Source organism: Sorghum bicolor, chromosome 1 (assembly GCF_000003195.3).
Source record: "Sorghum bicolor cultivar BTx623 chromosome 1, Sorghum_bicolor_NCBIv3, whole genome shotgun sequence".
NCBI lineage: Eukaryota > Viridiplantae > Streptophyta > Magnoliopsida > Poales > Poaceae > Sorghum > Sorghum bicolor.
The window spans coordinates 27,530,726-27,602,012 of NC_012870.2; the positions used below are offsets into that span (position 1 = coordinate 27,530,726).

General features: G+C 44.5%; 3 protein-coding genes across 9 annotated transcripts; 1 reads left to right on the forward strand and 2 right to left on the reverse strand.

Moving 5' to 3' along the window:
* LOC8057787 (protein RRP6-like 2) lies at nucleotides 3,897-7,836 on the reverse strand. 6 transcript variants are annotated; one of them, XM_021465566.1, is made up of 10 exons: nucleotides 7,389-7,836; nucleotides 7,144-7,302; nucleotides 6,952-7,031; nucleotides 6,798-6,848; nucleotides 6,563-6,668; nucleotides 6,232-6,314; nucleotides 6,092-6,137; nucleotides 5,618-5,935; nucleotides 5,236-5,505; nucleotides 4,739-5,135 (listed from the first exon to the last, which is right to left on the reverse strand). In XM_021465566.1, exons 3-10 carry the CDS (start codon nucleotides 7,011-7,013, stop codon nucleotides 5,124-5,126), a joined length of 948 nt encoding a protein of 315 aa, XP_021321241.1. In that variant the 5' UTR covers nucleotides 7,014-7,031; nucleotides 7,144-7,302; nucleotides 7,389-7,836; the 3' UTR covers nucleotides 4,739-5,123. The 6 variants fall into 6 exon arrangements, with proteins under 6 accessions (XP_021321238.1, XP_021321241.1, XP_021321250.1 ...); XM_021465575.1 differs by having other exon boundaries at nucleotides 5,618-5,787; nucleotides 5,890-5,935; nucleotides 6,952-7,302; nucleotides 7,389-7,834; XM_021465563.1 differs by lacking the exon at nucleotides 4,739-5,135 and adding an exon at nucleotides 3,897-4,121 and having other exon boundaries at nucleotides 6,952-7,302.
* On the reverse strand, nucleotides 8,287-18,242 carry LOC8057788. 2 transcript variants are annotated; one of them, XM_021465551.1, is made up of 5 exons: nucleotides 18,027-18,242; nucleotides 17,772-17,951; nucleotides 17,150-17,665; nucleotides 9,461-9,495; nucleotides 8,287-9,364 (listed from the first exon to the last, which is right to left on the reverse strand). In XM_021465551.1, the coding sequence occupies exons 3-5, from the start codon at nucleotides 17,541-17,543 to the stop codon at nucleotides 8,519-8,521; spliced, it is 1,275 nt and encodes a 424-aa protein (XP_021321226.1). In that variant the 5' UTR covers nucleotides 17,544-17,665; nucleotides 17,772-17,951; nucleotides 18,027-18,242; the 3' UTR covers nucleotides 8,287-8,518. The 2 variants fall into 2 exon arrangements, with proteins under 2 accessions (XP_021321226.1, XP_021321221.1); XM_021465546.1 differs by having other exon boundaries at nucleotides 9,461-9,501; nucleotides 18,027-18,240.
* On the forward strand, nucleotides 36,247-41,267 carry LOC8057789 (ATP-dependent 6-phosphofructokinase 5, chloroplastic). The gene is made up of 14 exons (XM_002464594.2): nucleotides 36,247-36,653; nucleotides 37,217-37,537; nucleotides 37,667-37,748; nucleotides 38,139-38,212; nucleotides 38,293-38,404; nucleotides 38,518-38,613; nucleotides 38,695-38,796; nucleotides 38,889-38,963; nucleotides 39,115-39,255; nucleotides 39,352-39,468; nucleotides 39,824-39,928; nucleotides 40,095-40,175; nucleotides 40,296-40,424; nucleotides 40,520-41,267. The coding sequence occupies exons 2-14, from the start codon at nucleotides 37,245-37,247 to the stop codon at nucleotides 40,685-40,687; spliced, it is 1,575 nt and encodes a 524-aa protein (XP_002464639.1). The 5' UTR covers nucleotides 36,247-36,653; nucleotides 37,217-37,244; the 3' UTR covers nucleotides 40,688-41,267.

Below are 71,287 nucleotides of genomic sequence, written 5' to 3' on the forward strand. Positions count from 1 at the left end.
TCGACATGTCGATCTTGATCTTGAATCTGTCCCACCAGGCGTGCCAAAAGATGTGTTGATGCAAAACTGATCTGCAAACACAAAGGGCTAATACCCGATTCAAACGTTAAGGCGTGCCAGCCGATTTGACCTTACTATCAGCAAAGGTGATAACTCGAATACTTTAGTCCCGACAACAGCGATGCGCCCGGATGTCATGGCCAAGAGGTATTCACGCGGAACTCGAGAATACGCCGAGCTTAAGTCGACGAATTCCTAAGAACTCGTAGTAAAAAAAAGGAAAATATGATGAAGTCGTCGAAAAAGTAGGTACTGGAATATGAGTAAAAGCTTGTGTTTGATTGATTGATAGATATTTCATTACAAGGCCCTAGGGTCTACATTTATACCCTGCTCAAAGAGCTACAATCAGACACGACTAAGACTCAAATTCTAAATTAAACGGAGTCCGTATACAAAACGATTTTAAATAACTAAGGAAAACATAAAACTATCCTCTTGTAACCGACCGGGATACTGCCACGGATTAATCAGCAACTTCCGCGCTCCCCTTTATAGTCATCGGCAGACTTCCTGTTATGGCCATCGGCAAACACTGATATTGATCATCGGTAAGAACACGTCACCATCTCTGGACTTAGCCGCATTCAATTGTCCCTTCATCGGCAACTACCCTCATCGGCAACTTTTCTGTAGGCTAGTTACTGTTGCTCCACCTGCCGATCTATACTTTACTGGTCCCTGGGTACGTGTCCAAAAACGGCGTCAACATAGCCATTGGATGGGTTCTGGTGTTTTATTAGCCCTTGATTTTGATAGAGACAAAATCCTGTGTGCGTTTAACTGGGTACACAATGATTTAGGCCCTAAGCTGGGGTGGTTTTTTTGGATGGACCAAGCATAATTCTGTTAGATGAATTATAGTATAGAGATAGACCTTCTCTGAGAGCTCATGAGTCACGACAAGTTTAACCTGTGCATACCACAGTAGGTGTCATAGCAAAATGTTCACCGAAATGTAGGAATATGAACTCTGTACGAGCAGCTCCAGCAAACCATGGGAGCAGTGTTCCATTTGAGTTTTGACTATTTGGTGGCTGCATTGTGTGTATGTCCACAGTTATTCAAAAATTTGTGCAAACATAATCGAATTTAAGTTATTCTTGAAGAATTTTTATTAATAAACTAAGTTACAACAAAAGAAGTGATATTTTAAACAAATTTTTGATTAAGTCGGGTGATCAAACTTTGTGAAAAAAAGTCAAACATCTTGTAATTTGATCTCTCCTTGTTTTTTTCCTCTATTTGAACCGTTGGTCCAAGACATGGGAAAGGAATTTGTCGGCTGCTATCCGATCTAATCCAGCCAAATAGGAGGAGAGCATGTAGAGGGTAGAAGATGGACCAACCGCTAGTAACCCATGAACACGATCGACGGTGTCATTCCATCGCCTCCTATGGTGCAGTCGTCACGCCCCTCACCGTGCAGTCACCCCAAGGTATGCAGTTGCTTTCTCTAGTAAGTCCTGTCCTAAAGATTTCGGAGAAGACCCATTAGTTTGCTTGATCTATGGTTTTTTCAGATAAATAAATTGGTAAAGATGATTGCATATGGTTTTGTTAGTCTATATATATGTTCATTGAGCTTAAACATTTTTTTCTCCAAAATTAGACTTCTGGTCAGTTTCTTGTCATGATAAGAAAAGCAATGCACTCGAAGGATACCACAACACTCAAGATTACTCCGAATTATACAAAATGGTATGTTATTTAGGCTTTAAGTTTCATGTATAATTTATTAATTTTTATTAGAGGAACTGTTTGATTGGTTTATTCTGAGTTACACTGCCAATATATAGTTCACTGAGATGAAGTAGAAGCAAAGAAATTATACTCTATTTCTCAGCACATTCTAAAAATTAATAACCCTATATAAATATTTTATCCTTTGGTACTTTTCTATTGATTGATTTAAACATTGTTCTCTTGTCTGTTGTTGCATTGATTGGGCACTTGCTGCATAGAGCTGATTTATAAGCAAGTCCATCGTTGTGCTTCTCTTAGATGGCTATCTGCACTCACAGAGTTGCAGTCCAAAGTGGTTGTGGTTTCACTTCACTGGATTCTGACTTTATTATATTTTTTATTGTGTCATTGAAAGGTAGCAGTTAAATGCATCAACTATGTGACTGAATTAACAACCTTCTTTTTGCCAAAAAACAACTTTTCTTTGCCAAAAAGCTAAGCATGGGCACTTGCTGCATAGAGCTGATGTGTAAGCAAGTCCATCGTTGTGCTTCTCTTAGATGGCTATCTGCCCTCGTAGAGTTGCAGTCCAAAGTGGTTGTGGTTTCACTTCACTGGATTCTGACTTCATTATATTTTTATTGTGTCATTGAGAGGTAGCAGTTAAATGCATCAACTATGTGACTGAATTAACAACCTTCTTTTTGCCAAAAAGCTAAGCATGAGTTTCATTTCATTTTTTATTTTAACTTGGGTCAATTGTTCATTTGTTCAATATTCTAGTTTATCCCTGTGAATGTACATGGTTACTTATCTTTTGTTGCAAGTTGATTGTCATGACATCAACTCCGGCTTGTTGAGTGCAGTTCCATATGTTTGTGCTAGAAAGATAGATTTTGTGTGTTTTATTTATGTTCCTTAATGTTAGTTTTTTTCCATTTGGTAATTTTAAGGAAGAGTATTTATATATATCGATTGTGGATTATTGCTACTAGCTTCTTTAGTTCAGCAAAAATGAGATGCCCAATCAATTAATTTTGCCGTAGCATTAGTTTTGTATTTTACTGTAGCGTTAACACGGATTGTGAATTCTTGATTGTAACAACTTTTGGTCTATTTCTGTTGTTTTGCATATGAGGGGGGCAGTCGTCCTTGCTACCAAGCATGCGGAAGCGATGGCCTAGGAAGCCACTGTTGTATGGAATCAGCACCGTGTTGGTCATGCCACTGAGGACACTGTATGGACTATGGACTGGATCGTGTTCTTGGTGCAGGGCGGTTCCTCTGCAACACGGCCAGCGTCTCGTCGTCGTTGCAAATTGAGCTTGTAAGTGGCCGGACATACCATATTTCTGTATCGACATGGTGGTGCTCTTTTTAAATCAATTGTGATGGGTTTCTTACAATTAGATGTCATTGTTTTGGGCCTTGTTTAGTTCCCAAAAAATTTTACAAAATTTTTCAGATTTTCTGTCACATCGAATCTTTAAACATATGCATGTAGTATTAAATATAGATGAAAATAAAAACTAATTGTACAGTTTGGTCGGAATTGACGAGACGAATCTTTTAAGCCTAGCCAGTCCATGATTGGACAATATTTGTCAAATACAAACGAAAGTGCTACAATGTCGATTTCCCAAAAATTTTTGGAACTAAACAAGGCCCTGTACAAAGAAAATATAAGGTCATAACTCATAAGGCCATTTGTAGTAGGAAAGAGTTGGTGTCCATGCAAAGAAGTATCATTCTTGATCCACTCTCAGGTTTACTCATGCTTGGCATTTTGCTGTTGTTTTCTGTTGTGGACCAGACCCTTAGACTATATCTCTATAAAAGTGTGGAAACTGAATATACTTCTTGGTAGCAATACATGTCCAGGGAGCTCTTGTAAATGTTAATGATATGAAAATGTTTTAAAGTGCTATTTTGTCAATTTCTTATGCCAACTTGCATAAGGAGATATTCTCAGTTCGTTTGTTCATTTCATTTGCAGCTTTACAAGGCGGCATTAGACAATTGTTTTTAGATGGACGACTGGGGGGTGATAGAGTTCTCCATAATGAAAAGCATTTTGACTGGCAAGGGAAACAACCGTATGCATGTCATTTGTGTTTTTAGATGGCACTGTAGTGACAACATGAGCAATATACTCAACGATAGTCAATGTTAGCAAGAAAGTTAAAATAACTTATTATTTGGGATGGAGAGGGTAGACATAAGAGATCTCATGAAAATTTTGAATTTTGATGCTTACTAGCTTTCAATCTTATGGTCTAGGATTTTCCCGACAGTGCCACTGACGGTGGTGAGTTCCTTGGCGCCCGAGGTGCCCCCGTGGTAGCATCTGTGGCGAATCCGATGCTGGGTCAGACCTGCACAAGCCATGTCATCGAGGCCGTGATAGTGATGGATCGATTAGGTTTGACTCATGCAAACTATTGTTGTAGTAAAGAGTAGATTCAGTGGCTTTTGAGCCAATTTTAGACCTATACTGAAATAATTTTCAGTTAAAATTGGAAGCCAGACTGTTTTTCTTTATGTTTCATTTACCAAACATTTTTTGTTTGTAGCAAGGCATGATTTTATTTTTTTCTTTGAAGATTTAATTCAATTTCACTTAAAAGGAATTTCTTACCATATGTTTAGTTACATCGTGCATGTTGAGTGCTAAATGGTAACCAATTAAGTTGTAGGAGTAAATGCTAAGTCTTATGCAGCAAAGACTAAACTGTATTTTTTAAATTTGCATATTTGAATATTACTGTAGCATTTAGCACAGACACTATACTAGTGCCAATAGAAATCAGATTTTGTTAAGTTTGTGATTTTATATAACAGACTAGGTAGCGTGCTCGTGTGTTGCTACGGGACAACTAAACTTTGGCACCAGAAACACATGGATCACATGATAAGTGACATTTAATCTAAAAGGCAAAGTTCGTGAAATTAACACCGTCATAGAGAGTGCGACAAAAGCTTACAAGCTCTGTGATGTTGCTAAGATAATGTTTTATATCTGCAAGAAATTTCTGATATCTATTTCTTTCATGCGCCAATAAATCCACAAATAAATTTCACCGCATCTTCGTACCATTCTTCGACTATATATGTAAATATTAGTGCCCGTCACATGGATAGTACACATGTCTTGAAAAATCTCTTATAAAATCTCCATATCAAGGTTGGAGTATATATGTAAATATTAGCATTGCATGGTAGCGGCACGGCCTCCCCGTGTCGGACGGTGGTAGTGGCACTGAGGTTGAGTGACGTGGCCTTCCCATTGTCAGGCGGCAGTGACAGAGCTAGAGTCGAGCGGCACAACATCACAGCATCAAACACGGTGGCGCTGTGACCTGGGAGCGATGCTTCGACTAATGTAGTGCCTAACGTTTAAGTAATAAGCTTTACCTAAGCCTCATACATAATGCAGCGATATAAATACAGAATAAATAAAAAAGATTCAGATGTTGCATATTTTTTTACCTGCTGATGTATATTATTGCTCAGGACATCCTTATTCACTAGTCTGATCAGGCCTGACAAGGTCTCAGAGGTCTTAACTGAGGATATGGTTTGAGTTTTATCCTCTAGGTGGATGCTGCTGATCAAAGCTGCTTCACTCATAAAACCAGCCCCACTGCCAGAAGCAACATTGATATTTGCAGACTGATCAGATGAATCAAAATTACTCCTATCAATGTCAGCATCCAATGGAGTCACTTCATCACTGGCCTGACCACTTTTCAATGCCAACTGCAAAACAAAACAAAAAAGCTTCAAAAGAAAGCTCCAGGTCCAGTGCTAGACTCAGCACATTCCTAAAACATTCAAAGACTGAAATCAACCTAAGTTCAACCTAACAAACCTGTTCCAGCCGTTCCTTTTTTAGTTGCTCAGCTATTCCTTCAAAGGCATAAGAATACTTAAGTGCATTCCAGACAGTGTAAGCAATTAGCTCAAGATTGCTCTCAACATATGGACATTTTGATTTCACAATTCTTTTCAAATGTCCAACATCTGTAGGCATCTGCTTTGCTTTTGAATTAAAAAAAAGGGGTGGCGGAGTCAGCGAAGTCGCATATCTAATTTTGCACCATAATAACAAAAAAGCCTTATTTGGCAGTATATAACCAGTACTTTCGTCTTCCTGACGAGCTATACTATCTCTCCACTCATGTAGAGCCTAAATGTAGGGAGAAGAGGATATATGAGATGCTCATTATATATGCAACATTTCAATAGAAAAAACTGAATACAATAAAATGTCCTAATATGACTTTACAAAGGTCAAAATATTGAATGCAGAATGATCATGAGAATACATAAAGTATGTTCTTACAGCAACAACAGCCAGCTGTTTTGCATCCAGTTCATGTTCCTGCAACCTGTAATAATATAGTTCAGTAACATGATATGCACATAAAACTAATTGTTTACTATAGAAGCCAGTTAAGGAACTGAGGGCAGCAGCATACGAACCCGTATATGTGGAGATAGGACGTATCTGTCAGAAGCTCCTTCTCATAGAACTGTAAGCAAATTTCATTACTGCGCTTATGGACCTGCAGTAACCCAAACTCTCATTAAAACACACACACACATACACACACACACACACATCAGGACATGCAATTTGATACATATGACAGTCCAATAACAATCGATTCAGTTCAGGAACCACAAGCAACAAAGAGATCGGTGCTAGATCTAACTTCATTCAAAGAGGTGACAATATCAAACTGCATATTCTCTTATGACCTCAATACATAAGATGGGAACCAGAACAAAAACAATACTTTTTGTACTGTACCTCTAGAAGAAGATCATTTTCAAATGTTGACTCCCTCTGTAGTCTCTGTCTCATTAAGTCATAGGAATATATGTACAGCAGATAGTGTGTATCTTCTCTAGCATACCTGGGCAGAAGTGAAGTCACTTATACATAACTGATGGCAAGTCAGCAATAAAGAAAAGCAAACGAAAAATATATCCAACACCAAACACAACAGAAAAAAAATTCAGAATAGGGTCTATACGCACAATACTTGATCATTTCATCAGGAAGTGGCCTTGACCTCCAGTCTGCATTTTGATATCTACAAGAAAAGGCATGCTTTAATCAGAGACAATAAAATCCCATTGTAGATGCATGGGAGGTCAGAGTGAATCTTTGTAGATTTATTGGATATAGAGCCATACTCCTTCTTTGCTGTCACCCCACAAAAGTGAAGCAATAGGTGCTCAAGGCTGTTTCTCTCCATCTGTAAGACCCTTGAAGCCTGATTATGGTTAGAAAGAAAATCAATCTTCAGTCTATTAAACATTAAAAATCAACGCGCAGGTGGGGTGAGCTGCAGCGGCGGGACGGCGAGCACGGCTGAATGGACTTGCTATGAGTGCACGGTGGCTGCAGTATTCACAGACGAGCGATGACGGGGTGGGTTGGTGTCACTGGAGTTGTCGGCCATGGCAGCAGCGTGGGGTGCTCGTCGCCGATGAGGGCCCGACGAAGACCTGGTGAGGGGACCGATAAAGACCTGAGCGCCTGACCTGCGACAGTGGCAGAGCAAAGCGGCGGGATGCGGAGGGCGGCGGTGTGAAGGGATAGAGGCAAATCTCATGGGTGGGAATCGAACCTTGGAGACACCCTCGTCCAGGGAGGTGGCCGCGGGTCCGACGGTGCTATCGTCCAGAGAGGGGGTCCCTCTCTTCCATAGATGGCCGCGACGGGGCTCGTTGCAGCGACTTTGACGGCAGTCGAGAGGTCGCGGCCGCGGCCGAGATCGCAGCGCTCGCGCAGATGTCAGCGCCCGCGGACGACACTCTCACGGACGGCGCTGGCGTGGACGTCAGCGCCTGCGGACGGCGCTCGCGCAGACTTCCAGGATAGGGGCGCTTTCGCGGACGTCCAGGGAGGGGATCGACGGCGCTCACGCAGACATCTAGGGAGGGGATTGGGGCGCATGGATCGACGGCGCTCGGGCGGACGCGATAGGAAAGGGAGAGGGGATCGGGGAGGGCGCGGACACGATAGGAAAGGGGAGGGATCGGGGAGGAGATCACGGTCGCCAGGCTGTTTCCTAGTAGGGAGTACGCGGACGCACGCACGGCGAGGGCAGGACGAAAACGATTGTCGCACGAAAAAAATGTCCATCTTCTAGTCTTTTTAGTTGTAGGAGATTGGGTCGATGAACCCTCCGAGTCTATTATCGAAACTCTAGTAAATGATGTAACTATGTTTGAGAATCAATAAAGTGCACCGCATGGCTTCAAAAATAAATTTCAATTTCCCACCTTAATTTCCTCTATCAACTCCCACCACTAATTCCCATTCTCCTTCCCTTTAGTTGTCAAAAACACTCTAACCTAAAGCTATTTAGTTATTTGACAAGCCTCGTAACTTCGAAGTTTTTGCAAAAATTATTGGGTGCACATGCGTACACCCATGTCCCTTTACTGGATCCACCCCTGGTTTCATAGAACTGGCTGAGCAGTTATAGAGGTCAGTTTACCAGCGATTTCCAGCACATACAATTTCATCTGGAACAGATTCAGCCCATAAAAATAATCGGTAGAGACCTAAGGCCTTTATGCACAGATAGCAACCCTGATAACTGATGATAGATAAATTTAGTCAGCTACACAGGCATATCTATGTCATTTCCTAGCTGGACCATTACGCCATGAAAACATCCGTAAGTATACATAACCTTGCAACCATAACAATGCGAGGTCATGAATATAACCTACTGAGTGCATTAGGAAGTTACATGTAATCATTTTTTGATGTTTCAGCCCAGTCTTTGCTGGGCTCTCCCTTCGAAGATGCATGCCTCTTGTGACCACTCCGACTCAAGAGCTTGATGCTATTTGATCTTGGTATCTGTACAGCCCCAGCAACACAATCTCCAGCATGAGCACAGCTCCAAACTCGAGAAGGCCCTTCCCCTAGTGAACGTAATCTTGGGAATCCATTTTTTAACCTGCAAATCGACCACTGCTCGGTATCTTTACCAGCCAGCTTGTCACACACAGGGCAAGGAGGGTCATGCTTCTGCCCCTTGGGAGTGGTCCGCTCTAAACACTCAGCATGGTAGACATGGGAGCATGGGAGAACACCAGCAACTGGCAAATCTCCAGTGCGTACAATTCTACGAGAACCCCAAGGTGACCTCTTTGTCAGAAGCTTCTCACAGAGGTCACACCTTGTTTTCTGCATTACATTATTAGGACGCAGTGGTCCAGCTTGTCCAGCTTCAGGTCGTTCTGATAAATCAGTAAGATCCATGCTACTTGCGGCACTCCAATTTCCTGACTCCCCATGACTACCACTACCATAGTCCATGGGACCTGGAAAGCGAAGCTCTCCTGTTCCGTTGAATTCAGAGCACAGAGGATTGTTGGACCTTGCGATGGCAACAGGACTTTGAGTTTCTTGTGCTTCTGGTGCATGTTCTGGAAATGAAACAGGGTGGATTGGCTTTGAAAGGAATGATCGACGACTTGGGAAGTTGCGGGGCGTTGATGTGTATGATTTAGGTACAATATCATATTCACTTCCATCAGAGCGAGAGGAGGTGGAACCACCACTATTCTGTTGTCCTGACATTACCTACAAAAAGAGGATAAAATTCAGTCCCCTGAAGCCTGGAGCCCTGGAGCAAGACATGAATATTACTACAACATGAACACCTAGCATATTGCATACCTCTGACAATAATAAAGCACCAATAGGCTCAGCAACTGAAACTGCAAAAATAGTCCAATCAATAAAACTGAAGAAAATTTTGCATGCACATGCCCATACATATAATAAATGCCCAATTAATATAACAGATCTCATTGTAAAATTCTTTGGAAAAGGTTGCACACACCCGCCCATAGCTATGTGCACACACAAATTAAGGTGATGACAAAGTGACAGTCTATCATTGTTTTATGCGATTCAAAAACATTATAAATGCTCATCTAGTAGAAAAGGACATACAAATGACCATGCACAGAGAACTTGAACCACATGGTAAAAGCGCAGATGACAAAGAATATTACAGGGCACAAGATACTCTGAGGAGAGATGGAGATAATTTAACCAGAGTAGCAAATTTGCTATCTTGTACCCATGCTGACCACTAATGATTGAAATTACGACCATATCACGCCATTCAAATTAGGGCTGTTCATGGTCCGGTTTAACTGGTTTCTGGGTAAAACCCAGTCCAACCCGTAGAAGATGTTGTTGCACTGGCGGTGTTAGAAGAGTCAAGGACCTATTGGGCCTTAGCCCATTAGGGTTAATTAGTCGCTTGCTTAGGGGTCAAGTAAGTCTTGCTTGTAAGTCAAGTAAACCTCTCTATATAAAGAGAGGAGATATATCAATCTAATCAAGCAAGAAATTAGAAGGAAATCCCTTTTCTCTTGTCAGCCGCGGGCAGCACCCCGCGGCTGGCGTTCCCATCACCCAAAACCCTAGCCTCCTCTCTCGCTCTCACCGCCGCCTTCCTGTGAACAGTACCCGCGGGCACTGTTCACGCCATCAGCCGCCGCTCCTTCGATCCCAATCCATCTCCCTCGATCCCCAGCAACCACATAACATCTGGTATCAGAGATCATGGCTTCTTCCGGGACCACAGCCCCTGGCGTTCCGCCCTCCAAAAACGCCCCGCCCGGCGCCGGCGCGGTCGTGACAACCTCCGCGGGCGCCCTGATCACTGCCACCACGTCGCCGCCGGCTACGTCCTCCACACCGCCAGCCCCAATGCTGGCCATCCCTTCCGACGCGCTTACGGCCTTCACCAGCGCCATTCAGGGCCTCCAGAACCAGATGGCCCTCATGAGCTTCCAGATGGGCGATCTGGCCACGCGTGTGTCGGCCCTGGACGGTCGGGATCTGCCTACAGCCGCGCAGTTCCCACAGCTACCGATGTCAAGCGCGGGTCATCTTCCCTCGCTGCAGGCACCGTCCTTACCGCTGGGCGTTCATCCATCTGCCCCGGTTCCCATCCAGCAGCCATGGATGCCGCCCCCTCCATCGATTACGTCTTATGCTCTAGCATCGGCGATGGGGCTGGTGCACACGATGGCAAGCACTCTGGCGGCCACGACAACGGTTGCTCCAGCACCCTCCACCAGCGCTGTTGTCCTCCCCGGTGTATCAACCATCCAGCATCCATTCACCGATGGGATCTTCTATAGGGGTGCCAGCTTCCAGCAGGTCCGAGATGAGGGCGAGATGCTGCAGCAGACCGAGCAGCCGATGGCGACGGAGCTGACAGGGAAGATGCTTCGCTGCCAGGTGTCGGCGGCAGTGCAGCTGCAAGCTGCTGTGCGTGGCCTCCTTGCACGTCGGCGGGTGCAGAAGATGCGCGATCTGCCGCTGATTCAGCCCTGCACCTATTTGCCGCTGCGTCGGGGATTTTCAGAATGTGGTTCCGCCCACGGGCAGCGTGCATGCTGTTTTTCCCGCGGGTGGTGGACTCAAAGTCTTTGGCGTCGGCAGTTGGATGCCCTATGCTCTTCTATGTGCGGTGCAGACCAGCAGCCGTCCAGCAAGGAGAAGGCATGGTGTCATCGGTGGGAGCGCACTGCCTAGCGCCGCCATATTCCGCCACCGACCACCGCGAGGGCGCCTTCGCTGGTCCCTGTTGCGACCACTTCCTGGAGGCCACACACAAGCACATTTTTCATCCAGATGGTCTCCATGGGATCCAGGTGGATGGTGTCCGCCTTATGTGCAGGGGTTAAAATCATTCTTGGAGTTTGGACTATTTGGAACCATCGTAATAGTTGTGTTTTTGATGGAGCGGCCCCGAACCTTGCCAAAGCGCTCATCTTGGCTGGCGAGGAACGCCGCCTGTGGTCTATGGCTGGGGCTCGAGGGCTTTCTTTCTTGGCTGCCCTCCTCCCTGGTAGTTAGAGTGTCTAGCTCAGTCGTGGTCTTCTTATGTTTTGGTGTCTCCGGCTCGAATGTAATCCTAGAGTCTGTTTGTGTGGGTGTGTGTGTGTGTGGGTTTGTGTGGTGTTGTATGGGCTCTTGCCCTTTTTTCTCTTCTTAATATAATGAAGCGCAGCTCTCCTGCGTTTTCGAGAAAAAAAAATGTAAAAGGCTTGTTTTTAGGTGTTATGTTTGTGTCTTGCGGAGTCATTCTTAGTGTCGTCGTTAAGTTGCAGCTCGAGGACGAGCTGCATGTCCAGGTGGGGTGTAGTGTTAGAAGAGTCAAGGACCTATTGGGCCTTAGCCCATTAGGGTTAATTAGTCGCTTGCTTAGGGGTCAAGTAAGTCTTGCTTGTAAGTCAAGTAAACCTCTTTATATAAAGAGAGAAGATATATCAATCTAATCAAGCAAGAGATTAGAAGGAAATCCCTTCTCTCTTGTCAGCCGCGGGCAGCGCCCCGCGGCTGGCGTTCCCATCACCCAAAACCCTAGCCTCCTCTCTCGCTCTCACAGCCGCCTTCCTGTGAACAGTACCCGCGGGTACTGTTCACGCCATCAGCCGCCGCTCCTTCGATCCCAATCCATCTCCCTCAATCCCCAGCAACCACATAACAGGCGGTTTGGAACCAGCGGGTTCACGGTTTCCATGGTTAACCTCAGCAAAGAATGTTAATGCTGCAGCCCACAAGCAGTCGTGCTAGGAAGCCATCGACGCCGACACACGAGCCGAGCCGAGACTCCTAGATGGCCGTGGCACACCAGCAGCCTCGTTACCGGACTCAGACGCCATCGATGTTGCCCTCTCCACTTCAGGCCAACGCTCAGATTGCAAGATTTTGATTGTGAGATTTGGAGAAAGCTGAGTAGATGGAAAAGGAAGATGCGCACTACGGTCCTGCCGCAAAGGGATGCCCAGAGGGGCGCACTACGGCACTCCGGGCACCCGATGCCCAGAGGGGTGCGGCGTTCCTAGCACCCGATGCCCAAGGCCACAGCGCTCCAGCTGCCAGCCAGTCGAGGCCACAGCGCTACCTGAAAAAAAAAACTCGACCAGGGCGGTTAAGACTTAAGACTGCCGCCACAGCTTTCAAATTAAGAAGAAAGTACCCAGCGAGAAAACCCCCGACCCCCCACCCCACCCAAAGCCCAAGGCCCGAGGCCACTACACTCCCGCTGCCTGCCACCCGAGGTCATGGTGCTCCTAGCACCCACCGCCCTGGTCTCTGACATGACCTCAAGCGATGTTTGTGCGTTTGCGACCGGCGGCGGCTGTTCGGTCAAATGAGGAAGACAGGTAAAGTCGAAACCAAGTCGAACCAAACCAACCCGTGCGTGTCTCCTGGTTTGTCTTGGGCTGGTTTTTGGGTTGGGCCAGTTTGTAACCGGACCATGTACAGGGCTAATTCAAATAATGTCACATTCTTAAAGAAGAATAGATTTTGCCAACTCATTTGTAATTCCACTGCTACCGTATTGGTACAGGAACTACTTTGCCTTAAAAAAAAGGTTATCGAGAGTCGAGATAGCTTGAATGGTTCAGACAAGAAAGAAGGAGCAATATTGATCAGAGGCATATGTATATAAAATTTGGATGTTTAATTTCTTTCAGTGCCATATTGTAATCACAACTGAATAGTTAATAAATTGAGAAATATGGAAAGATTCGGACTGATCAGCAACCTTTTCCGCATAGATGATACATTACCAACCATTTCCATCCCTAGGCACAATGGCACCCCATTCTCCGTTTTGGTCTCCACCAGACCCAGCACGGCTTATCCTAGGAGTCTTAGGTTTGGAAACATTAGGTTGAGATAAGAATAGGAGATTGAGTTACAATTGGTCTGTGAAGGGAAGATCCAATCTGTAAGAACTGTATTCCTACTTGTCTTAGGAGTCAAGAAAGAAATGGAGGTGTTAGATGTATATGTTGTGCATGTATTAAGTCACTAGTGTAGGGTGTAGGGCGCTATCTGAACCTTGTACATCTCCATATCTTGGCCATTCGGCATTGGAATACAGCGATTTGCATTTCCTAACAGGAGGTATCCCCCCTCCTTTCCCTTTCGTCTGTAACTGTAACCACCGGTTGCCACACTGTTGGCCTCCGATTCCTCACCCACTGACCTTCTTTGGCTACAATGTAGACAATGTACCACACACCAATCAAGCTCCTGACAACTAGATAAAAGTGACACAGACCTTACCCACCTACAGCTCTGAGATGCTATGACACAGTTTAATTAAATTGTAATAAGTGTATTGTTTGTCATTTATGTTCACAGCCTAACAGCCCACAACAGCCATAGAAGTATGGAAGCAAGAGAATAGTGTCCTTTCAATAGAAAATCTTCAATATTTTCTTTTTATCTTGTTTCTATATCATAAGAAACTGGTATTATTTGTAGGAAGACTTTTATCCTTAGCACAGCATTAAGAAAAGCAGTTAAACTACACTCCACCAAGTTAAGGCTTTCCCTCCATATTCCCTGTCACAAGTCATGTACAGCATCTATCACAGGCACCATACCTAGAGTTTCATAGAGCTCATGGAAGGTTTATAATTTTTACCTCCCATCACTAGGAACACTCATTTCAGGGGCAATGTTCAGTCACCTAGCACCAACTAATTAGAGCTCAGACACACTGGATTGACTTAGCTTGTTCTCAAAGAATTTTACAGTGCATATGTTTCTAATATATAGATAATGTAGCTGCTCAGTGATCACATTGGAATGCTGGATCAGCCTAATCAATTAAGCATGCAAGACCCAATGCATCACAAATGTCAGTTGAAATACAGGTAATATAAGCATTGAGCATAACATAACCACGGTGCATATTCAATCAAAAGGCCAAACAATTCAGAATGGAGCCATCTTGAAAAACTATGCAACCAGCCATCTGCAATCTAGAACTAAATCTGGAAATATACGATCCCAGCTATAGCATTAAAATTTGCAAACAAAATTTATCAATCCACATTTGCACTCCCAAATTCTGAAATCCTAAATTAATATGATGTACTGCCTCCAGTTACAAACAAGTGGCATTTTGGACATCTACATGGTGTCCAAAAGACAACTTTGACTATGTTTTTTTTTGGTTATAATATATTTGTAACACATAGCAAAAGTATATTATATCGTATCATTTTCAAATACAGAGACTCCAACATGTTAAAACTAGTTTGAAATCAAAGTTTAGAATGGCTAATTTCAAACAACCAAAAACATTATTTACTTGCAACCAATGTTTTCTGGTCGGCTGGTCGATCCTGGTCGACCTGGGACCGACCAGGCGATTAATCGCGATTAATCAGTGACCAGGTCGATTAATCGACCCTGGTCGTCCCCCTGGTCGTCCCTGGTCGTCCAGGCATATCAGCTGGTCGACCTATATATATACCTCTATATATACACTATATTATACACAATAAAGGAAGCATCAAGACTGCATTACTGTAAACCAACATTCCTCTTCATCTTCAACTCTTTTTGATGTAAACCAACATCTCCTTCTTAACTATTTCTGGAGAACTGGGACAACCAACAGCATCTCCATACCCCCCACATATCTGCCCAGTCAAAAAAGCCCAAAAACAGAGCACACAACCTGGTCGTCCATGTCCTAATCGGACGATTAATCGCGATAAGTGGACGACTAATCGGACGACCAGGTTTCTGGTCGACCTGGTCGGGTCGGACCTCCTAATCGAGCACTCCTAACCGACCAGGACGATTAATCGTGATTAATCGCGATTAATCGGACGACCTGAAAACATTGCTTGCAACTGGAGTATTAGTTTAAAAATACGCTATAGCATTGGTGAGAACCTGTAAAATGGGCAAATCAACCAAGCAGATCAATCATTGATGCAAGGGTCCACATCATCTTAATATAACTCATAACATTTGAAATTCACGCCCACATCTATTTTAATGAAATGATATGCAGCTCTCCTGCGCATTCAATTAAAAATCGAACATCTACAGCAATCATGAATCATGATCACTAGTCAATGGTCAAATCCAAATTAATGCTACTGTAGAACTGATTTGAGATCAATCATTGTCATCATGAAAAATCTGCCAGTTGATCATGATGGAATTCAACTCCAAATCTGATAGGTTTGCAATCATATAATTGAAGATTCAAAAGTCACTCAAAGTAATACACAAAATTAAGCTGCATATAATGATATAATCAATTTAGTAGTTAATTGTGTCACTCAATAAACTTTTATAGACCCTTGTTCACACTAAGACATAAACAATACATATCAGGCCAACCAGCAGGAAGGCTGCTACCTGCTAGTATTTAGAGCATAACCAGATTTGCAAACTCAAATTATTTAAGGGACAAATAAGGAACATCTGCATTTAGAATTGGTTGAGAAAATTATTGTTTTGTTTGCATTTGTTTGCTGAAACAATTTTTATTGCTAATTAAATGATTAAAAAAACAGTTGCATAGATGAAGCATAATTTTTAGTCAAATATACGAGGATCATTTAAATGCTATTCCCTGCGTTCCAAATTATATGTTGTTTTGGCTTTTCACACAACTTTTATTATGCACCTAGATATACACTATGTCCAGAAAAGCCAAAACGGCTATGGAACACAGAGAGTACATGGGTATTGCACTAGATTGGAGTTCATATTTATTCTGAGTTGCTGACTGTTACCAAATGGCAATCCTGTTGCACATAATGGCAATGATGGTATGCAACTAATAGCAATAGGGAAATGTAATGTTATGTAATTTGGAATGACTATGGTCCCAATAAATCAGGATCAATTTGTCAAGTTCATGCGTTTCTCTTGATCATCACCCAAGAAAAGAGGTACAGTTCATGGTGTTGTGAAAGGGCATGGCCTTTGCCCTGTGGCAAATTTACTATGAAATATAATTTTGCTGCATTCTGGAGTGATTGATACTTGATAGAATCATGTGGTAGCAATTTTCATTGGGCTGAAAAGAAAAGGTGATTTATCTGTAGCCCTTATAAAACAGTAACTTCTAGTATTCTACAAAATTTTTGTTTGGGATGACTGTTAAAACAACAAGACAAAAACTTTTTTTTTACACCAACATGCTATATAGCTGGTGCAACAGACATGGTTTCTGAGGCATTCTGGTGCCCTGTGGCACTGGTGATATGCCTGGACGCCTAGGCGATATGGCATAACTAAAACCTTATGGAGTCCTGTGGCACCTAGGGAATGCCTGGCTCAACACCTAGGGAATGCCCGAAGAACCATGGCAACAAATATATTAAAATCAAAGAGGAATAAACAGAAATTTAAATTTATGCATAGTATAGAAGGCAAAAATAAAGTACAGATCTTGGGTTTGAACAATCTTAAACATTCTTAACCAAAGAAATATAAAAATTACAAAAGCAGCTGAAAGCCTGAAACATCAAAAAGGACATAGAAGTACTACTCCAAGGCACATACCTCTCATGTATTCATCAACGCTAGAATCTTGCAGCATTGGTAGCATAATATGGTGGTTCTGGAAGCTGACATCTGGGCTGTTGAGATACGAAATGGCACCCTCAGATGTAGAGTAGCGGTGATCTTGTGGAAGCTCATTCCTCTCCCAGCTCCTACTAGCCCCTTTACTATTTGATGATAGTGATGACCCATAATTCACAGCGACCCCGCTATCACCATGGGATCCATAAGACAACCCTTCCGAGTTGATCCTGTACTCCCACCCCCTAGACAGAGGTGGAGAAAAGCCAGCACCAGTCCGCCAGGGTGGGTCGCTGCGGCTAATAGAGGACCAATCCTGGCTTGCTGTGCTAGCCCCATGTGGCCGTGCTGCCACGCAGCATAACGAACCCATCCTACTAAAACTCTAATACAGCACCCTAAGTAGTATGTGCATTCATTCCAAGGTTTTCTTGCTGCACATCCAACAGAGCATCCCTATTCAGACAACATGGGTGGCCTCCTAGCTGTTTCAATCTGTGAGGCAGGGTAAGCGACTGATCTTAATTTCAAAGAAATTCTGTCTAATATCCAAGAGACCTTAAAAGAAACAAGAAATGGCATGAAAAGATCCCAAATTTACCACTATGTTAGATTTTTGCCATCACTGCTGCTAAGTAGGACTGAAATGCCCCTGACCGTGGCTTACTGGTGACGCCTGTTCGTCGCTATTCTCGGCTCCCCCCAGCGGCCAAGCTTCCCCCACCGCCCCTCGCTCCACCACCTCCAGCACAGCACCGACCCCACGGACGGACGGCGCAACCTGCCACGGCCACGAATCACGAGTGAGGGTGGGCGGCGACCCATCTAGGGCTAAGGGGAGGGGAGCGACCCAGACCTGCTTGTTGTCCCAGTGCTCCGGAGTAGCTCAGCGTGGTGAGGGTGGGGAGCGTTCCTACTGGAGCAGGAGCAGGAGCAGGAGCAGGAGCGGCGGATTGAAGTGGAGTGGAGGTAGCGGATGGAAGTGGAGTGGAGCGGACGGGGAGGGAGGGAGGTGAGGCGCGACTGGCGAGGAATCGGGCTCAAACCAGGCAGTCGACCAAGGGGCAGGAATGTCATTTTTTTTATGTGCCTTTTTGAGGAAACAAGTAACAAGTGGCGTGTTTGCTTCACGGCAACGGTAGTATCAATGATGTAGCCTAGATCATCTTACGCAATATTACCATAAATTATACGTCGGTGTTTTTCATCACGGGTCACACCGACGAGTGAATTTGTATGCGTGCTTCCTTTCCCAGATGGTGATGCAAAAAGACACACAAAGATTTATCCTGCTTCGGGCAAGAGAAGGCCCTACGTCCAGCGGGGGGAGAGAGTTTGTATTATTCTGCACCTAAGTGCTTGTACAGAGGTGAATATAAGCGTGATATGGAGTAAGGTGGAAGTTCTACTGCGTATGGGTGTAGTGTTGCGTGATGTCTTGCCCCCTGTGTTCGCTCCCGGGCCTCCCCTTTTATAGTTCCAAGGAGAAGCCCAGGGTACAAGTATAGGTGTCAGAGTAGGGGTCGATAGAGGCATGGCGCGTGGACCTACTCGAGGCCTCCGTACTGGCGTGGTCTCGAGCCGTCTCGTCCTGGTAGCTTGATGATGATTATGCGTGCCCCGGTATCCTGCTCAGTGCGCCGTCTTGGACTGGTTCGCCGGTTGCACGCCTGTACGATATAGAGGCGGACACGTCGGAGTGGTCGCAGAGTTGTCAGTCGACGCCCAACCCTTCCCCAAGAAGGAAACATGTCTGGTCGAGGGTCGGACGCCTTGTAACGCCCTGGTATCCAGAGCGCTGACCTTGAATGTCTCGAGATGGTCCTGATTAGACGTTCCATCCCTACTTCCCGCGCCCTGACACGCTCTGGGTTGTTTGGTGGGGAAGGCTGCAAAAAGAATGACGGGACGGGTGCCTGTTCTCCATCACGCTTCCCGCGACTGGCGTGTTAGGTGAGAACGCGACAGGCGCATTAAATGCCCTGGTTCCCGTGCGCGCGTCAGGCGGCGGGCGGCGTCCTTGCGCTCGACGGCTCCTGGTTCGCTCGAGCCTGTTTCCGTATTCGACGGTAGCTGGCGCTCGAGCCCTGCTCGATTCGCCCGACGCCTTTTCCGTCTTCGAGGCTGCGGTCGTCGATGACTATACGTATGACTGACTAGAGCGTCGAGTTGAGGGCCTCGATCTGCGTACGGGTAATCTCATTATGTGCATTAGTTAGGATACCCCTTACTGATACCCTCGACAGTAGCCCCCGAGTCTCCATTTGAGCGCTGGCGCTCGAGTGGAGGCTTTATTTCGCGGTCGAATTTCTGTGGGGGCGCACGAGCGACCCCGCGGGGGTAGCCCCCGAGCCCTTGGAGGAGTTTTTTTTGACTCCTTCGAGGGTTACGTTGCCTAATTTGCGAAAACGCTGTCGATACCAGTGGTGGAAGGTTCTGATTGGCTCGCTTTGCGCGGGGGTTTCGATGTGCTCTCGATAGAGCGAGCGTCATCCACCCCAGATTGAGCTCCTACGGGTAGTCCAAGTGAGAACCTGTACCCCTTTCGAGGGGGTCAGCTGTAGCCCGGAGGCGTTCTCATAAAGCGGGGTCGACGTGGTCGGGGATGCTGGTCTCGTTTGATAGAGTCCAGTGGCTCGATGCCTCCCGTCGGGGGGATTCCTCTCGACTGTCTCTACCCTACCTTGGACATCTCCAACGAGTCTCTGAGACGGGCCTCGATTTTCGACCACTCGCTGGAGATCCCTGACTCTGGTGCTCGAGATCGGCTGTCGAACCCTTTCGGCGGGTCAGCCTGCGACCTCTCAAGGCTTTCATGGGTGCATTCCTTGGCTTACAAGGGATGGAAGAGGCCACGACGGTTCGCCTTTTTGCCCGTTGGGCACGCCTTTTCAGGCGGGAGCCGCTGTGACACGGTACCGGCGCAGAATTCGGAGTGTCCCGTCTGTGAGGAGGAAAAAGACCGTTAGGCGGCGCATTTACAGGGGGAGTTACCTCATTTAGTGGATCTATCCGTTGGCGGGTTGCTGCCTATAAATACCCCGTGGCATCACCGTCGTTTCCCCTTCTGCCTTCTGTCTTCATTCTTGCCTTAGCCCTCTCGCTATCTCACACGCGTGCACCCCCTCGAGCAGTAGCGAATCCACCCTCCTTCCGTCCAAGATGCCTGTGAGACTCGTCGCCGCCGACGACTGGCGCCCGTCGTTGATGACAGAACGTCGGTTGTTGGAGCTCGAGAGGGAGGGTCTCCTGCGCCGTCGCACATCGTTGTCATCGCCGGAATGGATCGCACCGGCGGCGGACCACCGGGAACCCAGGCCGCCCAAGGGTTACGTGGTTTCTTTTGCCAAATTCCACCGCCACGGCTTGGGTGCTCCGCCGAGCCGCTTCATGCGGGCGCTCTACCACCACTACGGGGTGGAGCTTCAGCACTTCTCCCCAAATGCCATTACCGTCGCGGCGATCTTCGTCGCGGTGTGTGAGGGTTATTTGGGGATGATGCCCCACTGGGAGCTGTGGCTCCACCTCTACAGGGGCGAGCTTTTCAACGCCCCCGCTGGAGCCACCAGAGTGAGGAAGCCCGTGCGGGCCGATTGCTTGATCCTGGTGCTGAAGACGGGGAAGACGGAGAGGCCACGTGAGTACATCCCGGTGGGGTTAACGTCGAACCACGCCGGGTGGGACTCTCAGTGGTTCTATCTGCGGAACGACGACGGCCTTCTTCCTGCCTACACCGGCCGCCTAATCACGGAGCGCCCGGAGAACTGGACATACGGCGTCGTCCAAGTCCACCAGTCGCAGCTCGACCCCCTCCTCGACGCCCTGAAGAAGTTACGCTTAGAGGGCCTGTCTGCCGCTCTCATCCTCTCGGCCGTTCATCGTCTGAGAGTTCTCCCGCTGATGTCTCGGCCGCTGAGGATGGATGAGATGGGACCCGGCGTTTCGTCCCGGGACCTCGAGGCATACCGGATGTCCAACGAGGCTTTGGCGAATGATGAAGCCGCGGCCCGGGTTAGGGCGGCCGTTGCCGGTGAGTTCAAGCCCGAGCACGTCAACGGCTTCCCCATGAGGCCCGATGCGGGCTCGATTGACCTGGTACGTTCCTTTCTTGTACATGGCTCTGATTCTTGATTTTTTTCCGATCCCTCTTTAAACTTGCCTTTGTTCTAGTAGGGACAAATCGATGTCCGGTCCTCGAGGCCTCCAGTAAAGGAGGACGAAGTCGACCGTGACAAACGGCGCCAGTCCGCCGAGAAACAAAAGTCCGCCAGGGACTCTGAGAAGAAAGGGAAAAGGAAGAAGAACCTCGACCGCCAAGCGCTAGAGGCGCGTCGGGCTAAATCTAGGCAGAGGGGGGAGCCTGAAGAAGAATCCCCCAGTGAGGATGATGGTGGGGACGGCGATGACGACAACGACGATTCCGAGGGGATGGCGTCTCGCCTCGACCGGATCCTCGAGGGTTCGCCTCGAGGCGACGTCGTCGCCCCGCGGATGGGAGCGCCAAAGGAGGGGACAGGCGGATCTCACTGCCCCCGTGCTGACACCCCTCCTGCGCCCGCGACAGGTCGGGCCGCCCCGCGCCCCCAACCTCCCCCTACACCAAAGGCAGGTGTCCGGGCTAAGCCCCAGGCGACGGGGCCGTTGACCCGCGGTCACGCCGCGGCCTCCGAGAAGGGAGAGACCGGCCGCAGGAGCGCTAGTCCCGGTGCTCGCCCGGCGGGAGACGCCGGGCCAAGATCAGCGCCTGCCCTCGAGGGGCCTGGGGCCTTGACGCGGGGTGGCTCGAGGCCCACCGGTCGAGGTACCGGCAGGCGAGCTGTTCTCCCTGTGGGGTAAGTTCTTCAACGCTGTGATTCTTATTCTCCTGATTCTTTGCGTTTTCTTGTATAACGGTCTTCTTTATGACCGTTCCTCTTTCCTCAGATTGAAGCGGACGCTTGAGCAGGCCCAGCCTTCAATGGCGAAAAGGCTCAAGGTGGGAGCGGCCTCCAAGAACTCAGGTTAGCAGCTTATTCATGGGATTTGTGTTGTTCTTACGTCGGCCACCATAGTGACTGACCTTTGTTTTGCGTTCTATAGGCTCCTCCGACCCTCAACCACTAACCGGCACCGAGAGCATCCCACCCCGTCCCCTGGCGGGTGAGCCTGCCCCGTCGTCGCCAAAACAAGCCGAGGCGCCTCGGCCCTAAGGGCAGGAGGGAGCCCCCGAGCCTCCCCGATCGGGGGTCGAGGGGGATCCTATTACCATAAGTGATGGGTCTGGTGGTGACGGGACCTCGAGGGATGCCCGTCCTACGGACGAGGAGGCCCCGACCTCTCTTGTCGCGAGACGGGCGCCCTGGCCTGCCGGTCTCCGCTCCATCGAGGAGCAGAGGAAGAAGGAGGAGGAGGAGCGGGAGCAAGAGGTGCGGCGGCAACTGCAGGAGCAGGAACGTCGACCGGAGCCGCAGGAGCTCTAAGAGCAGCAGCAGCAGGGGGGCCAGCTGCTGGCAGAGCCGCTTGATCCGCCCCAACCGGAGCTGGAAGTGCCGTAGGAGCCTGGAAACCAGGAGGAGGGTCTGCCGGCTTTTGGACCTCCGACCCCGGCGTGGCTCTGTCCGGGGGCGCCGGCCGCGATCCCTGCAGAATCAGGGCGGGCGAATGGCGTAGTGGCGCTCGCCTGCATGATGCGCACTCCCGCTGACCCTGATTCTGAGATCAGGAGGACGATCTACGGTATGGACGGGATCGCGCCGGGTTTCCTCCGGGGGCGTCGATCGTGGGAGGAGCGCGTCCCCTCCGAGGAAGATGAGATCGGGACGTCGGAAGGCAGTGGTGGGAGCAAGACTGGGACGTGGAAGACGGTGGACGACGACGGGCGGTTCCCCTCTCTCGTTGACCTGTTCCTGCGCCACGGGGGGTCTCTCGAAACCGTCGAGGAGCTCATCCGAGGCGTCAAGGCGCGCGCCGACCAGGAGATGGAGAACTGGTGTCCCGACCGGATCCGCATCCGGGCTTCCACCGACCCGTCCGAACCCAACATCTTTTTGGACGACCGGAAGGAGGCGGAGAAATGGGAGCACGTCGAGGAGCTCCGCCTGTGGATGAAGCACACGGTGGGGCTCCTGTCTGATGTGGTTAACAACTGGCTCGCGTCGGCTTACTTTGTAAGAGTCTTTTAGCCCCTAATCCTTATAGAGCATTTGGTTTTGTGTGCTAACTGCTTGACTACCGGTTCGTAGGATCTGAAAGAGACCTCCCGTATCAAGTCGAGCTTCATCCACGCCACGAGAGGCGGCTGGGAGCAGCTCCCCATCCTCAAGGACCAACTCCTAGAGTCACAGGAGAAACTCCTCAAGGCTTATAAAGAGCTCTTGGCGCTCGAGGAGGAGAAGAAGGAGAGGGAGGCTGCCCTGGCCGAGGCTCGAGAGGCCTCAAGGAAGGCTGTGGAGGAGGCCGTGCTGCTGAGGGAGCGGACTCTGGCGGTCGAGGAGGCCGCGTCTAAAGCCTGGGAGGAGGCCCTGTCCTACAAGAATGCCATTGCTGACCTGGACAAGGAGAAGGGTCTCCTTAAGACCGACCTGGACTCCATTCGAGAATCCTTCCAAAGGATGAAGGTGGAGTGTGTGAACAGCGAGATTGCCAGGAGCGCCGCGGAGGAAGCAAAGAAGAAGGCCCTCGAAGACCTCGAGGTGGAGCGGGCTCGATCCCGCAGCCTCTCCGACGACATCGATCGTCTGAAGGGGGAGCTGCTGGAGAAGAATGGAGCTATTGCTCAGGCTGGCAAGGCGATCGAGGATCTGCGTGTTGCCAACACTAAGCTAGCACGCTCCAACAAAGAGATCGAGAGAGCCAACACCAAATTAGTTGGCGAGAACACAGCTCTGGAGGAGAGTGTCCGTGGTACGTTTCTATTGTCGGATTTTCTTTTCAAGGTGTGCTTGGTTTTATCTAAAGTTTTTTGCATTGGCATTCACAGGGCTTAAAGACGAGCTCTTGGCCGCCCAAGTCGAGGCTCGCAACGCCAAGGCCCAGCTCGAGGGGGAGGTTGCTTTGAACCGTCGACTGCGGACGACGATAAGCGATCTCTCGATCTCTTGGGAGGTCGAGCCCGCGGATGAGTCAAAGGAGGAAGCTCGAGGCGACGCGCTGGTCGATCAGCTGTGCTACTTAGGCGCGACGCTGAGGGATCAGGTGCGGGACGCTCTCCATATCGGGGTAAAGCGGGCAATGGTAGTTGTCTGCTCGGGCTTTTCCTACGATATGGAGGTGGTGTCTCATGGCTTCGTTACCGACATCTCCAAGACTGACGCGGAAAACGAGGAGAGGCTCCACGCCTTGATCGACGACGCGGAGGTCCCTGGGGAGAGGCTGGCCAAGCTATTTGAGCCCGAGGTACTTTCCCTTAAGACTAGCTCAGGCGCAGGCGAGGGTGGTGAGGACCGTGATGTGGACTAAGGCCTGCGAGCCTGCTTTGGGTGCCTGGGGCCCCTTGTATAGTACTCTGTTAACTTGTCTTTAAGTTATGAAATGTCTTTAAGTGGTTTCTCAAATGTTTATCTGTCTCTCCACTCGAGGCTCCTCTATTTCCCTTTGCGTCTATGTTTGTATTCTTTGTTTGGTCTTTTGTTTAAGGCGATCTCGATTGCCTTAGGGGTGAGGGAGCGAGTAGAGTTTCCGTAGCCCGGGGGCGTAGGAGTTCTCAGGCTCGTCGTCTCTCGACCCTTACGGGGCTCGAGGTGCCTCTACTGTTCGACCATACAAGATTACTTGATAGGAACGAAAGAGTTATTTGTTTTTTCGACGCTTAGGGGGGGCACCCCCTTACTAGCCCCCGAGGGGGTATCGACTATGATGGGTCATAGTTGGTACTCCCTTCTAACGTCGAGATTTGGACTTGTGAGAAAGTAAATTGCTCGAGGGGAAGACCTTATTTATTCATGCATTCATTTACAAAGCCTTGGTACAGAAAGTACATGGGCATATAAAGCTTTGAAATTCTAGGGGTAGAATCGACGTAGCTGTTCGATGTTCCATGCGTTGGTGAAGATCGCCCCTTTTCATCCGCGAGCTTATATGTCCCCGGCTTGAAGACCTCGGCCACCACATATGGACCCTCCCAAGGTAGAGTCAGCTTGTGGCGTCCTTGATTGCTTTGCCGCCGTCGTAGGATGAGGTCGCCCACGTTCAAGTCCCTCTTGCGCACGTGCTTGTCGTGGTAGCGTCGAAGTTTCTGCTGGTATCTAGCAGAGTTGAGGAGGGTCATGTCTCTAGCTTCCTCGAGTTAGTCGACCGCGTTCTCTTGAGTCTCTTTATTTGTTTGCTCGTTGTATGCCTTGAGTCGAGGGGATCCATACTCGAGCAGGTCCGTTGGGAGCACAGCCTCAGAGCCATAGACCATGAAGAATGGGGTGTATTTTGTGGCCCTGCTCGGTGTCGTCCTTAGGCTCCATAGGACCGAGGAAAGCTCCTCGACCCATTTCTTGCCGAATTTCTTCAAGCGATTGTAGATCCTTGGTTTGAGCCCCTGCAAAATCATGCCGTTGGCACGCTCGACCTGGCCGTTAGTTTGAGGGTGGGCTACCGCAGACCAGTTCACACGGATGTGATGGTGATCGCAGAAGTCCAAGAACTTCTTGCTGGTGAACTGAGTGCCGTTGTCAGTGATGATGACGTTGGGAATCCCAAACCGGTGGATGATGTCGGTGAAGAAAAGGACGGCTTGCTCGGAACGGATATTGGTGATGGGTCGAGCCTCGATCCATTTGGAGAACTTGTCGATGGCCACCAGCAAGTGGGTGTACCCCCCTTTCGCCTTTTGTAGAGGCCCTACTAAGTCGAGCCCCCATACCACGAACGGCCACGTGATCGGGATCATCTGGAGAGCGTGGGCAGGCAGGTGCGTCTGCTTGGCGTAGAATTGGCATCCATGGCATGAGCGTACGAGCTCGATGGCATCAGCTACGGCCGTTGGCCAGTAGAAGCCTTGTCGGAAGGCATTCCCTACGAGGGTCCGCGGAGCAGCGTGATGGCCGCAAGCCCCCGAGTGTAAGTCCTCGAGGAGTTTTCGGCCTTCTTCTATGGTGATGCAACGCTGCAAGACCCCCGTCGGGCTTTGCCGATACAGCTCTTTGTCCTCGCCGTAGATTACATATGATTTGGCCCATCGAGGGATACGGCGGGCCTCGGATCGATCTTCTGGTAACTCACAGCGGATTAGGCAGTCGAGGAATGGCGTGCGCCAGTCGAACGGTCGACCGGGACGCTGTTCCACCTCTGTTACCTCAGCTGCCATCAGTAGCGTGTCGATGGCGTGGGTTTGCTGGGCAGGAGCGGTTTCGACGCCAGCCCCCGAACCCAAGTCGACGGATGGCTTGTGAAGATCCCTTGACAGCGCGTCAGGTGGTACCGTGCCTCGAGTCGACGCGATTTTGGCGAGTTTGTCGGCCGCTTCGTTGTAGCGTCGGGCGACGTGGACGAGCTCGAGGCCATGGAACTTGTCCTCGAGTCGACGGACTTCCCTGCAGTACGCCTCCATTTTCGGGTCGTGGCAGTTTGAGGCCTTCATCACTTGGTCGATGACGAGCTGGGAGTCGCCTCGAACGTCGAGGCGTCGGACTCCTAACTCGATGGCGATCTTCAAACCATTGACGAGGGCCTCGTATTCTGCAACATTGTTGGACGCGGCAAAGTGAATCCTGATGACATACCTCATATGAATGCCTAGGGGCGAGATGAACAGCAGGCCGGCCCCAGCTCCTGTCTTCATGAGGGAACCATCAAAGTACATCGTCCACAGCTCCGACTGAACCTGGGCCGGGGAAAGCTGGGAGTCTGTCCATTCCGTGACGAAATCCACCAGGGCTTGCGACTTGATAGCCTTACGGGGCGCATAAGTGAGAGTCTCACTCATGAGCTCGACCGACCACTTGGCGATTCTTCCCGTGGCCTCCCGACTTTGGATGATCTCGCCCAGGGGGAAGGACGAGACCACCATGATGGGGTGGCCGAGGAAGTAGTGCTGCAGCTTGCGTCGGGTGAGGATTACGGCGTAGATCAGCTTCTGGATTTGGGGGTAACGTGCCTTGGTTTCCGAGAGCACCTCGCTGATGAAATAGACCGGCCTCTGGACGGGCAATGCGTGCCCCTCCTCCTGCCTCTTGACCACCACAGCTGCACTGACGACCTGGGTCATCGCGACAACATAAAGGAGCAGCGGTTCCGCAGGTTGAGGTGGGACCAGGACTAGTGCTGAGGTCAGTGTTTTCTTTAGGTTTTCGAGGGCTTCCTCGGCCTCAGGGGTCCAAGAGAAACGCTCGACTTTCTTCAGAAGTCGATACAGAGGCAACGCCTTTTCTCCCAGTCTCAAAATAAAACGACTTAGCGCCGCTAGGCATCCCGTGACTCTCTGTACGCCCTTGACGTCTCGGATCGGCCCCATTCTCGTGATGGCCGAGACTTTCTCGGGGTTGGCCACGATGCCGCGTTGGGAAATGATGTAACCCAGGAGCATGCCTCGAGGTACGCCGAAAACGCACTTCTCGGGGTTGAGCTTGATCTGGTTGGCGCGCAAGCAGCTGAAAGCGATCTCGAGGTCCTAGATTAGGTCTCCCCGACGCTTTGACTTGACGACGATGTCGTCGACATAGGCCTCGATCGTCGACCCTATGTGCTTGCCGAACACGTGAAGCATGCATCGCTGGTATGTGGCTCCCGCGTTTCGAAGCCCGAACGGCATGGTTATATAACAATACATCCCAAAAGGTGTAATGAAAGATGTCACGAGCTGGTAAGACTCTTTCATTTTTATTTGATGGTAACCAGAATATGCATCAAGGAAAGAAAGGGTTTTACATCCTGCAGTAGAATCAACAATTTGGTCAATACGTGGTAATGGAAAAGGAACTTTCGGACATGCTTTATTTAAACTCGTGTAATCGACACATATCCTCATTTTCCCATTCTTTTTCTTAACTAGTACAGGATTTGCTAACCAGTCGGGATGGTGAACCTCCTTGATGAATCCGGCCGTCAAAAGCTTTTGAATCTCCTCGTCAATGATCTTGCGCTTCTCCTCGTCGTAGCGGCGCAACTGTTGCTTCACTGGCTTGGAACCGGCTCGAATTTTCGAGGAGTGCTCGGCGACCTCCCTCGGTATGCCCGGCATGTCCGAGGGACTCCATGCAAATATGTCGGCGCTCGCACGGAGGAAGCCGACGAGCACAGCTTCCTATTTGGGGTCGAGGTCGGCGCTGATCGTCAGCGCCTTGCCGTCAGAGCCGTTGGGGTCGAGCGGGATCTTCTTGGTCCCTTCTGCCGATTCGAAGCTGCCCGCGTGGCGCTTGGGCTCTGGAGTCTCTGTGGCCAGGGCCTCGAGCTTTGAGACGAGCTCAATGGAACTCTCGACTGCTTCCCCATACTCAACGCATTCGACGTCGCACTCGTACGCGTGCTCGAAGGAGGAGCTGACGGTGATGACGCCCTTGGGACCGGGCATCTTCAGCTTTAAGTAGGTGTAGTTGGGGATGGCCATGAATTTGGCGTAGCCCGGGCGCCCGATGATGGCGTGGTACGTGCCCCGGAACCCCACCACCTCGAAGATGAGGGTCTCCTTTCTGAAATTGGCCGCCATGCCAAAATAGACCGGTAGGTCGATTCGGCCCACCGGCAATGCCTTCTTTCCTGGTACGACACCGTGGAAGCCACCGGCGCTCGGCTGGAGCCGCGCCCTGTCGATGCCTAGGAGGTCGAGGGTCTCGAGGTAGATGATGTTGAGGCTGCTGCCGCCATCCATCAGCACCTTTGAGAGCCGGGTGTTGATGATGATGGGGTCAACGACGAGCGGGTAGACACCAGGGGCAACTACCTTGTCGAGGTGGTCCTCTCGATCGAAGGTGATGGGGGTGCTCGACCAGCTGAGGTACTGAGGCACCGCCATCCTCGCCGCGAAGACCTCACGGCGTTCCCTCTTGCGCTGCCTTGTGGTCAACTGCGTCGAGGGCCCACCGTAGATCATGTAGCAGTCGTGGACGGCAGGGAAACCACCATCATCCTTGTCGTCCTCCTTTTTGCCGCCCTTCTCTTTCTTTGGGTCATCGCGCGCGTCCTTCCTAAACCCCAGACCGTCGAAATGCTTTCTCAGCATACGACAGTCCTTGAGCTTGTGGTTGGCTCCTCCCTTATGGTAAGGGCACGACTCTTCTAGCATCTTATCGAAGATGCCCCCATCTAGGGGGCTCGAGGCTTTTTGCGTTCCATGGTGGCGACGAGATCGTCGTCGAGGTCTTCCCGTTGGAACGGCCGAGTCTTCTTCTTCTTCTTGTTCTTCTTTGGACCTCGACTGGGGCCCTCGTCATCGTCGGCGGGCTGCTTGCCTTTCCTTCCTTCACAGCTGAGGAAGGCACCGACCACTTCTTCTCCTGCCGCGTAGTTGTCCACCACGTCCATCAGTTCATCGACGGTCTGTGGGCGATTCCGGCCTAATTCCCGCACCAAGTCTCGACTGGTGGTACCAGAGACAAAGGCCAGGATGACGTCGTGGTCAGGGATGTGCGGCAGCTGGGTGTGTTGCTTTGAGAAGCGTCGAGCGTACTCTCGAAGAGTTTCTCCCGACTTCTGCTTGCACTTGCTAAGGTCCCACGAGTTCCCAGGTCGTATGTAGGTTCCTTTGAAATTACCCTCGAAAACTCTAACCAGATCGACCCAGTCGTGGATCTGATCGGCTGGAAGCTCCTCGAGCCACCAGCGGGCGGTGTCGGAGAGGAAGAGCGGCAGCTGTCTGATGATGGCTCGATCGTCTCCTCGAGCACCTCCCAGCTGACAGGCCAGCCTGAAGTCTGCCAGCCACAGCTTTGGTTTGGTCTCATCGTTGTACTTTGCGATGCTGGTCGGGGGTCGGAACGGGCTGGGCAGCGGCGTGCTGCGGATTGCCCTACTGAATACCCGTGGGCCTGGTGGCTCTGGAGCCATCCGGTCCTCATCGCTGTCGTACCTCCCGCCACGATGGGCACTGTAACCGCGCTCTTCCGCGTCCCCGTACCGACGGCGTCGATTCTCTTCAATGTCACGTCGCGCGTCGTGTCGACGCTGATTGTCGACGGAGAGAACGAGCGTGGTCTTTTTCCCTTGAGGGGGTGGCTGCTGATGGACTGACACCTCCTTTTCGTTTTGGGCTGGCTCATCGCGCTTTTCGGTGGCAGATCCTCGACGTCGAGAAGCCGAGCTTTCGCCTTGCTGAACTGCTGCCACCTGGAGCAAAGTCTGCACCTCGTCTCGGATGCGTCGAGCTTGGGAGTTCGATGGTTCCGGCATATTTCGCAGTAGCATTGTTGCTGCCACAACGTTCTGGCCTGCTCGAGGGAAACGGCTGACGGGCTGCTCTGGCTCTGCGTCTCCGACGATCTGCCGGTGTACCTCTCGAGCTCATCTGCGGACACTTCCGCCAGGTGGGTAAGGCAGGTCCTGCTCGAGGATCTGCTCAAGCAGGACAAGGCGCTCGCGGTCCTCGTCAAGCTTTGCCTTGAGCTCTCGTAGCTGCGCAATATGCGCGGCTCTGTCTTCTTGCAGAGGGGGGTCGACCTGACCGTCATTTCCAGGCGTCCTAGGGTCTTCCCTTGCTGCAGGGGCTCGCCCGCCTGCAACGGCGTCTTGTGTCTTGTTGGTGGTTTCCACCGCTCCGTCGACATGGAAACACTCCCTAGTAGGGTCGTGGCTGTCGGATTTCGAGCCGGAGTCTGACTCGGCGGCGTAGAAGCATCCGCGTCCTTCCTCCAGCAGCCTCTGCCTGAGGGAGGTGATCGTGTACCGTTCAGGGCCCAGGCGGCGGAGGCCTCGTACCTGCGAGAAGTCTGGTTGCTCGGATGCCCGTGGCCATGCTTCAGGGTCGCGTGGGAGGACCATCGGTCTCTCCACGTACGTCTGGGCGTTTGGGCATATCGCCCTGGCGAGTGACGCAGCGGCATTGTCCAGGCCGAACGGCAAGGCTCCACTTGAGGCGAACAGCCCGTGTGGAAGTAGCCTGGCGGTGGGGGAGAGTGCGCGGGGCGCGTCACCTCCTGTCATCGTGTGGTCCTCGCGGCACTGAGCCGTCGTGCCCGTGGTGCGCGGGGCTATCGGCTCTCGTGCCGTCTCCTGCCTGGCACGGACTGCTGGTCGTGGCGAGGTAGAAGGGCGATGGTGGTGCTGTCCACGCCTCTTCTTGGGCGGGGAGGCGTGGTGGTGAGGACGTCTCGGGGCCCCCATCCGGGTTGGCGCAACGCGGGCTCCTCCCGATCCTTTGATCGAGAGCAAGATCATGTCATAGCCGGAGCCAGTAGACACGAACTCGAGACTCCCAAACCAAATCACCGTGGAGCGCGGAATCGGTGAAGAAAGAGTGGCCATCTGGAAAAGAATGAGAAATCGATGAAAAACACGCAGGACCCCTACCTGGCGCGTCAACTGTCGGTGTTTTTCCTCACGGGGGGGTCACACCGACGAGTGAATTTGTATGCGTGCTCCCTTTCCCAGATAGTGATGCAAAAAGACACACAAAGATTTATCCTGGTTCGGGCAAGAGAAGGCCCTACATCCAGCGGGGGGAGAGAGTTTGTATTATTCTGCACCTAAGTGCTTGTACAGGGGTGAATACAAGCATGCTATGGAGTAAGGTGGAAGTTCTACTGCGTATGGGTGTAGTGTTGCGTGATGTCTTGCCCCCTGTGTTCGCTCCCGGGCCTCCCCTTTTATAGTTCCAAGGAGAAGCCCAGGGTACAAGTATAGGTGTCAAAGTAGGGGTCGATAGAGGCATGGCGCGTGGACCTACTCGAGGCCTCCGTACTGGCGTGGTCTCGAGCCGTCTCGTCCTGGTAGCTTGATGATGATTAGGCGTGCCCCGGTATCCTGCTCTGTGCGCCGTCTTGGACTGGTTCGCCGGTTGCACGCCTGTACGGTATAGAGGCGGACACGTCGGAGTGGTCGCAGAGTTGTCAGTCGACGCCCAACCCTTCCCCAAGAAGGAAACATGTCTGGTCGAGGGTCGGACGCCTTGTAAAGCCCTGGTATCCAGAGCGCTGACCTTGAATGTCTCGAGGAGGTCCTGATTAGACGTTCCATCCCTACTTCCCGTGCCCTGACACGCTCTGGGTTGTTTGGTGGGGAAGGCTGCAAAAAGAATGACGGGACGGGTGCCTGTTCCCCATCACGCTTCCCGCGACTGGCGTGTTAGGTGAGAACGTGACAGGCGCATTAAATGCCCTGGTTCCCGTGCGCGCGTCAGGCGGCGGGCGGCGTCCTTGCGCTCGACGCCTCCTGGTTCGCTCGAGCCTGTTTCCGTATTCGACGGTAGCTGGCGCTCGAGCCCTGCTCGATTCGCCCGACGCCTTTTCCGTCTTCGAGGCTGCGGTCGTCGATGACTATACGTATGACTGACTAGAGCGTCGAGTTGAGGGCCTCGACCTACGTACGGGTAATCTCATTATGTGCATTAGTTAGGATACCCCTTACTGATACCCTCGACAATATATTTATTTAAATAGCCCTAACTGCTTTTAGTGATAAACGATGTTTCTGCCGACAACGAAACATCTATAATGACTTTGTCAATCTTAAACATCTAATTTTAAAAATGCTTACAGAGGTAGAGTTTGTATGTACGTTCATAGGGGATGACCGTGCATGTGTTATAAGTGTCTATGTTGTACTGTATAATCATATGATTAGGTAGATGATAGAAGCCGTGTGATTAGATAAAAAGTTATTTTGAAGAAACGGTGCCTTGAAAATATAATTTTTATGTATAGTGTCTATATAATTTGATAAGTATAGAAACTACCACATAGTTTTTGGTTGAGACTGTTCATAGAGATTAATTGATCTATCCCCGGGTGAAAATCATTTTTCCCCATTAGTTGTTTTGCTTTTCTTTTAAATATTTTTATTCTTGCATATATGGAAGGAAATATAAACTAATATCAAGGTGAAAAACATCTCCCCTACACCTAATTTTAATTATTTTAACAATGTGTACTGGATTTACACCTAACTTCAATTAAATTTACAACTTCTTTTGCAAAAAGTGAAGGGGAACTATATTAAAATTTGGCATAGTGCGTCCCCAAATTACATATGAAAAAAATCTAAAATAGATAAGCTACAATAGTCTATCTAAATTTTTCTATGTAGCTGATGCTCTAGATAAACATAGCCTTATTGAACACCGAAGTCAGAGTGCATTTCTTATACTGGATCCACTGATCAACTCCCAAACATTAGACATGTTGTAAGATCCAATGACAAGATCCAACGTTCTAGAATAGAGAGATAGGTCCCCTCTCCTTTCTACCTCCGGAGAGAAAATTTTGTACCAGAGAGGAAGAAGGAGAGAGGCCCTAGACGGAGGTATGGCGATGGTGAGAAAAAGAGCAGCAAAGACATTTTCTAGACCTAGGGATGGCTCGTATAGGCCCCTAGGCGGGTGTTAGTTTGATGTTATAGCGATGTTTTTGGTGTGATTGTTATATAGAATTAATGTAATCTAGTGTTCTAAATAGTGGATCATAGTTTTTAGCGGAGGAGGTATGCTTAGTTGATATAGTACAATATATCATGCTAATTCTTACAATTTTTTAACTTGGATGTATAACATCTGCTAGTAGAAGTCGAATATACAATAAAGTTTTTCGATCAAATATGACATGAGCTTTAGCTATCTTCTGATGCATTCTATTTGTTCCAAAATAAGCACATTCTGATATCAACATTTTGTACATCTATCTAAATACATATATTATAGATAAATTCTTTAACGATGTTTTATAGTATATTTGTTTGTTCTAATGTTATGGCGGTGCCTAGAAGAAATAATTCATAAAACTAATATAAATAATAGGACAAAAAACAAATCAACTGATGAAACAAACACAAATTCTCATCAAACACAAATTCACTACCTCACAAAGATTGACCATTTCTCACTCGACAAACCCACACAATGCTATTAAAATTGATCAACATATTATAATTTGCAAACAATAGACATAAGCTGTGAAAGAACTAAGGACCAGATCCACAGTTATTAACCTTTCTAGCTTCATTCACCATGGGATGAAATTCATTGTTCACCGGTGCTGCTTCTCTCTTGATGCTACTAACAACCACAAAAAAGAGTGGCATAAAGGGGATAACAAGTTTTGTGAAGCTCAAGAGAATTAAAGGCTCACTACGGGAGATAGAGGCTTTGCCGAGTGTCGAAAACACTCGGCAAAGGTCCAAATACACTCGGCAAAGAAAAAAAATAAAAAAAGCCGAAAAAATAGAAAAAAAAATTGTTTTTTGAAAGGGCTGCCCAACAGCTAGCATCCGCTGGCACACCCTCCACATTTTTTTCAGCTTTTTTCCTACAAAATCAACAAATATGCCGCGAGCAGGATTCGAACCTGCGACCGTACAAAATCAACAAATATGCCACGAGCAGGATTCGAACCTGCGATCGTGAGCTCGAGGAGCTCCCTCCTTCACCACTGCACCAGACCATCAGTTGTGATTACATTACGTTTTGGTTCCTCATGTATCATACTAAATCATATGTAAATTGATTATTTGAGCCTCTAAACGATTTCAAATCAAAAAGTTGTCAACTACAAAGTTTCATAACTTTTTAAGATCTATAATTTTCATTTAGGAAGTTTCTCCATCTGAGGTCGTTTACAAAATTTCAATTTCAAATTTTAGAAATTTAAACGTAGTTTTTGCATGACAACATGATTTCAAATCAAAAAGTTATCAACTACAAAGTTTCATAACTTTTCGAGACCTACAAAGTTTATCTAGGAAGTTTTTTCATCCGATGTAATTTCAGAAAATCAAAATTAAAAATTTTCAAATAAAGACGCAGTTTTAAATGATAAGATAAACTCAAATGAAAAAATTTGTCAACTATAAAATTTCATAACTTGTCAAAATCTATAAAGTTTATTTTGGTTGTTTGATCATTTGCTCATCTGACACGGTAATTCTAATATTTTTCACAAATCTTATATCTCTCTCTTGTAGTTCTAGAAACTATAAGAGCTCAAGATAAAATTTGTGAACAAATTTATTTTCACTTTACCAAATGAAGAAATGGCCAAAATAAAGATTATAGATCTTGAGAAGTTATACAACTTTGTAGTTCAAAACTTTTTGATTTGAATTTGTTTAGGGCTTCAAATTTTGATTTGAAATTTTCTTTGCCGAGTGTTTCTTTTTTTGCACTCGGCAAAGAGGGTCTTTGCCGAGTGTAAAAAAAACACTCGGCAAAGAGGGTTCTTTGCCGAGTGTTAAAAAAAACACTCGGCAAAGAGGGTCTTTGCCGAGTGTTTTTTTTTTGACACTCGACAAAGAACCCTCTTTGCCGAGTGTTTTTTTTTGCCGAGCGTTTTTGCTTTAGCGCTCGGCAAAGAAGCTCTTTGCCGAGTATTTTCTTTGCCGAGTGACCTCTAGACACTCGGCAAAGAGGCGGATTCCGGTAGTGTGCGCTGGAACAAAATCTTAAATGCAAAGGCCAAAGACAGCGTCATGTTCTGTAACTGGGATCATTGTGTTTTAGAGACAGGTTTACAAATTTTGAATCCAGGTCTACTTTTACTATGACTATGGGTAAGAGCCTACAGTTACGGTACATGTTATTGTTGTTAGTAGAATAATGTTATAAAACAATTAATTTCTCTCTTAAACATTTACTAACATGCAACATTGGCCAGAAAAATTTGGTGAGTCTATGATTGATAAGCTCTAGTATATTTCTGATAATCGAATAATCTCAATGGTACCATAAAGGTGATAATGTAGTAATCTTTTATCAAGAAGATAATGATGTTTTAGCTATACCCAATGTCTATTAGAATTTAGCAAAGCAACTATGCAAGATATTCTCTTTTTTTATATGCTGCATAAGACAATATAATTTATTATTAAAAATATTAGGTAGTTAACAGTTATAATATATTTTACATTATATAATTTATTTAATTATATTTATTTGGTATTGTGAATATTAATAATTTCATATGTTTGATGAAATTTCGGTCCAACCGACGACCACATGAATCGGACTGAAGAAAAAGAGTGGCCGAAAAGGACCCCCCGTGCTTGGCGGAAACACGAGCCTCATGGCACGGCAGTCAGCGCTCCGACTTTTTCCTCTTTCCTCCCACCAGGCCACCACCCCGTCAAATTTCGGCAACAATTTCTCCTCAGCAACCCGTCGATCCCTCCTCCTCGTTGTTCTTGACGCTTGGCGGAAGAAAGAAAAAAACAAGTCAGCATTTTATCCCTCGTTGTTTCAGGAACAAACAAAATTTACAGGTTTCCCAAGAAACCAGGACGGAGACATCGAGGAGGCGGCGTCTCCGCCGCCGCGTCCTCCCTCCCCTAGAGCCGTATAACAACAAGCCCCTTCGGCCCCGTCTCATCTGTCCATCGATCACCTCGTGCGTGTGCCGCAGCCAGGCATCTCCGGCGAATCTCGTTTTAGGTGCGGAGAGAGGTGAGTTTGCTGATCAGAGGTGATATCTTACCCCTTCTGTCCGGTTCGATTTGCTGACGCGGCCGGCAGGTTTGGTCGTTTCTTGGTGCGATTGCTGTGATTGCTTTGTGAGCTTGCGGCAGGCAACGACACTGATTCTAGAATTTTGTTCTATTGGTTGGTTGTTCAGTGGGAAGGGGATAGATTCTTTTTTTTTCCTCGCCTTTCCACCCGGCAAAAGAGAAGTTGCATTGGTCTGTCGTATTATGATTTTTTTCCCACTTCGGTATAGTAGTCCAGTACGCAGATGGAAAATCATACATCTTTACTCGTTGGAACTCCAATATTGTTGGAGCATACTGTGCATGTATCATCCGCCTTTTCAACAACACGATTAGCTCACTTTGTTCCATGTATTGTAGGAATATACTCGTGTCTTCTCTTCTTTCTACTATTTTTTTCTGATTTTTTTTCTAATTTATGTACATGAACTCGAGGGTGCTCTTCGGGGAGCTTTATTAATAATTATGCTTTTACCATAATCTCGACCTGATACTGATAGCAAGCTGGAACCTGCCCCACAGGATATTAGCGTGCTGAGCAATCTAAACAATGGCACTAGCGCCCATGGACTACGCTGGTTCTATTAGTTCAGGCCAGAAGTACCTGGGCCGTTTCGGAGTACCCACCAGCAGTAGATTGCGATGGGTGGGATATGACACGAAATCAAGGACATATCAGTTGGTTGCTAGAGCCATATCCGTGGATCAACCGCAACTAGACTTCTCGAATCCAGATTGGAAGAAGCAGTTTCAAGAGGATTTCAATAAGCGCTTCAGCTTGCCACACTTGAGAGATGTAATTGATGTGGAACCGAGGCCAACTACATTTTCTCTCAAGAGCAGGTGACATATTTCCCTCCTTTCCTTTATGTATGATTAGTCTCATAGTAATCCTAGTTTGTACCATTTGTGACCAAAATGTCTTTTAGGATCTGTTTGATGTGTGTGATATTGTTACTCTGTCTACAACAGGACCCCCCTTGAGAATGTGAATGGTACCATGCAAGAATCATGGAACGGCTATGTGAATGATGATGACAGAGCACTTTTGAAGGTATGCGTTTAGCATTGAGTTATATATTTACTGAGGCATGTTTGTGTCCACAATAAATTACTTTCTAGATTGAGTTATATATAGCACAACATTCTTTATATATAATTGTTTCACCTGGGAGATAAATATACAGTGAATATATATTTATGTCTTGAACTTTTAAGTGTCTTCGTCTTTACGTAAAACACACACAAATAAACAATGATTTTCTTGCCATGTAGGATCAATCTTGCTATGCTTGTGATACTGCTTAATGTGAACTGCTTCTGAAAAGAAAATGGGACTTTTCTGTTTCTAGGAAATAGTCAAGTATGCAAGCTCACTTGTTTAGTCAGGTAAACAACAGTAGATGGATTAGAAGTTACCCTTACAAACTTATTGCTTCTTCAGGTTATTAAGTTTGCCTCACCAACTTCTGCTGGAGCTGACTGCATTGACCCTGATTGTAGCTGGGTTGAGCAATGGTGGTGCCACTACATGAATTCAAATTTTCTAGTGTAGAAATTATTTTTATTTCCCTAACGTAACTTATTATCATTTCCAGGGTGCACCGTGCTGGTCCACGCAAACAAATATATTTTGAGCCTCAATATGTGAAGGCTGGGATTGTATCGTGTGGTGGGCTCTGCCCTGGTCTCAATGATGTCATTCGGCAGGTAGGTTAGAACTGGTGTGGATCTTGTATTGTTTAGAATCAAAATTTCTTAAAATTGCATTGTAGAGAACAACATTCTAAGCTTTGAATTTGATCAATTTTTCTCTCTTGTAGATTGTGCTTACACTTGAAAAATATGGGGTGAAAAACATTGTTGGGATACAGCATGGGTTCCGTGGATTTTTTGAGGATCACTTATCAGAAGTGCCAGTAAGATTCTTTTCTACTTCATTTTAATCTGGAAACGTTGATAGACCTGTTGAAGGGAACTTACTCTTTTCTTTCATTCAGCTTTCTAGGCATGTAGTCCAAAATATCAATCTTGCTGGTGGTAGCTTCTTAGGAGTCTCCCGCGGTGGTGCAAACATTTCAGACATTGTTGACAGTATTCAGGCAAGTATATACCCTTCAGTTACATTGCAAAATGTCTACAATTATTACTAACTGAAAGACTCATCAACTTAATTTTGACATGCCACATTCAGGCTAGGAGGCTTGATATGCTCTTTGTACTTGGTGGAAATGGAACACATGCTGGAGCTAATGCTATACATGATGAGGTATATTGAATCCAATGTTCTTTGTAATGAATAGGTAGCTTATCTGAGTTCCTCTCATATAGTATTAAAAAATTGTTGTTCTGGATAAATATAGCATGTGAGAATGGCTCATACTTCCATGACTACTTATGCCGCAACATTCTTAATGCAGTGCCGCAAGAGAAAACTGCAGGTATCGATTGTATGTGTCCCCAAAACTATTGACAATGACATACTACTGATGGACAAGACCTTTGGATTTGATACTGCAGTGGAAGCTGCACAAAGAGCTATCAACTCTGCATACATTGAGGTGATTCCTTCAGCAACATCTTGGTCTATCAAGCACATATAAATCTTATGAAATGTATGCACAGAGTGTCTGTGGTTAACATTTTATTGCACTTAGGCACATTCTGCATTTCATGGCATTGGATTGGTCAAGCTGATGGGAAGAAGCAGCGGCTTCATCACAATGCAGGCCTCCCTGTCAAGTGGCCAAGTAGATATCTGTCTGATACCTGAGGTATGAAGAGCACGTTTGGTTCAGTCTAACTAGGCCCTGTTTTGATCTCAAGGCTAAAAATTAGCCCATCTTGTGATAATTGGCTAAATATGGGCTAATGGGTTCTAACCACCAATTAGCCCATGTTTAGCCCTCTTATTTGGCATCCAAAAATAAGAGCTAACTGTTAGCTCCTTGGATCCAAACAGGACCCAAGAAGTTAGGCTGATTAAACACTGGCAAAGAAAACTGTGACTGCCTAAGCTTAGCTGTGGCAACCTTAGGCTGCAATCCAAACATGCCCGAACTCTTCTATTGTTTATGCATCCCCATGTACTACACTGGTTAATCCAAATCATTGGTAACCAAAATGAAGGTACCATTCACTCTTGATGGACCAAACGGAGTTCTTCGACATCTCGAGCACTTGATAGAGACCAAGGGATTTGCTCTGGTTTGTGTTGCTGAAGGAGCAGGACAGGTTAGATCCTGTTGCATTAAAAGATAATCTACCTCTAGCACCAGTTTTGGTGTCTTTTATGTTGTTACTGTGGTTGCTCGTGTATAATATGAGAAATCCAGTTTAAGTAATTCTCTTTTCTGGTTATACAAATTGTTCAAGAAGTAATGTTCTGATGCATTTTCAGGAATATTTTCAAAAGTCAAATGCAACTGACGCATCAGGGAACATGGTTCTTAGTGACATTGGTGTCCACCTTCAGCAGAAGGTTAGTCCAGTTTAGTCTTCAGCCACTGTAATGGGCATGAAGCACTTGGTGGAATGGATTTACCTGTGTTGGATTTACGGTTGATGAACCTTATTTAACTTTAGTCACGCCTTGCCACAGATCAAGTCCCATTTCAAGGATATAGGAGTCCATTCTGATATCAAGTATATTGATCCCACGTACATGCTCCGCGCTGTGCGGGCCAATGCATCTGATGCCATCCTGTGCACCGTGCTTGGTCAGAATGCTGTAAGATATCATTTCTCCTTGCTGCCTCTCCGCCTTATGACAAAATCCTGCATTTTCGTTCCTAACCATTTTGTCGTTCTGTGTAAATCCTGCAGGTTCACGGCGCCTTTGCGGGTTTTAGCGGCATCACAACCGGGGTGTGCAACACACACAATGTTTACTTGCCGATACCAGAAGTCATCAAATCCACGAGGTTTGTCGATCCAAACAGTCGGATGTGGCACCGGTGCCTGACCTCAACTGGGCAGCCAGACTTCCATTGATCAATTATTAACGAAGCTTGTAGTAGAGCATCTGATTTTAAAAGTGGTGTATAGTAATAGTATAGCAAAAGGGATTTAGTTACTTCGTCAGCATGGCAAAATAATCGTCGGATGGATTTTTCATACTCCATCTGAAAAAAGAGAAACATCTTTGTGACCTTGAGACGCAAGATGGATACAATAGGCATCTTGCTACGCTAACCAGTTATTCATCTGCTGATCTGCAAGGGAACGGTGTCCAGTTCCCTGTTTTATTTAGTGCATGATAGCAGAACTGGACTCATCGGAGGAGCACTGCCCGCATTTTGTTTCGAGCACCAAATCATTGTCTCCTGAAATCAACTGCAGATACAGCGTCTGTATTCCAGTTCACGTATCGCTTCAAGAGCAAGACGCTGGTTGCTGCGCAGGTTTTATTTGTCTGTAGTATTTAGCCACTAACGATTCTCCTGTACCCCTTGTAAATGGAACTATAGACGTGTTTGCGATGTGCATCTTGTGTATCCTAATCTTTGCACCTGTGGTTTGTACTTGATACAGTGAATGAGATTGGATCAGTCAATCTGCAGTTTTTGCGATCAGCTCCCGGACTGGAGCACGTATTTCAGGCCCATTCATCCTCTTCGGTGACTTCTGCACGAGTGTCAAACAGAGATAACGGTCCTTGAACTTGTCCCCGTCATGTCACTAGATTCCCAAACACTTAGAACACATTTCTGGGCCATCAAACTTATCTTTGGCCCTGTTTAGTTCCCTTGTTAAATTTTAGCTAGGTAAATTTTAGTCACTTGAGTAGCTAAAGTTCCAAACACATTGACTAAAAGGAGCTAAAATAGTTTAGTTCTATTAGTCACCAAAATAATTTTAGCTAGCTAAAAACCAAACAGGCCCTTTGTATATCATCTAGATCCCAAACTGTCAAAATGTTATTTTAGATCTCTAGACTTATCTCAGTGTATGGTTTAGGTACCTGAGCCTGCTACGTCGTATCATTTAATACCGGGGAGCAAATTGTTGTGGCATGTGGCATCATTTAGGTATAGATTCGTCTCATGAATTAGTCAGAACATATGCAATTAGTTTTGTAATTAGTTTATATTTTATATTTTTAATTAACATCAAAATATCCAATGTGATAGGGACTAAAGCTTGTTAGAGTGATCTCCTACCGATTAGGTCCAAAGGCCTAATCAGGTCTTGACTCGCGCCCTGATCGGGGGCGACCAACCCATCTATGGCTAGAGGGCTCCTGTCACACTATGCTATATAAAGAGGTGGGGGCCAGTAGACTCTCAATACGAGGTTCACAGTGAGCCGCCATTCTCCACCGACAAACCCTAAACCTGATCTCGAGTAGGGGCGCAGCCAACAATGGTATCAGTTGCCTACCTAGCATGTAGATCTGAGTTATGGGGAAAGAATAGATTACAGAAAAGAAAAGAAACCAGTTTTTGATCTGGACAACAAACCCTAACCCTAACCCTAAGAGAAAACACAGAGGCGTTGGGAGTTTGGGGAGCACCTATCGGGGTTTTCCCCTTACCGCCAGCACCACCATCGTTGAAGGGGTAGATTGGGCAGCGTCGTCACTTTGTGCGTCTATGCGCGTGCACTGGAAAAGGGCGCTGTTGACCCAAATTTTTATGATTAGGGACTACTTGTGGGGTCGCTCCACGGAAGGAGAGGTGGCTGGTTTGTTGGATCGACTAAATAGAGGTTTGAATTTTTGTCTGATGGCGGCTCTGGGAGGAAGACCTAGCTTTTAGGACCAGCAAACGAGGAGTGACAGAGTAGTAAACACATCAATGTGTCTTTTCCGGTCGGATTCGGTTGATTAATAATTTTGGAATAAAATCAATTTTATCCCAAAATTGGGGGGCAAGTGTTGACCCCAAATTTTTATGAGTAGGGACTGCTTGTGGGGTCGCTCCACGGAAGGAGAGGTGACTGGTTTGTTGGATCGACTAAACAGAGGATTAAACAGTGATAGTCGATTGAGGTGTGTCAGATCATGACAAGTAAAGGAAGAGAACATGTCAGACTTCATTACAGGGAAAGGGAAAGTTTGGAGTCCTAGTTACCTTTTTATTTCTAGGAGTCATATTTTGTTAAGACTTATGTTTAGGTTTTTGGGTTATAAATATCAAAGGCCCGATTATTGTACGGCTCCGGCCACAAACCTTAAGAGTAGGACTAAAAGTAGATCTCGACAAGACCTTCGGTTGATTTCGACCTTCGGTTTGCTTGTAAGTATTGTTACGATTCATATCTAGTTGTCATGACTGCGTCAGTTGATCTCGTGCCAAACTTGATTTGAGCTATTTATCAGTTTATATCATATTTGTAAGGTTGTATTGCTTCAATCTCTTACAAGTAATTGATCTAAGCTATTTATCGGCTCTACTAGATTGGCAACTTGGTAGATTCATTAAGTTACCAATATTGTTCGTATTTAATCTTTTATTTGTTGCAAAAAAATTCTGCCCAATCGAAATCTGACAAATTAGATTAAGCTTCAACTCTATTAATTGTCAAACTATCTTAACAAACTCTAATAAACATTGATCATTATCAAAGTAATCAACCAAGCCTACATCAACTAATTTGTCGATCTCGATTGTTACATGTTGTGCGTTCAAGATATCTACTTGATTAAAATTAATCTGGAAATAGAATAAAATTTGGCTTAATATCACTTGTTTGTCGGCTGTATTTTCAAACCCCACTGTCAAGTTCATTAAGTTAAACTTAACTAGATCCAAATTTGATTATGATAAAATAGATAGATCTTATTCGTGCCTTATGGACCCTGTATTGGCTAAATAGCTGATCCAGTTGGATTCGATTAAAATATTGAACAAACTAGTAATATGTGTTGAATTTATTGAGATCCACTGGCATTTAGACCAGGTGGATATAAATTTAATGCATTTATAAAATAACTTATTAAGACTGCAGGTCTTCAGACCCGTCTTAGTAGGTTATCGTTTATTTAATAGATTAAAAAATAAACACATGTAAGCTATTTTTTCTCATATACACATGGTATCAACTAATTAGTCCATCTAGTCACTTTCACCCATAGTATAATTATACAATTCGCTTTGAAGAGCATTTAAATGAGTTAAGTCATGATACAAAATTATGATGGATTAACGAATAATAAATATCATAATTATTTTATCATCATCGAAGCAATGTTAGGAGTTGACTTTTTAGTCCATTTCCTCTGATCAACGGCTATTTTAAGCCATATATTTTGGAACTATCTGGCAGCAACCAGCAGCTTCTATAATTTAATATTTGCTTTTCTCCTTTTCAATTACAGATCAAATTGACTAGCACACTGTAGATTGTTGACGATGGATAAGTACTCTTTTTAACCGTCAACATAGCATGAGAAAGGACTAAAATCAGAATACCATCTAGCTATAGGGATTATCACTAATAGAATTCTACAAGTTTTGGTCATTGTCTATTTCTGCAGGGCTTATCAGAATAAGAGCAAAAGGAGATCCACATGTCAGAATTACATAGAGAGAATACCGTGAACTTCAACTCAGAAATACTAGAAAGCCACGCCCTACAAGCTGGGACCCACCTACCATAGGGAAGGGGCGGGCGCCCGAGGGCTACAACCAATCAGCTTCAACCTCGCGGATCCTGCCTTCACCGCCTTTGAGGAGTAATCTTGATCGTATGTTTAAGTCGGTTTGATGCGAGGGCTGTGGTGCTTCTTAGGGGGTTATAAATACGACCACGACCCCCTGGAGAAGAGGAATTCATTATTCTCTGAGGAATTCAAATAGAGAATTAAGAGAAGTCTAGAGCCATCATCTCAATTAGATCTCTATAGTTCTTTAGCATAGCCACATAGGAATAGATCTAGAAGGAGTCAAGCCTAGCTTTGAGTCTAGATCTATCTTCGTTCTTGGTAATTTTTTATTCTTTTTTGTGATATTCATATTAGTTCTTGCTACTATAAATATGACTTTGATCTATTTGATTATATTAGAATTGACTTTATTCTATTTGCTTATGTTCTCAATTATATTGTTATTAGTCTACTTTGATTATATGCTTAGCATAGTTAGATTAGAATTATGTTTATGCATAGGATCATATAGCGCTTACTCATTAGACCGATGGGTAAGTGGTAGATATTGTGTAGGCGAGGTGCCTAGACCGTATTTATCTACGATTACCCCTTATAGTCCGGATCGTGAGGTAGATCGCGGGAGTGACAGTCCTGTTGAGTCCTTTTAGTCCTCCCAATTATAAGGCTTGTAGAGCACCATTATTACAGGAAAGTGATTGCTATGTTCATGATCTTTCTTAGTAATATCACTATGCATAGATATAACCTTTTCTTACGATGATGCTAGGTGTAATTACACTAATCAATGTATGCTTTGACAATATAGTTAGAGTACTTAGGATTTATTCTTGTAGATCGTCCTAGTCCTTGCTAGTGTTATAGACTTAGAGTAATCTATTGAGATGATTATCATATTTATATGTGGCTATATGCTCTCATTTATCTTATGTCACTTATTATTCATATTTATATTATTTATTTATCTTATATGACACTTACCCTACATGAGAGATAGATAAAGATATAGTTAAGATCTCCATGCAGTGCTCATTGCTCATTATCCATTGCAAGTCCCTTCCTAGTGGTAAAAAATATAAATAACGATACTTGGATTACTCTCGGTTAAAATGCTACATCGGTATTATCTGTGCACTTGCGGATCTTTTATTATTTATTTCTAGAAAAACATATAGATTTAATAGCAACACTTCTACATCATGCTGGGGTTGATAACCTAGCTTAAGTGATATAAAGTAATTTTGATGCCGTTGCTAGGGATAGGTTTAAAAGTCTATTTATAGTAATTGTGTTAAGAAGTGTCAACAAGCATTTTTGGCACCGTTGCCAGGAAAGGTGAAAGGATTAAAGGATAATGAGCATCACTGCATCGACTTATGGATTGAGCACCATCCACCCTTCTCACTCATGCAGACTTACCCTTGTCTTCTTGTCTATTTTATATACCATATGCAGGGTAATGTATAAGCAGGTTTGATCTCCAAGATAATTCTATTGATAATCCAGAGACATTGATCAGGAAGATGAAGGCCAAGTTGAGAAGGAATCAATCAACATCATCATTATCTCAACTTACCAATCCTCCTGAGACAGAAGATCAACCTGTTATTTGAAGTTTGACACCAAAGCTTGACATCATGGCCGACAAGTCACTTCGTGAATTCTCAGCTCCCACTACGACCAACATCTGTACTGGACCAGCTGTGGACATTAATGGGTCATTTGAGCTCAAGCCTGCGCTGATCAACATGGTACAAGCAAGCCAGTTCTTTGGGAAGGCCCATGAAGATGCTAGTGCTCATCTCCAATACTTTCTGGAGATTTGCAGCACTTTCACTATCAAGGACGTCCCTAGAGATGCTATACTACTTTGCCTTTTTCCCATTCCCACTCTTGGGGAAAGCAAAGCAGTGGTTCTACGCCAACAAGGAGAAGAATACTACATGGGCATTATGTTCCACCAATTTCCTGGCGAAATTCTTTCCCATAGGCAAAACCAATGCTCTTCGTGGGAAGATAGCAAGCTTTTATCTACAACATGATGAGACAGTCCTAGAAGCTTGGGAGCATTTTCAAGACTATATACTCAAGTGTCTTCATCATGGATGGAGAATTGGCTGCTCATGTAGACATTCTATCATGGGCTCAGCAACAACACTCGTGAAACCATAGATGCTGCCACTGGAGGAGCATTCTTATCACCTACCATTGCTCAACCTACTTCTCTTGTGAAAAAGTTGGCCTCCAACCAAGGTTGGAGTGAAGAGAGAACTCAAACCCACAAGAGATGTGGAGGAATGCACCAGCTCAAGGAGGTAGACATGCTATCTGTCAACATGGACCTACTGATGAAAAGGCTTAAAGAGAGAACCGTTGAGAAGAACTCATGCACATTCATGCTTCTGGCATGACTTGTGAAGAGTGTGGAGAAACTGGGCATACAGGTACCAACTGCCCAGAGCTGACAGAGAATGTGAACTACATCAACAACAATAACAACAACAACTACTATTGTCCTCAGCAGAACCAAGGCTGGAAGCAGCAACATCGGCCTAACTACTCAAGTAACTACTCAGGTAATTACCAAGGTAATACTTATTACAACAATACTAATCAACCATCTTTAAGAGAGTTAGTGCTTAATTAGGGCAAGCTAATGGATAGCCTATCTAAGAAGCTAGCATCTAATGATAAAACTTTAGAAGCAATTAACATTAGAATGGAAAGTTTTCTAATGCTATCAAGAATAAGCTTAGCTTTAATAAGATGCTAGAATCTCAGTTGCAACATCTTGCTCACTTTTCTTCCGCTAACAACCAAGGTAAGATTCCTGGACAACTAGGAGAATTAGAAACTACAAATCTTGTAGACATCTTTAATGCAGAAAGCTACTAGAGTGATCCTCCGAGAGGAACATGGATTGACTCGTCTCTATCAACCAAGAAAGGCGATCCAGGGAGGCCGGTTATTCTGATCTCCATTGGAAGTACAAACTTCGATGAGGTGATCTATGACTTCAGTGCAAGTGTCAACATCATGCCTAAGGTGATATATGAAAAACTTTTCAATTCTCCTTTATCACACACAACCATGTATTTGCTGCTTGTAGATCAGTCACTCTGCTACCTCATGGGAATCCAGAAGAACATCTGCATGCGAGTAGACAACTCGTACATACCTGCAAACTTCATAGTAGTGAACACAAGCACTAATGAGAGGTCGCCTATTATTCTGGGACAACCATTCTTGAACACTGCCATAGCGATTATCTATGCCAACACTGCCAAGATCACTTTCAACATTAAGGGCAACAAGGAAGCCTTTTCTTTCAAGAACAGGGCATTGCCATTCCTTGCACAAAAGGAAGCCGTCGATGGTAGGAACAAGAGCAACACTTAGAACAAGGCCAAGATAAAGAACAAGGGCAAACAGAAGGCCCAAAAGACAGAGACAACAAGGATGGTCACTGTAGTCCATTGGGAGTATGACCACCTACTCGAGTCTCCACATCTGATCAAGAAGGACGACCCAGGTGTCCCGACTATCCTATGCTCCATCAATAGATGTTACTTCTACAACACAGTCTGTGACACCAGATCGGCCATCACTAAGTCTATCTTTGCTCAGGGATGAGCAAAAGGTAAGCTTAGGGGAGTTTGTTGACGGTAGATAAGTACTCTTTTTAACCATCAACATAGCATGAGAAAGGAATAAAATCAGAATACCATCTAGCTATAGGGGTTACCACTAACAGAATTCCATAAGTTTTGGTGATTGTCTATTTCTGCAGGGGGTTATCAGAATAAGAGCAAAAGGAGGCCCACATGTCAGAATTACATAGAGAGAATACACAAACTTCAACTCAGAGTTACTCTAGAAGACTCAAGAAGCCACACCCTGCAAGCTAGGACCCACCTATCATAGGGAAGGAGCGGGCGCCTAGGTGGCAGGGGCGGCCGTCCGTGGGCTGCAGCCAATCAGCTTCAACCTCGCGGATCCTGCCTCCGCCACCTTTATAGAGTAATCTTGACCGTATGTTTAAGTCGATTTGATCCGAGGGCTGTGGTGCTAACTAAGGGACTATAAATACGACCATGACCCCCCTGGAGAAGAGGAATTCATTATTCTCTGAGGAATTCAGATAGAGAATTCAGAGAAGCCTAGAGCCATCATCTCAATTAGATCTCTATAGTTCTGTAGCATAGCTACATAGGAATAGATCTAGAAGGAGTCAAGCCTAGCTTGGAGTCCAAATCTATCTTCATTCTTGGTAATTTCTTATTCTTCTTTGTGATATTCATATTAGTTCTTGCTACTATGAATATGACTTTGATCTATTTGATTATATCAGAATTGATTTTATTCTATTTGCTTATTGTTGACGGTTCTTAAGTATCAATTTTAATTATCAAATAAACAAGAGAAAGGACCAATACGCAACCAACACCTAGAATTAGGGTTTGATCTGACAAAATTCCACGAGTTTTGTTGTTTATCTATTTCTGCAAGGGGTTATCAGGAAATAAGGAAGGAAGGCCCACATGTCGGGATTACATACAGATATCAACGCACCGCGTGATTTTCTACCATCTAGAAGACTCCAGAAGCCACGGGAAGAAAACAGAGGCCGAAAGGGGCCAGGCCCAGGGCGCCCGCGTTGGTGACCTGGGCGCCCGCCCCCTGTTGGATCCTGTTCGGGACTCTCTTCGCACGGGATGTTCCACCGACCTATTGGATCAAGGAAAACATAGTACCACCTCGCCTACCGACCCTAAAACGCATAGAGGAGGAGGACTATATAAGGAGACCCCCTGGCCCCTGGAGAAGACATGAAGAAATTATCATAGAGATTGAGGGGTGCCCTCAAAGGAAAACCTCTTCTCTAATTAATATTTCTTTTTAGGCTTAGCAACCAATGTAAAGTAGAAATAGATCTTCTAGTTTCTACTAGATTGAGAGAGATAGAGTGGAGGTGTAGATTGGAGGAAGCTCGGCCTGTCGGTGTCTACTCCAAGCTTATACCTGCGGGATCAAGTTCTCCTAACCCGAAGCTTGCTCCTAGGATTCTTCAGTATTTCGACTTCTAAATTCTAGTAAGTTCTTGTTTTATTGTTCTTCTGGTTTATGAGTTTACTTTAATCTCTTCGCGTAGAGTTTAGAGTAATCATTGCTGGCGTAAACGTGGTGTTTAGGCTGGGGTACTCATAGATATTCCCTGACTAGCTGGACTGTGGTAGTAGTGAGGAACGTGACAATTCCGAGTTACCTTTGCAGACCATATCTCGATAGCAGGAAGGATAGGGTTTATAGGTGCGGGTTGAACATCCTTTGTGGTGTCTAGATTCCGTTAGCCTCCCCAATAGAACAGTAGATCATCCTTACCAAGGTTAGAAGGAGACTACGGTTGCAGTCTTCTCTATTTATCACTCACATCGAAAGACATTCTTTGTTGCCTAAAGGTTAGTAGTAATAGACCGGTTAGTCAGATGCACTCTTTCTCCTAGTGGTAAAAAAATAAATACGATACTCTGGATAATTTCCCGGGTGAAGTGCTCACCGATATCCGTGCGCTTGCGGATCAATTCCTTATTGCGTTCCCAAATATCAACAAGCATTTCTGGCGCCGTTGCCGGGGAGAAAGACGGTTGCTGAGATAACCTTGAGTCTTACTACTAGCTTGTATCTATACTTTTATCTTTTCTTATCTTTTATATTCTTTATTTATTTTTTTTACTCTTACCTTATGGAAAACCAAAATTCTAAATCGATCCATGAATCTGCGATCCCTTCAGTAACTGACCTTTTACCATGGGAATCATCGCAGCCTATCCAAACATCCCAGTATAAGTTAAGGTTGGTTGTCATGATTCAAAACCTATCTTTTTTGGGAAAGGAAGACGAAAACCCTTACCTTCATATTAGAGATTTTGAGCAAACATGTGATTGTCTTCGTATTGAAGGCATTTCTCATAAAACTTTACGTTGGAAGCTTTTTCCTTTTTCCTTAAGGGGAGAAGCTAGACAATGGTACAGTCAGAAGGTAAGTCAATAACAAGGTGAATGGGGAGTTTTACGAGCCAACTTTTGTCTAGATTTCTATTCCCTTGACCGTATAGCCGACCTTAGACTCGAAGTCCTATCTTTTAAACAAAAAGATAATGAAACTTTGGGAAAATCCTGGAAACGTTTTTCTGATCTTTTAAAATCTGGTCCAAACCTTAATCTTGAAGACCCTATTCTTTTATTTCACTTTTTTCGAGGTCTTCAGAAAAATCACAAACAAATGCTACATACAATGTCTAGAGGTTCTTTCTTTTGTATCCCTACTGATGAAGCTAGAGTGATCCTAGATAGAATCCTAGAAGCTGAGATAGATAATACCCTTCATGATGAAACCTACGAAGCCAAAGTAGACACTCTACCAAATTCTTCAGCTACTTTAGCTATCCCAAGTTCTGAGCCACAAGAGGAAGAAATTCCACCACCGGACTTCATGCTGGATATAGAATCCGATCTTTTTGCCGATTTTGGAAACATTTCAAACTACCATTCTATTGACAAACCCCAAAACGGCCAGTTTAGCATTTATTTGCCAAGTGAATATCAATTGAGAGAGCTTATCTCAGTAATGAGTAGCGAATGGTTGGAGGAATCAGAGCTTTCCTCTGATGTGATCCGTTTGGACACACCCTCTATAACTATACGCTGTGCTTATAATTCTGATCGATTTAATGCTCTATATAATCCTGTTGTGAGGATCAACATCATGTCTGAATCTTTTGCACTTAAACTATTTAAAAATCTTGTCTTAACCCCCACAACAAAGGTCATAAAGGAATCTTCGGGACGATTAGTCCCCAGTCTTGGAATTATTAATGTCCTACCTCTTACGGTAGAAGGCTCCATGGTTCATTTGAACTTCTATATCTTTGATACATGGGACTTCGACCTGTTGATAGGACAACCTTTTAGAAGACTCCATTATGAAGGTCATACTGGAAAGCTACACATTTCTTTTGGAAAAACCTTTAAATTCCCAATAACAATTTCACACTCCTTAAACAATAAGGCCGAATCATATCTTTTGCCTGATCCTATGGAGGAAGTAAAGGCTGCATCTCTAGAGCTTTTAGATGAACCAGACTTAGAAGACGAAACTCCTTTCTTCACAGAAGAAGAAGCCGAACCTTCTGAACCTGAACTCTTAGATGAGTTTGCAGAAACACCTAGACCCCCCATAGAGCTTAAAACTTTACCACCCGGTCTTACATATGCTTTCCTAAACAATAATCCAGAGTTTCCTGTGATCATTAGCGATAAACTCACTCAGGATCAAACGCTGCGATTAATGACCATTCTTGAGAAACATCACTCAGTTTTCGGCTACTCACTCCAAGATCTTACAGGAATCAGTCCTATGATTTGTACCCATCGTATTCCAACAGATCCTTCTGTTCCACCCTCTCGAGAACCCCAACATAGACTTAATAACACTATGAGAGAGGTAGTTAAAAAGGAAGTTATAAAGTTGCTGCATGCAGGGATTATATATCCTGTGCCGCACAGAGAGTGGGTAAGCCCAGTACAAGTTGTGCCTAAAAAGGGAGGCATGACTGTTATTATAAATGAAAAGAACGAGCTAATTCCGCAACGCACCGTCACAGGATGGCGGATGTGCATAGACTATAGAAAACTAAATAAAGCCACAAGAAAGGATCACTTTCCTTTACCTTTCATAGATGAGATGCTAGAGCGATTAGCGAACCATTCGTTCTTCTGTTTCTTAGATGGATATTCAGGGTATCATCAAATCCCGATCCATCCCGATGATCAAAGCAAAACCACTTTTACATGCCCATATGGAACTTATGCTTACTGTAGAATGTCTTTTGGGTTATGTAATGCACCAGCTTCTTTTCAAAGATGCATGATGTCTATATTTTCTGATATGATTGAAGAGATTATGGAAGTTTTCATGGATGATTTCTCTGTTTATGGAAAAACTTTTGATAGTTGTCTTGAAAACTTAGACAAGGTTTTGCAAAGATGTGAAGAAAAGCACTTAGTCCTTAATTGGGAAAAATGTCATTTTATGGTTAGAGAAGGAATAGTGCTGGGACACCTAGTGTCTGAAAGAGGTATTGAGGTAGATAAAACTAAAATTGAAGTAATTGAACAACTACCTCCACCTGTGAATATAAAAGGATTTCGAAGCTTTCTTGGCCATGCTGGTTTTTATCGTAGATTCATAAAAGATTTTTCATTTATTGCTAGACCACTTACTCTTTTGCTAGCCAAGGATGCTCCTTTCGAATTTGATGATGCATGTCTAACATCTTTCAATTTATTAAAGAAAGCACTCATCTCTGCACCAATCATTCAACCCCCTGATTGGTCGTTGCCTTTTGAAATTATGTGTGATGCTAGTGGTTATGCTGTGGGGGCAGTATTGGGACAAACTAAAAATAAGAAGCATCATGCAATTGCTTATGCCAGTAAAACTTTGACAGGAGCTCAACTTAATTATGCAACCACCGAAAAAGAGCTTTTGGTTGTTGTCTTTGCCATTGATAAATTTAGATCTTATTTAGTTGGAGCTAAAATAATTGTTTACACTGATCATGCTGCACTAAAATATTTGCTCACTAAAAAAGATGCTAAACCTCGCCTCATTAGATGGATCTTATTACTCCAAGAATTTGACTTAGAAATAAAAGATAAAAAGGGAGTAGAAAATTATGTTGCTGATCACTTGTCTAGAATGTATTTTAAGAGTCCACAGGAAACCCCCATCAATGATTCACTCCGGGACGACATGCTCTACGGGATTAACAGGTCTGACCCCTGGTATGCAGATATTGTTAATTTTATGGTTTCAGGGTATGTACCACCAGGAGTAAACATGAAGAAGCTTATTCAAGAGAGTCGTTCACATATATGGGATGAGCCATACCTCTTCCGAGTATGCTCTGATGGCTTACTCAGGAGATGTGTGACCACTGAGGAAGGATGGAAGATCATCGACAGATGTCATTCATCACCATATGGAGGTCACTATGGAGCATTCCGTACACCACTCTACGATTCAGGTACAAGAAAGCAGAAAACAAGTATGGGGGAGATCCCTCAACATGCCAAACACACTCCGACTACACCACTCCACGATTCAGGTACACGCTCTGCACACTTTACTTTACACATACATATATTTTAGATTATGCAGAATACTGTTTCCAACATGATAAAATAAAAAGATTAAAATATTTCTAATCATGATTAATCTCAATCTGTGATATTTCCTGAAAACTTGCAACTATTATAAAATCATTTTAAAACCCTATGTTACTTAAGTCAATATGGAATATGTGATGGTAGAGTATGAGTTTCTTATTCTTGATATCATTGCTACTTGGAGGATTTATTTCAAAATATTCAAAATTCTAGCTACCATCCTCAGTGTTTTATATGCCTAATAAAACTGAAAATATTAATTATGATTATAAAAGCTATCTGCTCTGTATTGAGTTTGTTCAAAATAAGTTAGACCCTTGTTGAGAGGTTTATCATGCTCCTAAGATCAAGACATTTATTCAGAAAGATTCACTCTTCCGAAGTATTATTGCATTAGAGGCATGGGCTATGCAAAAATAGAGATATTTCGAGGAAATAAAAAGGAGCAATGCTCGACAACCTCGCAGAAAAAAATGGACAAGTGTCCGGCAGTAGAATTAGGGATACCTCTGTATTCACTTAAAAAAAAGAGAGAGAAAAAAATGATAGCCCATGGTCCCTCTAATAAGCAATATGCTAGCAAGAGTTGACAAAGATTTTAATTTCCAAAGTCTTTGATCTAAGATTATGACATTCCCCTCCTCGGATCCCGTTTTGATCAGGCAATAAATGCAAAGTAAGTATGCTTGAGAATTTTTGCAAAATTAAAACAGCCTCAGTAAGATATATAGAAGATAATGAGTGACCTGAGAGAACCTATGAGGATAAAAAGGTATGCTAACTTTCTTTCAAAAATATACAAAAGCTCCAAGTGACAGGATTGAGAAGAAAGGATCTTTACTCTTAACCATATACTACCCTGACTATGGTACACAGTGGATTTTTAACACCCTGCAATTATAAAAAGAATGTTTTAAATGTTTACCCCAGATATTTTTCTTAACCATCCTTTTCTCGAGGACGAGTAAAAGCCTAAGTATGGGGGTATTTGTTGACGGTTCTTAAGTATCAATTTTAATTATCAAATAAACAAGAGAAAGGACCAATATGCAACCAACACCTAGAATTAGGGTTTGATCTGACAAAATTCCACGAGTTTTGTTGTTTATCTATTTCTGCAGGTTGTTATCAGGAAATAAGGAAGAAAGGCCCACATGTCGGGATTACATAGAGATATCAACGCACCGCGCGATTTTCTACCATCTAGAAGACTCCAGAAGCCACGAGAAGAAAACAGAGGCCGAAAGGGGCCAGGCCCAGGGCGCCCGCCCTGGTGACCTGGGCGCCCGCCCCCTGTTGGATCCTGTTCGGGACTCTCTTCGCACGGGATGTTCCACCGACCTATTAGATCAAGGAAAACATAGTACCACCTCGCCTACCGACCCTAAAACGCATAGAGGAGGAGGACTATATAAGGAGACCCCCCTGGCCCCTGGAGAAGACATGAAGAAATTATCATAGAGATTGAGGGGTGCCCTCGAAGGAAAACCTCTTCTCTAATTAATATTTCTTTTTAGGCTTAGCAACCAATGTAAAGTAGAAATAGATCTTCTAGTTTCTACTACATTGAGAGAGATAGAGTGGAGGTGTAGATTGGAGGAAGCCCGGCCTGTCGGTGTCTACTCCAAGCTTATACCTGCGGGATCAAGTTCTCTTAACCCGAAGCTTGCTCCTAGGATTCTTCAGTATTTCGACTTCTAAATTCTAGTAAGTTCTTGTTTTATTGTTCTTCTGGTTTATGAGTTTACTTTAATCTCTTCGCGTAGAGTTTAGAGTAATCATTGCTGGCGTAAATGTGGTGTTTAGGCTGGGGTACTCATAGATATTCTCTGACTAGTTGGACCGTGGTAGTAGTGAGGAACGTGACAATTCCGAGTTACCTTTGTAGACCATATCTCGTTAGCAGGAAGGATAGGGTTTATAGGTGCGGGTTGAACATCCTTTGTGGTGTCTAGATTCCGTTAGCCTCCCCAATCATCCTTACCAAGGTTAGAAGGAGACTACGGTTGCAGTCTTCTCTATTTATCACTCACATCGAAAGACATTCTTTGTTGCCTAAAGGTTAGTAGTAATAGACCGGTTAGTCAGATGCACTCTTTCTCCTAGTGGTAAAAAAATAAATACGATACTCTGGATAATTTCCCGGGTGAAGTGCTCACCGATATCCGTGCGCTTGCGGATCAATTCCTTATTGCGTTCCCAAATATCAACACTTATGTTCTCAATTATATTGTTATTAGACTACTTTGATTATATGCTTAGCGTACTTAGATTAGAATTATGTTTATGCATAGAATCGTATAGCGCTTACTCATTAGGCCGATGGGTAAGTGGTAAATATTGTGTAGGCGAGGTGCCTAGACCGTATTTATCTGCGATTACCCCTTATAGTCCAGATCATGAGGTAGATCGCGGGAGTGACAGTCCTGTTGAGTCCTTTTAGTCCTCCTCCCGATTGTAAGGCTTGTAGAGCACCATTATTACAGGAAAGTGATTGCTATGTTCATGATCTTTCTTAGTAATATCACTATGCATAGATATAACCTTTTCTTATGATTATGCTAGGTGTAATTGTACTCATCAATGTATGCTTTGACAATATAGTTAGAATACTTAGAATTTACTCTTATAGATCGTCCTAGTCCATGCTAGTGTTATAGACTTCGAATAATCTATTGAGATGATTATCATATTTATATGTGGCTATGTGCTCTCATTTATCTTATGTCACTTATTATTCATATTTATATTATTTATTTATCTTATATGACACTTACCCTGCATGAGAGATAGATAAAGATATGGTTAAGATCTCCATACAGTGCTTATTGCTCATTATCCATTGCAAGCCTCTTCCCAGTGGTAAAAATATAAATAACGATACCTGAATTACTCCCGGTTAAAATGCTACATCAGTATTATCTGTGCGCTTGTGGATCTTTTATTATTTATTTCTAGAAAAGCATATAGATTTAATACCAACACTTCTACATCATGCTAGGGATGACAACCTAGCTTAAGTGATGTAAAGTAATTTTGACGCCGTTGCTAGGGATAGGTTTAAAAGTTTATTTATAGTAATTGCGTTAAGAAGTGTCAACACAGATCTAAATCACCAAACTCGGCTCATGTGTTGAGGCTCAGGAGATCAAGAACTCTAGCTTCTAAATGGTCCCTGAGGTCCTTCGAGTGTGTTACACATGAAGACCAATTTTCACGCTAACAGGCGCCGACCGAGGGGCCACTCAATGGTGCCGAGTGCAACTGCACGCGTGCGTCGACAAGGGGTGCCTTGGCGGCACCATCGTTTCTTCCTCCTCCGGTTCCCATGGTTGACCAGCCGCTGCTGCTGCTAGTTTCACTGCTGAGCGCAGCCAGGAGAGTGGGATGGAGAAAGAAAGAAAAGGAAAGGAAGGAAGAAGGCGGGAGGCGGCCAAACTTGGTCTGGCTGCGACTGTAACTTCTCCAGCACCAGCGGCCGTCTGTGCCGCTACTACTCTCAGCATTGCGGCGCCTAGAGAGAAGAGATATAAATGAGCTAGCGTTTCCGGGGTGAGGGTTGTGGCCGACGGTTTTATTCTCATGAAATCCGCACTGAACCGTCAAATCGAGATAGACGGCCGCGATCTTTTGGGCCAAATTTGGCCCAGGTGGGTTCAGCTTTTCCCGGCCTAGGCCCAGGTTACGGCCTGGGACGCGGGGGAGCCGATGGGGCGAGCTCTGCCGTGCCAATGCATAGCGCGTGCTGGACCTCGTTTTGTTCTACCAGGCCGAAGCCGAAAGTAAAAAAAAGCGGGCTGGGCCGCACTACTAGACTATGAGCTGTTGGACCAGACCGGCTCCACTCTCTCACGTGGAGAAGAGCACGCGCGCATGGGCTGCACCGCAGGCAGTGGGCCGAAATGGCCGAAAGAACAGTGACATTCCGTTTTTCTTTTTCCAAAAATAGTTTTGAATGAATTTGCATAATCTTGATACTATTTTCTGTACATTTTTATCCAAAGATAACTTGTTCAGAGAATAGTAAAGTATTTAAAGAATTTCTAGAAAATGAAATTAAAAGTTTATTAAAGTTTCCGCTGCGTACTTACAGTTGTTTATTTTTCATTATTAAATTTAAACCAACGAGAGAGTTTAATTTTGAAAATGGATAAAATTGTAGATTATTATAATACTGTTATTATTTTGAGTAAAGTTGATTAATGGCAATATTATGATGTTATTATAGTTTTTGTCATGCATTAATTCTATTTATGCCCAAAGAAGATGTAGAATTAGTGTAAAAGGATTAATTGTATGTTTTAATTTTGACCAATGTTGAAACTAAATCATGCAATTTGTAATTATGTTATCACTTTATATGAATTATGTTTTCAGGAATCTCCTTGATGGGGTACATCAAAGATATTCCACCCCTCAAAGGAGATAACTACATAGAGTGGAAGAAAAAGATTGGCCTAGCCTTTGTTTTGGCTGAGGTCGACTGGATCATCTCCACACCGTTTCCCACTGAGCCAGTGGAACCAGTGAGAGGAACTGATGAGGGCTGATGCTGCATGAGCTACAAAAGAAAGAGACTATGCAAATGAAAGAATGCTCTTTGATCTTCAAAAGAGACAGTGTACCACTACCAATAAGAAATGTTTAGCAGTGGTAAAGAACACGATTGATTCTACAATAGTGGGCTCAAACGAAGAGTGTGATACTGTTAAGGAGTATCTTGAAAGAATAAAGAGTTAGTTTCATGTCTCTTCAAAGACATATGCCACTCAGTTGATCAAGTAGTTGATGACAGAAAAGTACTTGGCAATGGCACTAGCATAAGAGAACACATATCAAAGATGGATCACTTAAACAACAAGCTTAAACCAATGAACTTGGGCCTCAAGGAAGAGTTTCTTGTACATGTGATTTTTTCTTCGTTGCTAAAGGAGTTTCGCATCTTTGTTGTCAACTACAACATCCAGTTGGAGAATTGGAATCTAGAGCATTGTGTGGCTATGTGTGTTCAGGAAGAAGAGAGAATCAAGGCCGTCAACAAGACAAATGTGAGCTTTGAAAATCACTCATGCATTTTACTCTTTGGTCAACAAGACACATGTGAGCTTTGAAAATTGCTTTTGAACATATATGTTATGAACAACATGCCACTAACATCCTTTGGTAAGAACTGGAGCTACGTCCAAGATACTAGTGGAATACCAGTCAAGTTCTTTACAAACATACCAGTAGGATACTAGTGAAGTTCTTTCCAAATATCCTTTTAGAAGTTATATGTTTGTTGACGGTGGATAAGCTATAAAATCCACACATGAAAACACCGTCAACAGGCCAGAAATAGTGGAAGAATGGCATAGCATAGACATCTTTTATCACTAAGAGGTTCCACTTGTGCTCTAAGTATTTGGATGCAGGAACACTTACATTTGGGAGAAACTGAGCCCCAGGACCCACCAAGGCTTGGTCGGCCGACCTATACTTGGGGTGGTCCAGGTGCTGGCTCAGTTCTAGGATCCTAAGACAACACATCCAAGTCCATCTCCACTCTCACATCACACTTGTGTTTCTGTTCAAGGGTGAAAGATGGAGGTACAAGGATCCATGGACCCACCAGAAGAACCAGACTAGAAATGAACACATGTTGCACTCTATGACAGATGGGGACAACAATGGAGCAAGGCTGGTGGGCCCACCCCACCAATCCTTGGTCGACCGACCGGGCCATGGTGGGACCCACCTGTCAGCTCCACTCAACCGACCTCCAAGACCTTCTAGAAGGCTCAGGGTGGCCCCACCTCACAAAATGTTAGGTCGACTGACCTATGATATGGGCCCACCTAAGGTCGGTTACACTCCACCGACTTTAGCAACATGTGCAGATGATCTTGGATGTCCATCCAAGGTGGTTCCAATGACGGTTTATCCAAGGGTGGAAAAGTGGGAAGCACATGGATCGCTGACGTGGCACCCCCTCTACTCCCCCTAAAAATAGAGGTTGCATCCACCCTCTTAATGTGTGTGTTTTCAAGTTAGCTCTAGCTTTCCAGTTGTAAGTGTTAGTGTTAGTCTAGTGTGGGAGTTAGAGTTGAGTCGAGCGAAGCTCGGAGTCTTCGAAGTCATCTTCTAGAGAGTCCAGTATTCCTCTATACCTTTACTCTTGTAAGACTTTGAGTATTTAATATATTTACTTTTCCTTTACTTTTCTAAGTATTTACCTTCAGTATTTACTTAGTGCAATATTCTATTGTAGTGTCCTAGTCTATCTTGTAGTAGTTATATACTAGCTAAGTTAGTCTTAAGTGCTTGGGTTGTTTTCTCTATCGATAACGCGGTGCTTGGACTAGGTCGTATACTTAGTCTAAGTAGTAGGAGTTAGCATAAGCGTGGTGCTTAGGCTAAAGCCTACCCTTGAATACCACCGTATCAAACGTGTTAGTGGGCGGCGGCGAAGCGTGACAGGCCTCTGCTTCCTAGTAGGTTCTATTCACGTCGCGTACGGTCTATAGGCACCCATAAGTAACGAGTCCGCTTGGATAGGAGTTTCGTCCTCCTATTGGAGTCGACTTCCAGCAAATAAGCAATTAAGTTTAGCGACGTTAGTGTGTGTCCGCTACTAGACTAGATTGGTCCACAGGTGTAAAGTTAGAGTCATAGGAGTCTTTTCTCACTCGTTGTCCTCCCACCTAGCTACACTACACTAGTTATCTTAGAGTTATCCGGAACCACATCAACCTTCCTATACGTCTTCGTTACCTCACTACCTTAGTTAATCCTAGCAGAGATAGGATTTCCCTTCCTTGCTTTCTCCTCTAGCACGCTTTCCCTTGGACGAACTATAAATTACGACACCGCAGATACTCACTGTTGGGTATTCTTAACGTCATTACCAAAAGTAGACTTAGTTTTCTAATTCTGATAACGGCGCCAAAAATGCCAAACCTATCTCTCATACCACTTAAGCCAAGTTGTCATCCCCAGCATGACATAAGAGATGCGGTATTGAAATATGCAATTGCTCTTCTAAATAAATAATAAATGAGATCTGCAAGCGCACAGATTAATACTGATGTAGCATTTTAACCGAGAAGTATTCCAGGTATCGTTATTTATATTTTTAGCACTGGGAAGGGATTAGTATTCATCAATGTTGATTATAGAATGGAATATAAGATTGAGTATCTATCATTGCATGTATAATTGAGAACATTTATCTATTTCTTTCATACAGGGATAAGTGTCACATAAAAGATATATAAAGTATGAATGGTGACAAAGATAATTAATCTGATCAGCATAACTTAGCCACATATAAATACGATAAGCACCTCAATAGATATTCTAGCAAGTCATTAGCATGGAATTAGGACGAACTACAAGAATATTCCCTAAGTTATTCATAACTATACAGTCTAGCATATCATAGTTAGTGCAATTACACTTGGCAATAATTGCGAGACAGGACTACGCCCATGCATAGTGATATTATCAAGGAATATGAGAAAGATCGCAATCACTCCCCTGTAATAATGTTGCTCTGCTTGCCCAATACACGAGAGGGGGACTATATAAGAATCAATGGAGCTGTCACTACCACGAACTACCCCGCGATCCGGCATATAGGGTACAATCGCAGATAAATATGGTATAGGCACCACGCCCACACAATACTTATCATTTACCCACTGTACACATGGATAAATGCTATACGATCCTAAACATGTATATAATTTCAATCTAACTAAGCCAAGTATATAACTATGATAAAGTAAGAAGAATATAATTGCGAATATAAACAAGTAGAGCAAAGTCATAATCAATATATTGAAGTAGAACAAAGTTATATTCATAATATTGAAGAACAAAGATGAACAATTGAAGAACAAGAGAGGAATTACCAAGAATCCTCTTGACAGATCCGGAAACCAATCGAAGATTGACTCCTTCTAGTTCTAATCCTATGTAGCTATGCTAATCTATAGATCTAATTGATGTGGTGGCTCTAGGGCTTGATCAGAGACTTCTTCTCCCAAGATGAATAATGAATTAGGGGTCTGAGCTCTCTCCTCCAGGGGCCAGAGGGTCTAGTTATATAGTCCTTCCAAGTGAATATGGGCCGTCGGATCAAACCGACATTGATTGAACGGTTATCCTTGATCCTTTAGGTCGGTGGAGCATGATCCGCGAGATTGGCCGTGATTGGTGGAAAGGCCAGGGCGGGCGCCCTAGGGGGGAGGGCGGGCACCCTACCCCCAAGCCCGTTCGGTCTCCCGTTCATTCCCGTGGCTTCTGGACTCTTCTAGATGTAGGATAATTGCGCGGCATGTTAATATCTCTATGTAAACCTGACGTGTGGGCCTTTCTTCCATATTTTCTGATAACCCCCTATAGAAATAGACAAACACCAAAACTCATGGAATTCTGTCAGATAAAACCCTAAGTCTGGATGTTGATTGCATTTGGATCCTTTTCTTTGTTTATTTGATAATTAAATTTGATACTTAAGGACCGTCAACAAACTCCCCGAAGCTTACCTCTTGCTCGTCCCTGAGCAAGGATAGACTCAGCGATGGATCAGAAGTTGTTGTAATGCCTTTAAAAGTTGACGGTACACATGCTTTTAAATAAGGTCTCATCTCTGAGTTAGAGTAAACTGTCAAGACTTAAAACTTACTTATTTTACCTTTCACCATGGGACTTGTAACCGTCACTTCTGTCTTGAGTAGTTAAAAGATAGAACGGTCTAGTCAAGTGCCATGTCTCTTATTCTTGATCAGCTATAGCTCTGGAGTTTTTGCAGATTTTCAAATAAAACTTAGAGATTCCTTGTATGACTCTCTCAGATTTCTCTTTTGTGGTATTTCTGGATCCTTACCAAGGCAATGATGGTATATGCCTTCTCTCAAAGTATGTAGTATTTGTAGTATGAAGCATAGTGACATTGCCTTCTCTCTCACCCTACTCTAATAAGGCTTTTGATATCTGGAGCTCATAGGTGGGAGATAAAGTATACATACTTACAAGACATTTATTGCATAGTCAAACCATGGATCCAAAGAAACAAGTCAATAAGTCAAATCAAGATGTGCATGTGTGGCGAATGAATGGTATATGGTGATGATGGTGATAACAATGGTGAAAGTCTAATTCTACTTTTGCTCTTTTAAGGGGATACATACCTTTCTTGCCCTTTTGAAACTTTTGAGGAGAATGAGATGCTCTATATTTTCTTTTTCTTTCCTCTCACGTGGGTCTCTTGTACCTCTAATTCTACTGTCGGACACTTATCCATTTTTACCTCTCGTCTCACTTTTTCTTTCGAGGTTCCGGGCACTTGCCCCTTTTTATTTCCTCGCATCTCTTTTTCTCTTTTTTTAGAGCACTCATCTCCTGAAATAATATAGCAAGTGGTAGTAACCAAGATAACTTGAGCATTTATTTCACAAGGGAAAAACAGAAATATTTTTGGCTATTCTCTCCCAGATTAGGAGTAGAATATTTTTGAGTGGTTCTGGAGATGGAAATGAGTGGATATATGTGGATGCGTACTTGTAGAGTAGAAGCAGCATGTGCGAGTGAACGTGCAAGTGAATCTTGATTTAACCACATGACAAGCTCCTAAGGGTCTACACAGCTTGACCACACTCAATGCTCATAAGCAGTAAAAAGTAAATGTGTGGCTCAAAGTCTAGCAAGCATGTATATATGGCTATGGTAGGAAATTAAACTCTCATCATACAGGAACTCATCATGTGTTATATTAAAGATTTTCAAAGATAAAATTCTCCAGAATTCTAGCATCTCTAGGAATAGATAAACAGCAGCTCAACCTTCTCATATCATATATGTTAACAACTTAGACTTCAGATCAAGTTCTCTTCCCACAAGTTCAGGTTTAGAGCAAGCTTTAAATTATAACAGTTATGTCTAAACTTGAGAGAACTTCAAATTTGAAAATTAGGCAGAGCAACTATTCATCATATCCATGCTAGAGTTTTATTATTAAGATTCAGTTTAGCATAGCCACTTTATTTATTTATTAAGCACACTAAGCAAAAGATATATATAAGCACAAAATCTTTATTTGTTTTTTCATGGTATATTTATATTTTAATATATTATAAGTATAAAGATAGAAATACTTAGCGGGATAAATGGGGGTGCTCTCCCCCAAGCCGAATTTTGTTGTAATTTATTCTGATGTAGCTAGCAGGTGGCAGAGGTGTATTTGAAAGTCGGCAGCACCCTGACAGCGATTAGAATGTCCTCCGTCTACTAGTCTTCTTGATTCTTGAATTCTGTGGAGCTCAAATAGACAACAAAGCTTTGTGGAACTGATTAAGTGTTAGCATAAATATCTAGCCTTTATCATGTTGAGCCTCCTCAATAAATATTACTCTCTATTTTTATATTTTCATTTTTATAGAGCAGAAAAAATATTTATTTTATTTTTATGCCACCACAGTGAATGTACGATGGGTTTTATGCCACTCGTATACTCACATGGGGCTTACTATTTTTTAACATTTTTATTTTCTTTTTAGGATAGTATGAACATGATTAACTAAGCAAACTATTTAAAATAATTGAAAGGAAAAGGATAACTACCAAGTTTACCTCTTGGCAAGGCGTTCGGTGTTTTTAAGTCCTCTGAATGGGACTCTCCGTTTTCTCAATTATCCTAGGATTCGTTGGGTGGAGTAGTCGGTGCTTCCGGTGGCGCCTCCTCTTCATGTATAGTTATCTTCTCTTTCCACACTTGACTCGGTGCTACGGTCTCCTTATGATAGTTCTGTTCAAGCTGTATGTCTTCAGACCTTATCACTTCTCCTTCGTAGTCTGCCCATCCGTCCTTGATGATTTGCCTCCTCTAGTTACAGTTGCGTCTTCTTCTTCTTGTCCTGACCTGCTTAGAGTCTTCAACTATATAATTAGGGTCAGTAAAATAGCGGTGTACCTTCTCTGAGGGGAAGTGCATGTGGACTTCTCCGGTTCCACGGTAGATGATTGCTTTAACAGTGCTGAGGAACGGTCTCCCAAGGATGATGGATGGATCGTACTCATCTTCTCCCATGTTAATAACCTGAAAGTCTGTATGGACAAAATGATCGTCTATTTTGACAGGGACATCAGTTGCTATACCTTCAACCTTTTGGAATGTCTGATTTGCCATCTGGAGCTGAATGCATGTTGGTTTTAGGGGCATGGTTCCAAACAAGAGCTGATAGGAGACTGCGGCCATTATGTTGACGCCCGATCCGGTGTCGCAAAGTGTCTTGTTGAAGTTGTACCCATTAATGGAACACTGGATGCTTGGCATACCTAGGTCGTCCTTCTTGGTCAGGAACGGTGACTTAAGTCGATGATCTTGACCTCCTTGAACTGCAGTGACCATCTTAACTGACTCGGTCCACACTTGCTTGTTCCTGTTCCTCCTGTTGGTCCTCTTCCTTGGTTCATGTCTGGATTGCTCTGGGATTTGTGTAGTCTTATTCTTGAAGGAAAATGTCTCCTTGCTCCCTTTGATGTAGAAACTGATCTTGGCAGCACTGGCGTAGATGACAGCTCCCGAGGTGTTCAGGAATGGCCTCCCTAAGATGACGGGTGCCCTCTCATCATTACCGGTCTCTGTCACCACGAAGTCTGCTGGGGCGTATAAGGTACTAACTCGGACACAGAGGTTCTTCAATATTCCCTTTGGGAAACTTAACGCCTGATCTGCAAACCTGGGCATAATGTTGACGCTGGAGCCAAAGTCGCAGAGTGCTTCTGGAAAGTCCACCATGCCGATGGAGATCGGGATGACAGGGCGTCCTGGATCGCCTCTCTTGACCGGCAGAAGGTCAGTAGTAACTTCAGTGACAGGGTTACTCCAGTAGTTACCTGCATCAAACATGATATGACCACGCCACCAAGCAAGATGTCACAAGCTCCAAGTCAAGCTACACCCACTCAAGTTTCACCTATGCCAACACCAGTCCAAGTCATCGGTGGACTGATTACACGTAGTCGTGCAAAGAAGCTACAACAAGAGGTCCACGCCCTACTTTATGAGATTCATTTTAACATTAATGATAATTATATACTACCTAAGTGTTGTACCTTGATTATAATTAGGTATATAGAAGAAGAGAAGGATGAATCAGACCTGAAGAACGGACTAGTGCAAGTTCCAAAAGAAGTCAAAAACGGACCAGTGGAAGTCAAAAACGGACCAGTGCAAAGAAATCTTCATAACTTTTTAGTCACAAAAGCTGTGAAGATCCATGAGGACTTGTTGGAAAGCTTGTCGAGTCTACTTTCCAATGAATCTACTGGCGACCAGTTTGGATAATCCATATTGCCTGCAGACCTGAATTAGTACAGACTGCTTAGAAGGTCAACAGTCTGTCGTGACATAATGTTGGTACAACTTTCCAAGTACAACTGTACCAATCTAATATGTATCGTGCTGGTTGGCATAAATTGCTGGAAAGTCCTTTGAGTCTAGTTTCACACCCAAGAAACGGTTCATCATTTGGACTTTCCAATAAAAAGTTATCATCAGTTTATTGGAAACTGCTCTGGAGGCCAGCAGTCACGCGAAGCCAGTTCGGGAATCCATTCTGAGAGGACCTTTCACATTGCCTTCCCTCAGAAACTCTATTTCATTTTCACACCTATCTAGTAGGGTTGTTGCTAGTATAAATACCCCCTAAGACTCATTGTAATCCAAGACTTTGATAATTGAAATACAGAACCCCTTTGTTCAGCTGCGTGCTAACAAATCCAGAGAGTGATCTCTACCCCTTTGCTCTTGTGATTTCCTCGCGGGATTACATAGGCGGCGGCTTCATCCGCTCCCAATTGGTGCTCCTACTCCCTTCAAGGTATTCCTTGATTGATTGTAGGCTCTGTTGGTTGGTTCCTTGAGAGTGTGGTTGGGCGAATCCTCGATTCAGATTGCTGGTTAAAGACGGTGGTTGGCTTCGAGTTTTATTTGCCAGGTTGCACTAGTTATCGCTGCTTGCAGCAAGTTATCCGGCTGTTCTTCAGCTAGTTATCGGTGGTCTTTCTACGTCGTGAAGATCGGGACAGCGTGTCACATCATCTAGTATCAAATCTTTCGTTACCACGGTAGGAATTCTATCCCTAGCTACATATATATTTTTGCTTCGTCCTATCCACCAAAAAGCCAGAAAAATATATTGCTTAGACTTTCTTTCAATCTGTTATTTTAGTGAGTTCGGTTAAGTCGCAGTCCATTAGAGTCTTTGTTTTAGTTGATCATTTATCCTTCGCGTGTTCTTTGTGCCTCTTTTATATCTAAAAATCCCCACAAAAAAATCTCTATAGCCTATATCATCTTTTGTGTTAACTTTGATCGTATCTAGCTGCTGGTTGTTTTATTTCTGTCTTTAGTTGTGCAAGTATCATAATCTGATCCCTGTTTTAGTTCTATATATAAAAAAAGTGTGTCAAAAAAAGAAAAGAAAGTGCAAACAATAAGAGTGAAGTGAACAAAAAAAGTTGAGAAAGGTTCAGAGAGAAAGTCTGAAAGATTAGTTGGTTTATGTACACAAGTGCTGAAAATTTCATATCAAGTTCTGCAACCAGTTTGCTATCTTTGTTTGGTGCAAAACTTTGGTTGGGTCTGATTGCAATACTTGCACCCCAATCATACTCCTTGTTTGCATCTATTCTGAAATTTCTTTGCGTGTGTGTGATCTATTTATACACTTCAAATCTTTTGATCAGCACTAGGCAGAGAACTTCTAGTTTGGATCGTTACTTAACTTTACAACAACTAGAATTCAGATTGCATTCCTTGTGTATTACTCCCCACCAAGATCCACATAAAAACCATCGTAATCGGTACTCTCTGTTCTTGTATTCGCCTTGCCATCACTTTCAGTTGCCACCACACGTTTGTTTTCCTTGTAATCTGCAGCAGAGGAATTCATAAGAGCTTTGGTGGTTAGAGAGGTGAGTTGTGAGAGCCACCAAATTTTCATATTCCACAAATACAAATTATTTGTATTCTGCTAACCTTACAGGAAGATGGGTCAAGTGGACATCAAAGATCGTGTTACCATATCACAATTTAATAAACTCTGACAAAGCATCGAAGAAAAGAAAGATAGGTTGACACATGATCTTCAGAATCTTATGACTGAAATCAGAAGACATCGTCCACCTCATGATGGTGCAAGCAACCATAGTGGAGATAGAGAAGATAGTGATGGGAGAAGAGGAGGTCAGAGGAACAGGAGGGCTGCACATGGTAGAGGAAGAAGACATAGTCGAAGAAATAATGATGAATCTGAAGATGAGGCTGATGACAACCGCTTCCAGCTCAGTTTTGGTTGCCGATGTCATAGAAGAGGCAACCATGAAGAAAGTTTTGGCAAACTGAAATTTACCATGCCAAAATTTGCTGCTGAACCATCCACGAGGAATTTCTCTGAAGGAAGCAAATCAGACACAAAATTTGCTGCTGAACCGTCCATGGTGAAAATCTTAAGTGGAGGCTCACGATCTAATTTTTAGGGTACTTTTAGTGGAAAGAACACTGCTGTCCCAAGTTCAAAACCAGCAGCATCAACCGCTACTTCAGTGGATTCTACTTCCAGGAGTAGTGGAATTCAGAGCTTCAAGTGTGGAGGCCTTGGGCATATAAGTAAGGAGTGCCCCAATAATCAGGTGATCATTGTGAATGATGATGGAAAGTATGAATTAGCTAGTGAAGAGAGAATTGAGGAGGAAGCCCATGGAGATGAGGACCTTACTTGTTGTGAGTTTGAGCAAGGAGCTACTCTTGAGATGACACAAATCTTGAGTGTTCAGGCAAATGAAGCTGAAAATGTGCAGCAACACAAATTATTTCTAACTAGAGCAAAGATGCATGATAAAGAGGTGAAGGTGATTATTGATGGAGGGAGCTGCCACAATCTTGCTAGTCATGATATGGGTGATAAACTTGGCTTGAAGCTGCTATGACACCCTCATCCATATAATGTACAATGGCTGAATGATTCGGGAGATATCAAGATTGGATATAAAGTAAATGTTCCATTCAAGATTGGTGAATATGTTGACACAGTAGAGTGTGATGTGGCATCTATGTCGGTGTGTCACTTGCTGCTTGGAAGGCCATGGCAATATGATCGATATAGCCAACATTGTGGGAGAACAAATCAGTTCAATATCAATCTAAAGGGGAAGAAGTTTGTTCTCAAGCCGATGACACCCCAACAAATCATGGCTGAACATTTACAAAAGAAATCTGAAATTGTTACAGTGAGTAGAGAAGAAGGAGAGCAAAAGAAATTGAGTGCCATCCACAATTCGGTGAGTGAGTGCCACAAGCGAAATTTGAGGGAGAAAAAGAAAGGAGAGGGAGAGAATTTAGTCATGCTAGCCACAAAATCTGAAATGAGAAAAGTGAGGAACAACCCCGAACAAGTGCTTTTTGTACTTGTGTACAAAGACATTTTAATTTCAGCTAACGACATGACCTCTCTTCCTAGTGTTGTGTCTCATCTTTTGCAGGACTATGGAGATGTCTTTCCAGAAGAAACACCGGCGGGACTACCTCCAATTCTTGGGATTGAGCATCAAATTGATATCATTCCAGGGGCTACACTACCTAATCAACCACCATACCGAACCATCCAGAAGAAACAAAGGAGATACAAAGGCAAGTGCAAGAACTTCTTGATAAAGGTTTTGTTCGTGAAAGTTTAAGTCCTTGTGCTGTTCCTGTAATTTTAGTATCTAAGAAAGATGGTTCTTGGAGAATGTGTGTTGGTTGTAGAGCTATAAATAACATCACTGTTCGCTATCGCCATCCTACCCCACGTTTAGATGACATGCTTGATGAATTAAGTGGTTCCACCATATTCACTAAGATTGATTTGAGAAGTGAATACCATCAGATAAGAATGAAAACAGGGGATGAATGGAAAATTGCATTTAAAACAAAATTTGGGCTGTATGAATGGTTAGTTATGCCTTTTGGTTTGACTAATGCTCCTAGTACTTTCATGAGATTAATGAACCATGTCTTGAGAGCTTTCATTGGAAAATTTCTTGTTGTCTACTTCGATGATATCTTAATTTACAGCAAGTCTTCTGAGGAACATGTGAATCATATTCGGCAAGTCTTGGAAGAGCTTAGAAAGGAGAAATTATTTGCTAATCTTGAGAAGTGCAGTTTTTGCACAGACCATGTTGTGTTTCTTAGCTTTGTTGTTTCAGGAAAAGACATAGAAGTGGATGAAAGCAAGGTGAAAGCCATCAAGGATTGGCCAACTCCAACGAATGTAAGTCAAGTAAGAAGTTTTCATGGCCTTGCTGGTTTTTATAGGAGGTTTGTGAGATATTTCAGTATCATCGTTGCTCCTTTGAATGAATTGACAAAGAAAGGTGTTGACTTTAAATGGGGAAAATCACAACAAAATGCATTTCAAGAATTAAAGAAACGTTTGACTGAAGTACCTGTACTTGTTCTTCCTGATTTCACTAAAACTTTTGAAATAGAATATGATGCTAGTGGAATTGGGATAGGAGGAGTTTTAATGCAACAAGGAAAACTTGTAGCATATTTTAGTGAAAAACTAGGAGGTGCTCAACTGAATTATTCTGTGTGTGATAAAGAATTATATCCTTTGGTGCGTGTGCTTGAAACATGACAGCATTACTTATGGCCAAAAGAGTTTGTTATTCATTGTGATCATGAAGTTTTAAAGTATTTGAAAGGACAAGCAAAACTGAACCGTCGTCATGCTAAATGGGTTGAGTTCATCGAAACATTTCCATACATTGTAAAATACAAGAAACGTAAGGATAATGTGGTTGCTGATGTTTTGTCTCGAAAGAGTGTGTTGTTGAACCAACTTGAGGTGAAAGTTTTAGGTCTGGAAAGTCTAAAAGATATGTATAATAATAATGCTGAAATTTCAGAACCATATAATCATTGCCAAGATGGAAAAGGTTGGGAAAAATATCACATACATGATGGTTTTCTGTTTAGAGCTAACAAACTATGTGTTCCAAATTCTTCGGTTAGATTGCTTTTGTTACAGGAATCACATGGAGGTGGGCTAACAGGTCACTTTGGACAAGAGAAAACATTTAAACTGCTAGACAGTTCAGAGTCAAGGACGACTCCTTTTCAAGTGGGGGAGGATGATATGACCACGCCACCAAGTAAGATGTCACAAGCTCCAAGTCAAGCTACACCCACTCAAGTTTCACCTATACCAACACCATTCCAAGTCATCGGTGGACCGATTACACGTAGTCGTGCAAAGAAGCTACAACAAGAGGTCCACGCGCTACTTTGTGAGATTCATTTTAACATTAATGAGAATTATATACTACCTAAGTGTTGTACCTTGATTATAATTAGGTATATAGAAGAAGAGAAGGATGAATCAGACCTGAAGAACGGACTAGTGCAAGTTCCAGAAGAAGTCAAAAACGGACCAGTGAAAGTCAAAAATGGACCAGTGCAAAGAAATCTTCATAACTTTTTAGTCACAAAAGCTATGAAGATCCATGAGGACTTGTTGGAAAGCTTGTCGAGTCTACTTTCCAATGAATCTACTGGCGACCAGTTTGGATACTCCATATTGCCTGCAGACCGGAATTAGTACAGACTGCTCAGAAGGTCAACAGTCTGTCGTGACAGAATATTGGTACAAATTTCTAAGTAAAACTGTACCAATCTACAATGTATCGTGCTGGTTGGCATACATTTCTTCAAAGCCCTT

Coding starts and splice junctions, on each gene's coding strand:
- LOC8057787 (XM_021465557.1), bottom strand. CDS start 7,076: ATGTTTAATAGACTGAAGATTGATTTTCTTTCTAACCATAATCAGGCT. Junction 6,849..6,951: donor GGGGTGACAGCAAAGAAGGA/GTATGGCTCTAT, acceptor CTTTTCTTGTAG/ATATCAAAATGCAGACTGGA. Junction 5,506..5,617: donor AAAAGGAACGGCTGGAACAG/GTTTGTTAGGTT, acceptor TTTGTTTTGCAG/TTGGCATTGAAAAGTGGTCA.
- LOC8057788 (XM_021465546.1), bottom strand. CDS start 17,543: ATGGGTTCGTTATGCTGCGTGGCAGCACGGCCACATGGGGCTAGCACA. Junction 9,502..17,149: donor CGTTGATGAATACATGAGAG/GTATGTGCCTTG, acceptor CTATTTTTGCAG/TTTCAGTTGCTGAGCCTATT. Junction 9,365..9,460: donor GTGCTTTATTATTGTCAGAG/GTATGCAATATG, acceptor CTCTTTTTGTAG/GTAATGTCAGGACAACAGAA.
- LOC8057789 (XM_002464594.2), top strand. CDS start 37,245: ATGGCACTAGCGCCCATGGACTACGCTGGTTCTATTAGTTCAGGCCAG. Junction 38,614..38,694: donor ATCACTTATCAGAAGTGCCA/GTAAGATTCTTT, acceptor TCTTTCATTCAG/CTTTCTAGGCATGTAGTCCA. Junction 38,797..38,888: donor ACATTGTTGACAGTATTCAG/GCAAGTATATAC, acceptor TGCCACATTCAG/GCTAGGAGGCTTGATATGCT.